We start from the raw sequence: 72,089 nt of genomic DNA on the forward strand, positions 1-72,089 counted from the left end.
AGAATATCTTGTTCTTTCAATCTTCTTCAGTGATTATAATTATTCTACAGACAAATGTAATTGCAAGACATATACACATTTCTTGCAAACAGTATTATTCTTCTGTGAAATTAGTGACATTTTAGGCTGGCTTTAGCCGACTGTTCTGCAAACATGAAAGCTCTACGGAAAAAATGATTCCCTACCTAGCTTTAGGATAATACTTTACAGCCAAAGATGGGAGCGGGAGCCTCATTCTGTGTGAGTATTCACTTGCTGGATGAAATTGCTTAAGATAATGAGACTAGAGACTTCCATGATTTAGGGGGAAGGGATGTAAGGTTTACCTAAATAAACACAGGCAGCAAGCAAATGAGCATGTTGTTGGCTATGTTAGCAAAGCTAATTCCCCTCGTCGAAACCATTTTTTTGACGAAGTGTTGAATCTTGTGTTCTTCTTGGAGTACAATGGCATATATTATTTCCCAGTAGTCGATCCTGCAATGTTTACATTTATCTACGCTTTCGTACAAAGTGTCGTTTGTGAGAGCTAGAAGAGTTGATGAGCAGCAAGCAATGCATGTAACAGAATCCTCCTAAGCACAAGCACACACAATGTCCTGACAAGTCACTTTAATTGTAATGAATGGAACATTTAAAAAATGATAATAACAACCACTGAAAAAAAAAATGGTTCGCCTCGATTTCGTCACCACTTTGTTTCAAAGGATGAATAATACTGTAGTCTGTAGTAGCTATTTGAACTACAGTAACACTGCTAACAAAGTGTTTGTACAAGCTGTTAAGTTTTCACACGCTTAGGGGACATTTGTTGTCGCCTAATTTGTGCAAGCACACGCAATAAGGACAATAAAAAATAATTTATTCCATTATGTACTGAAAGTTTCTAACTGTTATTATGTAATAGGCACTTTTCAGACCACTCTACATGTTTTCCACATTTCATTTGAGGAGAGAGAGAAAGAGAGAGAGAGGGGTGGGGGGCAAGTGACTGCCTCACAATGTCACAAAAAGTACTCATGAATAACTCATGAATGACTATTGGCCTCCAAATTTAGCTGTCAGGATGCAAAAAAAAAATCACCTGGTTGTTTTAATTGCCAAACTGTGTGATTAGTAAAGCATTTCTGGTCAGCCCACAGAAGAGTTTACAGTGTACAGTTCTCTCATTTCAGAAACTTTTCTTGAAAAATTTGCTCAGACTTGCTAAGTATTTTAAAGCTATTGACTCACCTTGCAGTCAGTGATAGAAAAAGCTAGAAGCCTTTATTTTCATAGCATGGTGGAATTACTCTGACGTATCCTGCAATGCAGCATCGTCTTCAATTGGTCTCTATATAGCTACATCTCATGTGTTTCTTCATTCACAGAGCTCTCCATCCAGTGTGCAGATTCGGAAGCACAATGCTAAAGTGGTACCAGAGGCCATATGTTCAAAGCAGGGCCCCAAAGGAGTGTTTGGGGTGTCACTGGAAAGGCTGCGGGAATCAGGACAGCTGGAGTCTGGGGTTCCCCTGGTGCTTAAGCACATGGTGGAGTTTCTTGACAGACAGGGTACATCCTCTTAGCGACCACCAGTGGCCACCGGTGCTTGAGTTCTGGTTTTATATATTTGTGTTTAAGTTTAAAGATGATAACTGTTTTTTCAGGTTTTCAAGGTGTGTGTTAAGGATGTCTCTGAATATGTGTTTGTGTGAGAGAGAGAGAGAGAGAGAGAGAGAGAGAGAGAGAATAGGAGAGAATGAGTGAGTGAGTGAGTGAGTGAGTGAGTGAGTGTCTGAGTGAGCAGATAAAAATTTGGGGGCTGTAAGTCTGTTTAAGTGTTCAGGTTGATTGTGTGCATGTTTGAATATATCCCTCTGTTTTAGAGGTCTGACAAGAGTCTTTTGGGCTCATTGTATGTACTCTGTGTGTATTCAAGTTGACCGTGCGTGTATGTGTGTTTTCTAGGTCTTGAGCTGAGAGGTTTGTTTAGGGTGAGTGGTTCGGCTGTGAGGTGCCAGTTGTTGCGAAAGCACTGGGACAGTGGAGATAGCGTGGATTTGAATACTGAAGAAGAGGATGTACATACAGTGGCATCTGCACTCAAACTCTTCCTCAGAGAACTGCCCCAAGGCCTGATCCCCGATGGCCACAGATCTGATATGCAGCAGGTCCTCGCAAGTATGTGCATTCACCATAAACACACACACCCTCAGACGGTACACATGCAGGAGTACTGAACGGTCACTATGATTCACATAATGATATAAAAATGCCATGTCATCACATCAACCCTGGGAAAAGTTTTGAAACAAAGGTTCAGCCTGTAAGTGGCTCAGTCATGACTTATCTGTGGCCTTGTTTATTTTAGCTCTTTGTTGAATCACTGTGTAAAGTAAAGATTTAATCTTTAATTTAATCTTTTAATCTTCTCTTCATTTGTGGTGAGATCTGTGGCTTTGAACATCAAATTTTAAAAAAAAGATCTGTCTTTTAACAGACTCTTTAAAAGGTTTCGCTGTACCCTTTTTTTCCCCTGAAAGGGGTTTTAAATGGAATGTTACAGACTGAAATGTCTAAGTTGTTCTCTTACTTTGTACTCACAGAAGTCTGTTGTTTCTGTAAATCAATTTCTCATACACAGCCACACCTGTTACATAAGACCGAAAGCTTGTCTTAAGCCAATTATGAGCGATGGACATTCAGTCTAGAGACATATCTCAGACATATGCTGTCTGTCTATCTGGTGCCTATCTCTGTCATATCTCTTTTCTTTACCATTGGCCTGGGGTGACCATATATGCTGTCTTGGGTATATGTTTAAGCAATGTTTACTGTCTATTATGATGTAATGTAACCTTTTAAAAATCCAGACAGTCATTGTCATGTAATCTTTGGTACACATGGAAGTGTATACTGTCACAGTTGATGACGTCAGCTACAACTGTGCTGCTTCCACAGAAGAACAAACAGCTGTATATATGGTGAAAGGCGATATATAAAGCCAGCATTTACATTATTGTTCTTTGCAATTCGCAGGAATTTTCAGAAAACATTTCTATGCAAAAAAGAATTAAAAGGGAAAGATGCTTTAAGTTCCCTTTCTTTCTTTTATTAAAAATGAATATACAACGTTTCACAAACTGACCCTTTATTCCAAGTTCATCAAAGTCATTTTAGTTTGCTTGTTTTAATGTTTTAATTTTGTTGTTTTGATCTGTCTTTCAGATTGTAAAGTAGAGAAGGAACTGAATCAGGCCCTGAAGGAGACCCTTGGATGTCTTCCTGATGACAATTACAACATCCTGTCTTACCTCTTGCACTTCCTGTCTAGGGTAGCTGCCCACAGCAAAACAAATCACATGTCTGTACAGAACCTGGCAACAGTCTTTGGACCCTGTATTTTCCAGTGAGTCTGTTTTCATTTGGTAGATTAGATTACAGGCATATGCATAAAGTCAACTCAGCATAATCCTTTGATAACTAAATTTAAAGGTCAAGACGAGTGACATGAGGTTATTGAGATTTTGAGGTATTGACCTGCAACTGACGTAGTCTTGATACATTACTAAATGATCAGGGTGTCGGCCTCATAGCTTCTTAGTTTTAGGTCGCTGACAGTATCATGTCACTCCGACACAAAGCTCATCTTCAGTCATCTTCAGTTTGACCCCAGTGGTTTTGAAAGGGAGTGATGGAGGCTGTTTAGGAGGTGGGTTGAAAAGACTTCTCTTTGTGTATGTGTTTGTTTGTGTGTGTCAAACACAACTGCTGTAAACTTAATTAATGTCCACATGAAGGCAACTATGTCTACACAGCACATTCTCCACTTATGCAATGTGCTCTGCCAATTCAGTCAGTAGACTATATTTACACCTCATCAAATTACAGATACTGTGATACTGTGTACAATAACACAGTACAATGTTACTGCTTCTATCACCTAAAACTCTACAAAGAAACATTGAAAGAAACTTATGATACATATTATACTGATTCAAAGCAATAAGTTCATGTGAGGGGGGCACTTGGTTTGTGTTTGGGTTTTATGTTGGGTATTCCCATGTCCCTTATGCAAAGATAGGTCAGAACAGATATTTGTAGCTGTCACTTCCACATAAACAGGGCTATTTATACACTGGTGCACCTTATTCTGTCCTTTGATGTGTCATATGCCCTACTGTACTGTTTGACCCTTCTCAGAAGCCAAGGAAAGAACACACAAACAAAAACAGATTGAGCTGGCACAAATAAAAATGTTCCAGTCCAAACTAACATTCCATTGTGCAACCAAAATACAGGAAGATCGCCACAGATTATGTTCCAAGAGCAGTTTCCTGTGTCTTAAGGAAGTTTTGGCAAGTCTTTCTTTGCTCAGGTTCAGGCACCGTTGTTGCTGTTCTGTAATAATTTATAATAATCTACATTAATTGATTTGTTTTCTCCAAAATCAGGGATATAACTTCAAGCTGCCTGGATAAACAGCTGGACAACATTAAGCCAAATGTCAAAATGATCTCATAAAGAATGTTCTTACCTCTTCTCCTGTCGGACGCATTTGACTTTTGGTCAAGTTATCCGGCTAACTGAGAAATCTTGCTTTGTATTGAACAAGGGAATTAAAAAAAAAAAAATTCTCTGTTTGATATTTCTTGTAATCATGCAGGGAATATTATACTCAGGGCTGACTTTTTTTGTTTTTGCTTAGTTTGTTTTACAAGTCTGTGAATGACCTTGGATATGAATTAGTTCTGTAAAGTATTTTTGACCGTTAAGTGAAACCTGATGGCCTGTTCCCCCCTAGCCTTCTTTAGAGCGAGAGTACATTTTACTACACTCTACACTGGATTGTTGTGTCTGGACCTTTTTAGTGTGTTATTAACCTGTAATATGCTCTCACTACCAGTGTTCCTGAAGGTCCCAGAATGCTACAGGAGCAGACTGCATGTAATACCCTCACTCTGCACCTTCTGGAGAAGCACCACCTCCTTATTCCTCCAAAACATACACACACTGATGACACATCTCTCAAAGACTCAGAGAGCTGTCGCAGAGCACTCACCTCGCATACCTTGGACACCCCTCCTCCCCCTCCACTCCTCTCTGTGCTGTCCTTCCCACAGGTAAAACTCTGCTCACTCGTATCAAACAAACAACAGCTGTCAATCAAATGTCAGTTTTCAGTCTTTCGTCAATATAAACGTTTCTGGATGAACAGGTTGTATGGTATTATTCCTCACATTTTAGTACAAAATTACATAATTATATTTTTTCATTCTGTAATAATAACGCTGCTGTATGACAGAGGCTGTTGCTTAAATGAGGGTTAGATGAGTGTGTGCTTTCTCTCTCTCTCTCTCTCTCTCTCTCTCTGTGTCAGGTGGGTTCCCACAGACTGGGCTCTGTGTGTGATATGAGCATGGCTGAGGCTGAGTTGTCAGGATCTCTTAGTACCTCACAGGGCTCTGAGACCAGCACCCTCTCCTCAGCATGGACACGACCATCAACCTGCAGGTATCAACTCTTTAGGGTGTCAGGTACACACCTGCCAGCTTTCTATTATATTTAACTTATTCAAAATGTATATTTCAAACCACCACTTCAGTCTGTTTCAAATTATAAACACCTTCACTTCTTTATGTATTAATTGCTTTGTGTATTCATAATGTTATATGTGAAAATGGATCATTTGTTATGTCAGTATTGTCATGCAGTGATCTCATGTTCTGTCACATGACATGAAACACTCATCTGGTGGATGGAGATTAAAGTTGAGGATAGCCATCAAGTTCTGCTTTGTCTTTGTCTCATATTAAGCAGGTATAAAGATGTGGTGTATTATTTTGATGTACATAATTTACAGAGCAGCTTCATAGCTCAATTACAACTGAACAAATTGCCCTCTTAGGCACGTTGTCAAGCCTGACATTTGTGATGTCGATTAGATAAGAATCAAGGTTGGAGGCCACTAGTATGATACTCCAGGCCTGTTACCGGATATCACCTGACATCTCATGGAATTTGTGACTTGGATTAATGACAGTTATTATACAGCGTGATATCGCCTGCCTTTGACTTCTCCTTCTTTCATCCTGTCCTTTATCAGTACAGACATATCTCAGCAAAATAGCACTCACAAAATAGCAATGTTTTACTACAGGACATAGATATGTAACAGGCCAAACCCGGTCTGATCCGGTTGTGTGACTAACACTAATGTCTCTGATTACCCTGAATTAAGCACAGCTGTGTGCCCGTTGTCCTATTAAACATTTATCCAACACTGCGTTGAACCAGCACGCCTCCTGCTCTCAGTCAGGGAAGATGTGACAGATTAGTGGCTAATGCTAGCTCTGCTCGGACTGAGATTAAATTAGATTAGTGGCAGGCTCAGCTTCTTGATTCTGATGAATCTGCAAATCCTGTCAGGATTCCCGTGACCAATCTAAATTTTTCATATTACCTGGAACTTTGATATCCACTAGGGAGGTTTTCTTGTTTGTTTGTTTGCATTATTGACCAATAAAAACATAGGAAAGGAATGAGAACTCAGCCTTTCTAAATTCAGTAAACAGTCTACACAGTCTGGTATTGTTGCTATGAAAAAATCATGGGATTCCCTGTCCTATGTCTGACTGGTTATGTAACGCTGTTCTGTGAGTGCTTGACACTCTAACAGACAAACACACTCTACTGAAGTTTGACCTCCCCTCAATGTGCCTGCTGCCACTTTTTATCATCAAACTCTTAAAACAGTTACATGTCCTGACTTAGGTCTCATTATGTAATTTTTTACGAACAAACTTCTGTGCTCTTTTTACTTTTTTTTTATGATATTTACCATTACATTATCAATATCTGAGACTGTATTACTGGTGTGTGGAAGTGGCACATGGGTGTGGTCCTTGAGTCCTTGGGTCCTGCTTGGTTTTCTCACAGCACAATCAGTGGCTGATTTATACCTGCAAAACGTCTGTGTGCGTTACTCACCGAATATTTTGTGGTTGCTGCAAATTTCGTTTAAGGTCTGGACTTGTGCATACCTGGTGTATACTAATGCATTTACCCCTGATGGACAGAATCCTGTGTAACTCACATGCACTTTTTATAACTCTGGCTTTATGATGAGGTGGTTTTTATCTGCCAGAGTTCCCTTAGGAACTCGGATATCTTATCAGTGTGTGTTAGATCTCTTATTGATTCGTATACAATTTTCCAAATGCAAGACTTATACACATTTGATTTCTCAAGCTACATTGAAACTAATTTAGAAACTGAAAATTTCCCAGTGTAACTTCCCTGCATATCAGCATTTTTAAGCTGTACAGCAGGTAAATTATATGTACAGTACAGTTGTGGTCGAAGGTTTACATACACTCATCATGGACAATTAAAGTCATTGCAATATTGGGTTTTCAATGACTTCTTTGAACTCTTCTTTTTCTGGAGCAGAATGATTGTACAACATACTTCTTTAATAGAAGAAAAACCCAAGAATTTGGTGCACACGTTTTAATTTATTTTGGGTTTTCTGAAATCAACCCAAGGTCAACATACAGTGTCAAAAACAGACGTACAGCACACCTAATTTGGTTAACTGTCCCTTAGCAAGTTGCACCTTGACCAGACGCTTATAGTAGCCATCAAAAGCTGCTGGCATAATTCTGGTTGGATGTTTGACCAATGTTTGATAGAGTTCAGTTAAATTTGTTGGTTTCCTGGCATGGACCTGACTTTTAAGCACAGTCCACATATTTTTGATCGGGTTGAGGTCAGGAAGGCCATTCCACAAGCTTGATGTTAACCTGCTTTATCCATTCCACAACCATTTTTGATGTGTGTTTGGGGTCATTGTGCTGTTGGAAAAACCCAGTGGTGTCCAAGTTCCAACCATCTAGCTGATGGTTTGAGGTTATGCTGAAGAATTCTGAGGTAGTCCTCCTTCATCATTATTCAATCCACTGTGTGTAATGTGCCAGTACCACTGGCAGCAAAACAGTCCCAGAGCATGATGCTACCACCACCACGCTTAACAGTTGGTACAGTGTTCTTGGGGTTGAATGCCTCACCTTTATTCCTCCAAATATACCTCTGGTCATTGTGGCCAAACAACTCAATCTTTGTCTCATCTGACCATAAAACTTTCCTCCAGAAGGCTTTTTCTTTGTCCATGTGGTCAGCTGTAAACTGTAGTTGAGCTTAAAGGTGTCCATATTGGAGCAGGGGCCTCTTTCTTGGACAGCAGCCTCTCAGTCCATGGTGATGTAAAACGCTCTTGACTGTAGACAGTGACACTGGTGTTGGCACAGTGACACTGGTGTTGGCACAGTGACACTGGTGTTGGCACAGTGGCAATGGCAGGCCTGTGCCTTGGTGGTTCCTGGGTTGTTCCTGATCATCCAAACCAATTTCCTCAAAGCTGAGGGTGACCGTTTGTGTCTTATCACAGACCCTGGCAGTAACTTGTACTTACGTACAATTGTCTGAGCTGATGATCTTGGAGTCTGCAGCAGTTTAGAAATGGACCCAAGAGACATTCCTGACTTGTGTAAATCTATGACCTGCACTGAGCTTCTTGGACTTTCCCATTGTACTGTGTGTTGGTCACTCCAATGAGTACTGTCAAACAAAAACTTTTATGTTGGCACAGTGAAGCTACCAGCTGTAGTCAATTATGATCACTAACAGGAAGTTAAGATGCCTTGGCAAGTTAAAAGACATTGTGGAACTTTCAGCACCCCTGAATTGATCATCTTAGTGGGTGTATGTATATTTTTGGCCTTGTATGTAGAATTTTGACCTGTGTTGATTTCAGAAAACCCAAAATAAATTAAAACTTGTGCACCAAATTCTTCTTTTTGTTGTTGTTGTTTGTTTGTTTTTGTTTTTTTTAATTAAAGACGTATGTTATACAATCATTCTGCACCGGAAAAGAACAGTTTAAAGAACTCATTGAAAGCCCAGTATTGTTATGACATTCATGTCCATGATAAGTGTATGTAAACCTCCGACCACAAATGTATATGTATGTGGTACCTGTCGACTCTCTACCATCTGGGCCTGTAACAACCTTCAGCAGACTCCTGTTCAGACATGTGACTCTGATATCAGACACTAAGAGAAACACTAAGGCTGGTTTTCCTCACAGCACATAGATCTTCATTAAAGTGGCTGGTGGGAGCTTGTACTGGATCAGTCATGCGTGAAAAGAGATGACAGTGTGGGAATGAGGCCAGAGCCGCTGGTCCTCTGAACAGACGTGCTGCTCTGTGACAAAAACCCAGAATCAGCCCTGCACTGTGTGTGTCTGCGTCTGCGTGTGAGTTTATGTCTGACCGGACCTACTATTCACTGACCTAAATCTCACTGAGTGGAACCTCAGAAGGAGGGATGAAAAAAAGTTAAAAAAGTGTAAAAGAGGCTATAGTTTTGTTCAGACTGCTCTCTCTCTTAAATTAGGCAGTGTCCTGAGTCACCTTTGTGTGTGTGTGTGTGTGTGTGTGTGTGTGTGTTTAAACTGGTCTGGGACTGGTCTCTGTCAGATATTATTTCCTCTGTGCTCTTTATGAACTCAGCAGACACAGAACGGAGTTAGACAGCACGTACAGTCTTTTCGATTCCTTAGTACAATAAATTGAGAGTGAATTGCTTTAAGATCATATAAAGTAATAAACCTGAGCAATAATATCGCCCTTTCACTCTTTCTGGGGTTTTTTTTTTTTTTTTTTTTTTTGAGTTCAGACCTGACACACATACATATTCAGCAGCTCATGCTTGCAGGAGGCTAAAGTTGAGTGGTTTCCTGCCGCTCTAGCATGCCTAACCTTTTTAAAGGATGTTATCCATGTGGGGCTGGGCTGTCATATTCTCTCTTTACTCGTCTCTACTGATGGACAAAGCTGATTTTAAGTCACAAACGATTTAAACAATTAAGCAATAATTAGCAAAAAGCCTTACGTTATTTTTTCACCAGACTGGGGCATAATTTGTGTGTGTGTGTTTGTCTGTCTGTCTGTATGTTTGTGTGTGTGTGCGTGTGCGCATGTGTTAGGGGGTATGGAAGAAGATCTTACAGACCTGCCAAATTCTTAGGATGCAGAAGTTCATTGCTAAATATATCATGCCGGGGTTCATTACTAATTATATCATCCTCTCTCCTCTTTCAGGCTGCACGTGATATCACATTCACGTGAACACATTCTGTCAGCTTGTGTGTGTGTGTGTGTGTGTGTGCACATGCACACATGCGTATCTGTTAGTGCATATATATCTGTGTTTAAAGGGGAAAAAAGAGAGGAAAAGAGTGTACTCTGAAAGCTTTTTCCAGCCAGCCCAAGGCATCTTCTGTGTGTGTGTGTGTGTGTGTGTGTGTCCTGCACAATGCAGTCACACACTTTTTCCATTCACACAGACAGGCCAGGTCACTATGATGAATCCCCTGTGGCTGCTAGTGTGTACCTGAGTGTGTGTGTGTGTGTGTGTCTTCTGATCTGCTTTACCTCCGTTTCAGTACATCCAGTGTGCCAGTCATTCTGTCTCAATCTTTGTGTTTGTCTGTTTCTCTCTTTCTCTCTCCCATTCTCTCTCAGTCTCTGCAGCAGTATGGAGATGTCTGCCTGCAGTTGTGAGGAGCTTCTGGAAAAGACCTCACTGGAAGACAAAGGAAGAATGGAGACAGACAATAGGGACGTACAGAAAGCAGAAGGAAATGATGAAGACAACGGATCTTCTAGGACAGAGTAAGTCTTGCTGTACTTGCTGTCCATCTTTTGTCCCCTGTCTCCACACACATTATTTCCACTGTGAAAGTACTGTGCTCATCTGTCCTTTCTGTCCTGTCTCAAAAAAAAAAAATTCTCAGTCCATTCGGACAACGGCTCTTTCCTGTTCTTACACGGTCCATCTCAGTTCAGTCATCCAGAGATCTGCTGCCACATTCCACCATCTCTCAAATCTGCCTCTTTTAACAAACTCACAGCTTAAAACTTCCAAAAATTAATGTTCAGTTATTCATATTGTCTATGTTTTAACCCACACTACCATGCACAAAGTTGTGGCTTAAAGTTGTGGAGGAGTCCAGAGATGTAGCATGTTTGAGCATAGGTTATTTTAAAAGAATACAGTTCTGCTAGTAACCTCCACAGTCCAACCCAGAAATACACAGACACAGTCAGCTCTGGAGATTAGTTCATAGCCATGTCCCCAGGACAGACTGTCTGTTAGGGCTCCAGCGGTAATTTATATGGAGAGGAGTAGGAGGTTTAAATAGTTACTGTCTCCGACAGCCCCCATATAGTACAACTGCTGGTTGCCATTGTTGTTCATGATATAAAGCATTGTTTGGACAGCTGCCATTAATATGACGTTATCAAAGCTTAGATTATTATAGGAGAAGCCTTGAACCATCTGCTGCTGGATTTCCTAACCTAATTATTCCTCATGTGATCCAACCAAACTGTGTTTGTCTACTCCTGTGTTTCTCTGTTGCCTGTGTGTTTACACCGTCTTGTTTGAAAGTATGTACCACTTCCTGAAAGCCCATGTTCCTCCTTTCTCCAGAATGTTCAGTACGCTGTACGCAGACGACTCCAGTCTCCTCCAATTGGACAAGGTAACTACAGGCTCAAGAATAGTACATGAGTGCTGAGTATATGTTTATATGAGACACAAGGCCTCCCTCCTAACAAATATAGACTCATTATTCACTTGAATCAAGTGTGTCTCTATTTGTCTATGTTTTCATACTATAAAATGGTCCGGGAGCTGTCCAGTTGGTTTAGATGTCAGCTCTGTGTCAGATGTAAAAAAGAAACAAAAATAATATGTCTGATTATGTCTGATTACAAGAGATGGGAATAGAGCTGTACGTTCAACGGATGAAATATGACTGTTTGATTCTGATTACTTAAGAGGGAATGTATAAGCACAATGATTTATATTTAGACTTGGCACGCTTACTGAAAATAACCTGTCTGAAACTGTTGGCCTCTACTTTGAGTGACGCAATGACACATGACAGATTTATATCAATGGCTGGTGATGAGAGAGGTTGTGTGTGTGTGTGTTTGTGTGACCTAATCTGAGCAGTACAGTTTCTGGTGTATGCCTTGAAGTTGTGGAAGCTTCTCCCCTGTGGGACAAATATGTTCTGTGTTTGTGTGTGTGTGTGTGTGTGTGTGTGGTGTGTGTATGTGTGTGTGTTTGCATGTGCTTGGTTTGGTTTTGTCTTTCCTTGTGTTGGTGTATGTGCATGTAATTATATTTATGTGTTTAACAGTAGAGTCAGAGACAGGGATTGCTTACATCATATCAGCATGTTGTGTATTTGCTCTGTAGACTACGTATATAAGATAGACATACATTAAGAGACACTAACACACTCATAAACAACCTCAATCAGACGTCTCACTGTTAGTCATCGCTCTCAAACCCCCTCGTCCTCCCTCTCTTTTCCACACACGCACTTGACTAGCGGGCCAATAAGAAGGCTGGAACTGTGTTGCCTTGGTTACTTCCCACCCCTCCACACTCAGCATGCATGGTGAAGTCCCACTGCTTTTCAAGCACTAAATAATCCATGCCCACATACACACATATATCACACGCACGATTTGGGGTATACCCTCACGATGCAGTACAGAAACTGCATGGAGCATAAACACATAGGTTTTCCATTGAAGACGCATGAGCCATTCAGAGTCTGAACTGGAATTTTGGGATACAGCTTAAAATCACACTGACTGACCTAATCTCAGCAGTACGGTTTCTGGTATATGCCCTGAGGTTCTGGAAGTTTCTTTCTTGTGGGACAAGTATGTTCTGCCTCTGTTTCCAGAGTCCCAATCTGAAGCAGCAGGCTCTTGAGGCAGAGACGCACCCGTCATCCGAGTCCTGGTGCTCCTCGCCTCCGTCCTCACCTCGACTGGACTCTGACTCAGACTCACAGAGTCTCACCCAGAGACAAGACTCACCTCCACACCACACCACTGAGCCCAGCAGCCCTGCCACAGCAGGTAAGAATATCTCCTTGGTCATTTTCACATCTGATGTTTCTGTGTTTGTATATGGTTTGCGCACATGTAGCTATGCAGGGTCATGTTTCTGAGTGTGTGTGGGTATGTCCAGTGAGGCCTCTTGAATGTTCGCGTTGCTTTTCACATTGGATGATTAATGACTCATTGAATGAGTTGGATGACTGACGGTGTGTAATTAGCCTTGTTGTTTAGTCGCACAGAGTTGTTTTTGGTTAAGTGAAAAATAGCCACAGTGTGGTCAACACAATGCTGAGGAACACTGGAGAATGAAGCTTTACTTGTAGGATGAAGGATTAGTGTGTAGTCTGTAAAAAAAGAGACACAATACAGATGTTTGTGCACATGTGTGTATGTGTGTTTGTCTGTGTATGTATTGTTTTCCCAGAGATGTTTACATGTGAATCCTAAGGCCTTGCACTGCATTTCAGCTCAACAGCTCTCTCTCTCTCTCTCTCTCTCTCTCTCCCTTCTTCTCTCAATGTGTATCGAAGACCCAGTTCCTGCTTCACTGACCACTGATGTCAGCCCTTTTCTGAAGCATATCACTGATGGTGACAGTCCCCTCCCCTCCCCCTGCTGTCCAACCATGAGCCGCAGTCAGCGCTTCTCCACTGACCCTGACTCTGCTCCCTCGCCACCCTGCAGTCAGGACTACGTCACGTATGTAGCTCTGAGTGTGTGTGTGTATGTGTGTGTGTGTGTGTATGCAAGGGAGTGTGTATGTGTTCATAAGTAAATATTCACAGAATGAGATGTGGAGTATGTGTGTTACTTAAATGTGTGTGTGTATGTGCAGGTCTCGCTGCACCTTACAGGATGACTCCACACATGGACTTAAGGAGCTCTCCATTCCTGTTCTCCGAAGACACATCCAGACTCTTAAAAAGAGAATAAAAATCTTTGAGGACTCATTCCAGCAAGCTAAGAATTATAAGGTATGTTAAATTGTGTGTCTCTCAGGTGTGTGTGTGTGTGTGTGTGTGTGTGTTGTGTGTGTGTGTGTGTGTTGTGTGTTGGGTGTTGTGTGTGTGTGTTATGTGTGTGTGTGTGGTTTTTGTGTCATATCACTGTGTATAAGTACGTTCCAGAATGATACAAGTTAGGCAACTACATTCACCTCTTTAGGTGCCTGTATATGAACACAAAAGCTCATCCTCATATTTGTTTGTCATTCAGGAGAAGTGGTGTGTCCAGACTTTTAGCTTTGCACATTTGCTGTGAAAGTATTTGATTCAGTCTGAAGTGTATTTTGGTGCTGTGAATGGTAGTATTGTAAACTGTGTGGGAGAACACTGTAATGAGAAACTCTGTATCCTTTCCCCTGATATGTGTTTGAAGGTCACTCACTAATCTTCACACGTTCTCTCTGAACCGGTATGGACCAGCTTAAACCGCCCGCAGCTAGAGACTGTCTGAAACTCCAATGAAATTTTGCTTTCTGTTAGTAACAAGGTGGCCTGGAATTTATGATGGACAGGAAATTGTGGGCCAATAAGTCGAGTCTTTAGCACCATCTAGCAGCTGAGGTTCTCATCACATTCTGAGTCGGGTGTGTGTGTGTGTGTGTGTGTGTGGGTGTGTAAGAGCGAACGATAGAAATGTTTCATGTGTGAAAAGTCATAGCTTTGGTACTTAGTGCTCTCTGCTGCGGTCACATCCTCATGTATTTTCCTCAGTCATAGTTTATCCTTCAGTGGCAGTCAAATTTTCTGCTGCTTCAGATTGTCTTTTATAACCCAGAGCTGACCTTTTTGTGATTTCACCCCTTAACATGTAAACGTGTAAACAACAACAACAACAACAAAAACAACAAAAAAACCCTCTACTGCTCTTTAACCTGCTCATAATGTAATGATGTTAGTGATTAACACTTTTCATTTCCCCACAGCCGGCTCACAATGACAAGACTGCTGATCCTAACATAGCCAAGCTAATGAGTGAACTGAGCAAAGCTCGTAAACAGCTCAAAGGTACCTGTCACATACTGTCATATCATAGTTCACATTATCAGTCATTGAATTATTAATTATCATGGTTGTACATTATATCAGTTTTAAGTAGTGCTATTGCATCACATGTAAACTGTTTTTCATAGCCTTTCTGATTTGTCCCACCCACTTTCTGCAGAGTTACGGTTAAAGCATTGTGTAGCTGACATGAGAGCACCAAGAGGCTCTGAGTCATGGAATTCCAGTGGTGACCAGCAGAGGGAGACAAAGCAGGACTTTGCTCAGCCCAAACCGCCAGTGGAGGAGACATTTAACACACTAACCCAAAGACTTACTGAGAAACGCAAGGAGCTTAATCTACCAGATCATATCCTGGTATACACTGTCAAAATAACATTCTGTACACACACACACACACACACAAACACACACACACACACACCAACAACAACAACAATGCATGTGCACATGTAGTCATACTCCTAATTTTTTTTTGTCATATTTGTGGATTTATTTTTTGTTTGTAGGACATGTCACAGACCCAGCTGGCTCTAGAGAAGATAACCCTCCAAAAGTGTCTGCTGTATTTTGAGAGCCTTCATGGACGCCCAGTAAGACAATATCCTTAGCCAGTTCTATGAGTGTGTATCCAAGTATTAACCAAGGTTTGTACGTGTGGGTATGTGAATAAGTCTAGCTCTCTCTCTGCCTATAGAGTTCTACAGAGGAGCGGACTTTAATGAGGCCATTGTATGATCGCTATCGTCTTATCAAGCACATGCTCTGCAGTACCAACTCTGCCATCACGACCATTGTGAGTCACTGTCTCCAAAGCAACACTCTCTGTGCTCTTTTCACCACATGGATCAACACTCAGACCAAAAAGGCCGACATATGCTAGCATCAGATTCAATTCACCAATTTAGGTGTCGGTCATAGTGCTAAACATGATTGCACATACAGTTGGACAGCTCAAAGATGTTTTAAAAATTTTTCCAAGATCCAATAGTTTGGATTAGTCTTGCTGCTTCTGATTAGTGGTTGAGAGGACAGAACTTCAGTAACCAGTGGTGTGTGGTTCTTTTATTTTTGGCATACAGGAGGAAGAGGAGGGTTCTGAGGAAGAACAGCAGAGCTCCAGGCTGGCTGACTGCACAGTCTCCATGACAAATCGAGAAGAGCACAGTGACCCTGTCTCGCCCCTTGAGGTGGTTAAGAAGTCCGTAGCAGACAGCAGCACAAACGTAGATTCAGCAAACAGGTACATTCATCCACGCTCCCTTCACATACCAATACTGTTTTTATAACGTTTTAAAAAAACATAAGTGCAGTGCTTACCAATTAGACCTAAATTCAGGTTGGCTGTGTTTGTGAATTCACTGTAGGTTGGAGCTGTTTGAACAGTTGAAAGAAACACGGGCAGAGAAGAGAAGGCTAAGGAAGGTTCTTAGAGAGTATGAGAAGACCATTTTCTCACAGACTGGCAGGTAAAAACACACACACACACACACACACACACTCTTATTTCAACAGCTATACAATACCAAATACACAGAAACATCTGAGTAAAAACACACAGAATGGTCGTTTGAACTTGTCTTTAATGAACAGTCACACTTGGTCGTCATAAACACTGCAACGAGGAACTGAAAAATAAAACATTCACAAAACACTAATGCAAAAGGATATAACAGCATGAAGCACACCCACTAAGACAGGAAGAAAAGAAAAGAGAGAGAGAGAGAGAGAAAGAGAGAGACTAATGGGTGGCTGGCCTGTATCCATATGTGCATGAGAAGGTGAAGTGTGTAATGATCACTGTACAAAGCTATCACAGTAAGGCAATACAGGGATACATCAGTCTGAGAGATGCTGCTTTTGTGAAATGTTTCTCTTTGTCTCATTTCTTTATCCTGTCTTCATTACAGGAACACACAAAAAGAAGACCGTGCTCCCCTGGCAGAGGAATACTGCAAATACAAAACGGTCAAGGCCAAACTGAGGTTACTGGAGGTCCTGCTCAGTAAAGACGACTCTCCAAAGACTGTGTGAGAGTTTCATTCTCCAGCACAAACTCCTCCAGAACTTCTACTCTACTCTACTCTACAAAACAATCAGAAACTCCTCCCACCCATAAATCATAACGGACTTTCACAAGGACTTCATCACAGCTCTGACTGGGCAGGGTCATCTCTTCTGTTGGATTTAGTTTTGTGCCATGCAAATGTCTGAAGCCTTTTTTTGAAGAAAAGAAGATTATATCTTACGGTCCATAATGACTGGCAGCTTTTTTTTTCTTTTTTTTTTAGTGAAACCTCTCCATGGTGATATAAGGAGGTTGCATGTGATAGACATATCTGTCATGTCATGTTGAAAAAAATATGGCACTTTATATGTTTTAAGCAATGATTACATTTCCTCACTAATTCAGGTATATGCCATGTAACATGTTCAGTAAGAGTCCCTCAGGTGTTGCAATGTGCACGTTTTTTGTTTTATATATCATTGGTGCTCCTCTATTTCAATTGCATGTCAAAGATTTTATATGGATATCTGGTTTTATATGGTTATAAATGCATATTTCATATAAATAGGTCTATATGGTGGTTCAAATGAATTCTTAGAAGACCATGTCAAAGTCCATGTCAGCAATACAGTCATGTTAATGCCCATGTCGGTCAACTCTGTGAACCAGCCTCTGACTTTATGGTAAATTATGGTACTTATCCTCACCTCCCTCCAGGACACGAGCAGCAGCAGTTAAGTGTCTTGCTGTTCAATGGGCCCTGTATATGTGTCAACATATTTACAGCATATTTACCCTACATGCTGCTTTTTCTGTCAGTTCATATCTTTGTGCACTTGTGGTTAATAGATATTTTTGTATGTGTCCTTGAAAAATAAATGTTTATGAGATGTTAACAGTTTGTTTATCAGAGTAGATGGTCTACAGTGCAGTAGGGGTGTAGCAGAATGCAAATGGTGTTGACACAACATTACTAGTGCATGCTCAGGTGAACGGTGCAGGAGTCAACAGTTTGCCAGAGTATAGCAGCTATAAAGAGACTGTCAGTTACACTGCTGCATGCTTTTCCACAGAGCCTACTCTCTCCACTCTAGACCTTTGGCATGTCTATCACTACAGCTCAGAGGTTCTGCAGGGTTTGAGGATACATTGTGACAAAAACACATTACTGCCACTAGAGGAGGTTAAAGAGCACTGCTGAAAGGACATACTAGGTTAATTTTAGAGTGTGTGTGTTTACGCACATACACACACACACACACACATACACAGTGCATTATCCAGGAGAGACAGATGGAACATAAAAATCAGCACATCTGTCCATTCCGGAGTAGAGGAGGAGGGAAAAAAGGTTAAAGGAGGACTGCGGATGGATTTTTAAAAAATAAAAAAGAGATTAAAACCACTGAATCCAGTCAATGAAATTTCGAGGGGTTTTGAGGAACTCCATCACAGGTGCAGATGGAGGCAGAAAAGAAAAGTCATTCAGGGGAGAAAAAACAAATGAGTTCTACTCGGGTAAAGGGCTGCAGTCAATGTCCTTGTGGTTTGGAACAGAACTTAAGGAAATCCGGGAACAAAGAGAAGTTCATTTCCTTTTATAAACGAGACGGGAGGAGATCATGCAGAGAGTGTCTGAGAGAGCTCTAATGCTCCTCTCATCTTCCTTTGGGGGTGGACACATAGCTTCTGGATCAGAACAGACAGCCTATCTTAATATTAATCACAGACAATGCATTTCTTCTTTTTAAACAATATCATCCTGTCTTTCATCCAGTTTTTGGAGAAGTGATGATAAGGAACACTAACGTCTTTTTAGAGGGTGGTACTTCACTTGTTTGTAAAAAAAAAAAATGTACTTCTGCATTCACTTAAACTTCACTATTATTTATGTATATTCCATAAATCTTAAGATTTTGAGTTTATTCTTCCAGATTGAAGTGGAATGATGTATAATTTTGGTTGGGTTGGGCAAATCTGAGCAGCTCGCTATGATGATGATAAATGTGAGTGTTTTGGATGTCTGATTCTGTTACAGTGCGGTCAGGGTCAGGTAGTTCATAGCATTAAAGGTCAGGTAATCCTTAGCGTCCGACACTGATGTTGCAGGTCTTGCAGCTGGGGTCTTTCTTGGCGTTGACGGTGGAGAGGCTCATGAGCTGGTGGCCGCTGATCTCTGCCACGCTGCCGAGCGACAGCGGCACGGGATCGGTGAAAATCACCTCCAGGATGACGTCCTGCGCGTGCCGAAACTCCACCCGGCCTTCCTCGTCCTCTACGCGCGTCAGGAAATGGTTGTCGGAGATGTCCAGCTCGGGCAAACGCTCGCGACAGTACACGTCTCCAGGGGAGTCTCGGGGGGCCAGAACCAGTATGACGTAGTGGTACGCCGTGTACATGCAGTAGAAGTCGCCGAAGTAGAGGCGCGTGGTGGGTGTGAAGAGGGCCTCGGCAGGCAGGGTGAAGCGATAGCGGCCGTACGGTGAGTCCTGAGGCGGCTGGCCCGTGTTAAACTCAGTGTTACAGCTGAAGAAAATGCCTTCCAGCTTACCGCTGATGGGCGAGCCGTGACTGCCACTGTTGTCTTTCACTGAGGGAAGCATGCGCCCATCTTGTGCCTCTCTGTGTGACAGAGAGAGAGCAGTGATCAGTGCTGATACAGACAAACATACACAGAGATAAAAGCAGTCTGTGCCACAGGTAAGAAATGTTTGTCTGTAAACAGTTTAATTCATACGTACAGCATCAGTAATGTATCAGTAATGTATAGAACCAAAAGTAAAACATGAGACAGGTATGCATTATTCCAACACAGTTCATGCGTGCTTTGAAAAGGAGACACATTTTGTCTGCAGAGTGGAATAAACTGCAAAAATAAGCGTTTGGCTCATGTTTTCCTGTCCCTTCAGACAAAGCTTGTTTTCTCTCATCAGCTCCTACATGCAGATTTTCCTTTTCTGCTATGTGCTGAACCCTGAATGTTCCACCTGGTGGCACTATTATTTCTATTTCCCACTATTTAAAACAAAAACCAGAAAAAAAACACTATCATTGCTTTTTCTCATCTTCCCTCCCTCTCTATCTTCTGTTTTTATTCTGCCCTTAACTCTCCTGCCATACTTTCCCTTTCTCCTTCCTCCTCTTACCTCCCTCTCTCCTACTGTTGTGTGAAACTGACTGCACCTCACTGGCTTTGCCATTCCAACTGTATTCTATTGCTCTTTGTTTAGTCTCATGGCTGCGTGCAGGGACAGTGTCATTTCATATCCTCGTATTTCTTCTTTGTTATCACTGAAAGTCATCTGGACCCACCTGCAGTGGTCAAAGTACTCTTTGTGCTGGTTCCGATAGAAGACAGAAAACTTGAGCATTCTACCAGCAATAGCCTCAGCTTTCTGCAGCAGTTGAGTTAAATGCACAGTGGAATAATCTAGAACCAAAATCAGCACAACACTCCATTAGAAAGCAGCCTTTTCAAAAGAAGCACTTTCAAAAGATGATAAAAATTAAAGGAGACATCACACAACATAATTACATTTTAATCTGAACAGAACTAAAAGTCTTTCTTTTTTACAGAAGAAAAGCTTTAGGGACCTTTTCAATGTGTGTGTGTGTGTGTGTGTGTGTGTGTGTCTGGTGAGTATGTGTGTACCTGCAGTGCAGAACTCGATGATGTCACTCCACTCTGATACGGCGTAGTCCCCGTCACTCTGTTTGGAGGCTGTCTGCACAGCAACCGTGTACTCTGTCCGTGGGCTCAGGAACCAATGGCCTCGCACTGTCATCGGCAATGGCACCGCCTTGGCAACCAGCTTTGTAGGCACGTCCTGGACAAGAGACAGAGATGCATGACACACAGACAGCTCCTTAACAACGCAACCTTAACATTAGACACAAAACAACAGAATTCAACCCAATTCAGATAAAATACCACAAGTCAATGGTTTCCAGATAAGACAGCACATCTTAACACACAATTCCACACAACACAAGAGGGCTCATTACAGCAATCAACAGAAAACAGCACATTTCTATAAACTCAAAAAAACAACAACAACAAAAAAAAGCAACACATACAGCAATCCCAAAAAATCAGCACATCTCAACTCAGAGCTCCTGTGTAAACATCATAACTCAACAAAGTACCCAAAATAAAGATTTGTCTGGAAGAGCACTGTACACAAAGAGACCAGAATGAAAGCAGCATTCCAGATAGAACCAACAGAACTCATCACAGCTTTTCAGATAAACACAAACACATCACAACACCAAAGTAGTGTTCTAAACCAAGAAACTCTTGACAGAAGAAACATAAACAACGTTCCATATAAACACTATAGCTCAGAAAAGTTCCCCACAAAAAACAACACAACCAAGTACAATATGTAAGAACTGCTATAACCACAGCATTTCTCAGGAAAATGTACTGATGTATAAAGCACAGAAGAGCACATTAAATACCACACTGAACAACAGGGTAACACAGCACAGCGACTAAAAATAAAACATCAATAACAAGAGGACACTGCTTATCTAACGCAAACGGCTCAACGGTTTCATTTCTCAGATGCTCCAAAACAACACCATTACACAGCAGGAGACTGGGGCTGCTGTCTGACTCTCTATACCTTGTGTTTGAACTTGTTGGAGTTCTTGTTCTCTTTTTTGTTGAGGTCAATGAAGTAGTGTGTGATCTTCTCTCTGGCCCTGGGATCCATGTCCCAGCAGATCTTGAAGGAGTCACACGTGATGTTGCTGATTTTGATGTTTTGTGGGACAGGAAGTTCTTCCATTTCTACAATGCCGCTGTCCTGAGACTTCCCTGTCAAAAGGGCAGGAGAGAACATATGAAGTCTGTATCCATGAGCACATATTAGAAAGCTTTGCTCAAAATAAAGTACCACATTAGTAGAAACAGCAGAAAAAAAGTGTAAAAATTCTACGAAGATGCGTAAACCAAAGATTTCTGAGGAATTTTAAGAAGCACATACACCTTGAAGTTTTCCATATCTTGAAAATTTCTATTTTAGCTGGCCGACATGATCCCTAAAAGTCTCTGTCACAACTGACTAGTGCACGCACACCCACAAACAGAATGTGAGGAGGGACCTGCTGAGACTACTACAATGGTGGTACTGTGCTAGCCAGCACACCATGAATTTGGACAAAGAATGTGGGATTCCAAAGTCAGGCCCTAAAAAAACAATCAGTGAGCCATAGAACATCTCTGTGGGACCATCATCAATGGAGCTGAGCACTAATTGAAATCCTTTGGAAATTAGTGCTCCACTACACAATGCCTAACCAACACTGTATGAAGGCCACCATTGGAAGGGTCAAGCTGTCCACACACTAAGACTTTACAAGTCACAACCACACAAAATACTATCTCAAAGGTCTATGGACTGTCCATTCTGAGCCCAGATCACAGCACAACCATAACAATGTCCCATGTATAAAAGACTGAAATGAGTTTCCTTAAAAGTTTCAATTTAAGCTCTGGGTTAATCCTCAAGTACATTTAGTAAAAGTGTCATATTTACATTTCTTTATGTACTTTTTCAGTGACAGAACTTAAAGCTTTGTGATGTTTTTTTTTCACCTTCAGAAGCATAACTATGGATAAACATAACCAATGTGCTCAATAATGACAAGCCCTAAGTGCAGGCATTTCCATCATGTCTAAACCTCTTTCCCAGCTCCCTACTCCCACTAATCACTGTTTAGCCCCATTAGCTATAATGGTAAGTGGTAAGGTTTAAAAACGTTCGATTACGGGTAGTTGTAAGGTGTTAAATGTTCAAGGTCCAAGAAGCCTGTTTAATGGTTCCTAAGAATTAGAGAACCCAGGAAAAAATGATGCAAAGATTACCTTGCACTGAGCACAAACTTGCTCTCTTTTCCTAATGCAATTCTTGCTCCTCAAATTCATTTCAATTGCAGCCCATTACTCAACTTCTGCCTCTCTAATAGTATAACCAATTGCCACCCTCACTTGCTGGCAACACCCACCAAAGATTACATGAGTTCTGAGAAAAATAACTGACAAATTTCGTTATCAGTGCCTCTCCTACAAAACATATGTGTCAACCTACTGTGGGCTAGAACTGTGAAGATGACAGTGCAACAGGAGAAACCTATGAAAATGTTTAAATTTATATTAATCCAAAAACACACTATCAAACACAATGAGTTAAATATGTTCTCTGACACAATGCAGGGTTCAGAGGCCAAAGAGGAGAATAGAATCAGGGAACTCTGATTCTATGATCGAAACACATCAAAACCTTCATCTGCCTCAGTGTGGGATTATAAATTATTCTTCAGATTTTTCTCTGCTTTTCCAAAGGGATTACAGTTTGCCTGTGATCCCTTTGGAATGACAAAGAGAAGTCTATGTGGAATATACACTTTTCAGGGAGCAGTTTCCTTGGTAACGCAACAAGGTTACTTAACAATATCTCATATGGAAGACAACATGTCAGCCTTCAGAAGCGCAGAGGCTGCGTTACATCAAGATTAAAATTAGAATTTGCTAGGCAACAAACTTTTGTTTGTGAGTTACAGACCTGTATCTAAAAGTTAGATGTATGTGAAAAATCATCAATCCAACAGTGCTGGGATTCATATTAAGGACAAATGATATGTTACAAAAATTAGAGGTGAAGTTCACTAACTGAATTACCAGCTTTGCCCATTCACCCAATTAAGCACTACATGATGTTCAAAAGATTGACAGCTATGTAACTCTGGAGTTCTCAGTGAAGTTTCCTCTGGCTGGTCTGTTGCCAATGTCAGAGAAAAGTTTAAAAGCAATCCAAGATCAGCACTGAAAGACAGCTCCTTTGACCCAGAGAGACCTGCTGAGAATAAGTTTATAGGATAAAGACACCGCAGGCAGAATGTGCTAGGTCTATTATTATTACAGTCACAAACTCAGAATGATAATGCACCTGCTTTGCTGGGAATCTCTGGACTTGTGCTTGACAAAGTCCCTTGTGCACTGTGGTTAGAAAGCATTTTACAATACACTTCCATTACTGTGAGAAAGCACTTCAGAAAGCAGTTGTTGATCTGCCCTCAAGTGTAGACACAACTTACAGCTTTCCTGTCAGCCTGGATTTCACTTCACTTTATCAAGACACAAGGTGGAATTATTGGGAGAAAAAATGAACAGGATAAAATTTTGTATCTTTTTACAAGTATGCTGTTCAACCAACAATTAAGGCTTTTCATTGATGGGAAAAAAAACAGGCCGTTTCACATTGACTCTCACTTATTAACTTGCTAATGGACTAATTAACTTTGTACCACCAGTATAATCCATGTGCATACAGCAAATCTCTGGCCAACATAAACCAACACAAATCTCACAGTCCCGGCCGAGACAGGCCATCTACCACTCAACTGTTAAACTGAAACAAGTTATTATTTTTGTAGTGGACTTTCACAACTTTAATTGTTTCAGTTTTTCCACACATTATTTGCTCTATCTTGCGGAAAAAAAAAAAAAAAAAAAAAAAAATATATATATATATATATATATATATATATATATATATATATATATCAGAATAAAATAACAAAATAAATAAATAAATTCTTATGGGCAACAGTACATGTGTTATCAGAAACACTTTTCACTAGTATGATGTGTCACATTTTTAAACTGAGATGATTAGTCTATTTGGTTACTATAACAATAATAACTGAATTTTATTACTTGGTTGATACATCTTATTAAAAGCTATAACACCACCTTAATGTGTAAGTCTTGGTGAGGAGAAGACGGCGAAAATCACCCATTCAGGCCTAATGTCTCGAGTGTAGACCTAAACCATACTGTTGACGTTTAAATATTCTACTCTCTACTACTGCAACATAGTACAGATTTCACAACAGCACCGACTGTCCTCTGCTTTACTTGTTTGCGACCATATTTACGGAAAAGTAGATCAGCAAAGGTGTTTTCTCTTTCCCAAGTGACAAATGCACCACCATCCCTCACAGTCAGGAGAGAACTTAATAGCTTTTGCAGACTGTCATGCACTAGCTGTGGGCCAGTAATCACTCTTCCAACCAGCTTATGGCCAATGAGAGCACAAGCTATTACAACACTCTTCTTCTGAGTTCCTTCTCAGAGAGAGAGAGAGAGAGAGAGAGAGAGAGAGAGAGAGAGAGAGAGAGAGAGAGAGAGAGTGCATTCTTTAATGGAGTCTCTATGCAACTGTTTGACTTTGAATCACCTGTTAAAAGCCTTCTGTGGAGCAGTCAGCAGTCTAATCTGGGCACAAACACACACACACACACACACACACACACACACACACACACACACACATTTTCTTTGGCCCTTGGTTCACAGTTCACAAATAAGCTACATTACTTAACCCAAACGGGCATTAGTAAAAGGAGTACAAAGGCAGGGGGAGAAAACAAGCCTATAGAGACTACAAATATCACTTTATGGAACTCATCACCACAAACTCAGCCCAATTAAATGGGTTAAGGATTAATATCTGCTTTGAGTGTTAAACCAGTCTCACAGTTACACAAGAGGATTATTAAAAGAGGCCCTATATAACATGATGTCTCTAAGAAAAGCCTGGGTAAAGATACACAACTGCATTAGTCCTTGATGCCCCAATGCTCAAGTGGCAGAAAGTAGCTTCTCAAAATCGCTGATGCTTCCGTTAACTCAATCATGCTAAGTGCTAGAAGCAGTGCTCAGTGTTACGCTCTGCAGCAAACTCACTGGGACACTGTGTAGCCACTGCAGGCTGCAAGCTTAACAGGGTTTGTTTAACAAGCATAGACACACTCACACATACTGAACCCAGAGCTTGGATTATGTCATGAGCTCAACGTAGTTGGCCAGAGGCGGTGGCAGAAAACCAGGCTCGAGAATGAGTTGTGCTTATCCATTGAGTACAGACAGTATAATCATGGAAATACCATGGAAATTTGTGACCTCTCTCAACATTCCTACACTCAGAGCACATATGATAAATAAGGAAAACAAACAAACAACAATCTGCCGCGATCTGTCAAGAAAACACATAAAATGATATGCAACACTTTAATGGCATGCTGCTTAACAATAACGTTCCTGAGGTAAACGCTTGACTTATCTGAGCTTTGTAACACCTGAGCGCTGACATTAACTGCAGAGACCTCCTCATCCGAAACGCATGGAAACTGAGAGAAACTATTGCCTGTTCATACTCTAAAAAATATGAAATATGAAAAATGATTTGAATGCCTTAGTTAAATCTTGGCTAAATCTTGTGTACAACAATTGGCCCATCGCCATCTGAGGGCTCCATATAAAGCTATTCTCACATCACGATCAATACACATTTGCTATATCAATGCTAAAATCAACCTTACTTGGCTAAGAATAAAAAAGTGGAAAACGAGCAACTTCTAGCGTTTAACTAAAGACATCGGCACACATAACAAAATGATCTGTTTACTTTAAACAGATTAATTTCGAGTAAATGCGATGTTCTTGAAGAAAGCAGATTTAGCTCTTAACGTAAACGTCGGTTAACGTTAGCGAGTTCCTTTACAATGAACTGACACCACTTTGAGCAAAAAGGGGTGTTTAAATAAGATTCAAAACTACTATTACGGGGCAAAAATACGTTAACGTTTTCAGAACTTGTCTCCTTAAAAGCCGTTTTTCTAGATCTTGTCTCCTGTGCAGTTAAACGAGCTTTCTACTCACTTCCACAGAGGGTTCTTTCGGCTCTGCTATTGTACTTCTAGTAGTGTACTGTAGTTATCAAGTATTTTCAGGCTTTCAAATGCCCGCTCTAAACATTAGATCGTTGCCTTTTTGGTTTGTGTGAGCCGAAATGTACAAATATATCGCTCAGTACAAATACATGGGATTTGCAATTTTGCAAGCTAAAAGAAATTACAATGTCAGTTTATTTTAGCTCCTTGCCTTTAATACTCCAGATTCATATCCATGTCGGGGATATGAAAAACTGCCACCGATGAAAGTATATTCTGATATACATTATTTACAAAATCAGTAATGTTTAACCAGAGACAAACGCATTAAACAGAGGTATCTCAGTGGGAATATATCAGTAACTGAATCATGCCGTGTAAACTACGTCACACAGTTTACACGGCACACGAATAATGTACAACCTACAATAATCTTGGTAGATGTACCGTTTTAGGACTCTTTCAATGATAGTCTTCCATTTAGCTGTCACGTGCCATGTGCTTTCTCCTGGTACAACAAAAAGATAAATAATAAACTGTATTTTCAAATAATTACTCTTCTGCTCTGTCACCTGACATACATGTTAATTTTTAAACTCTGTTTTATTGCGAAGAACCGTTAGTAATCTCTAACAGTTCGAAACACCAGAAGCTCTGTAGAACGTGTCTTCATTGTGAGTGAGGCCCCTGCTGCACCTCGGCCTTCTTTCCATGCAATAGCCTGAAAACATACATCTTATTATCTCCTAGTCTGTCAGTCATACGGGGGAAAATCGGGAATAGCTCTGTAAACATGAGTGACAAATTGATTAGACTTTTAAATGTGATATTACTTCCATCTAAAAGACACTATGTGAATTGCTTTCAGCTGTCTCATTTGTAATAAAACGGTTTCATTACACAAATAATTTGAAACCAAATGGCATAATTCACAGACCTTAAGATAGATGACCTACAGTCAGCCTGCGTTACAGCGAGTTTAGAGGTCAATGAAGTCACCCTGCTTGTTCTGCTATTCCCAAATCATTAGACCATTATAGCCATTAGAACTGACTGACTTGTCTGACAACGTAATGAGAATCAGCAGACCCAGAAGCACAGAATGTAAAGATGTTCGATCTTCTTGAAAGAAGGAAACATTTGTCAAGTGTGAGGCGATTCATTTCAAAGGTGACTGACCAGCCAGGAGGGAGAACACAAGATGATAATGCGTTTATAACAGCAGAAAAAAATAATGGTATAGTGGCTATGCTCTGAGTGGATTGCATTTATTATGTGGAATACAAGTGACTGAGATAGCAGGAACTGTATTAGGTCTTATGGAGCAGTAGATCAGGACTATACGTGTCGTTACACTGAAAAGCATAAGTCAGTGATAGTTCATGGAAAGGCTTAAACTAAAATCAAGTTCTCCTCTGTAGAATGAATAAGCTGGTATTGTGCCAGCACCAGATTGCATGCTTACTCACACACACGCACACACACACACACAAGCAGGTGTTGGGTGTTTACTGTAAAGTCATGGTCTCAAACGAGTTATCATCACCATGAGAGACACTGTCATTGCTTGCTTGTAAAGAGAGGACACATAAATACATGAATTTAAACAAACACAGGTTCTGTCTTCACTCGCCAAATCTACTGTGGGTGGTTTGTTCACAACAGGTGCAGATTCCTGGAAAATCTAATCAAACCAATTATTCAGTGTCTTTCAGTGATGTGGAACAGTCAGTGCTTACCAATTCAATATTAAATGATTTAAGTTAAATTTGTCATGAGCAATTTGTCATAGTTTATTGCTGCCCATTTCCTCACAGTGCAATCCAGCATAGTTTAAAACAGTCTCTGGCCAGTCTGAAAGAGGCAATGGCAAAGACATGGTGATGTCCAAACAACTCAGATTCAGCAGGCAACAAAGTATAAACTTAAAATACAGCATATAGTGGAAATGTCTTGATAAAATTGTTTTTGGCTTGAGCAGAGCTTTAAAACTTTGACTTCCACACTACATCAACAGCTCACCTAATCTTATAGAGGCAGTCCACTACAGATAAAAGCACTATGCATAGGAGGCATAAAAAGATAATAGGAAGGATAAGACCAGACCAGGCACTTGATATATATATATACATACAGTCACTCACACACTCACAGTCACACAAAGAGAATAGCAGGATATGAGATTGTGCCTTTGAAACTCATTTGTTTTGTTCCTCCTAGTGACATAATGATGGTATACTACGCACTTTTTAAACACGCGCGCGCGCGCGCACACACACACACACACACCCCTTCCTTTTAAGAACATAATGCAACTGGCTTGTCTCACTGATCAGTGTGAAGCCACAGGATAATAACAAACTTAGCAAAAACATAAAAGGGCTAAAAGTAAAAACAAAAACAAACCCTGTTGGTATTTTATGCACACCATTATAAACAAGGTCATCCACTTCTACAGTTTAATTCAGATTCAGAGACCCTCTTAGACAATAATGGGAAAAAAGACACTGTGCCCCTGTGTTAAAAAAGAAAAAAGAAAACAAAGAAACTGATGACTCATAGTGCTAGCATTAGCATTAAATTAGCATGTTTCAGCCATGGCACCACAAACTCAGAGCAAATAACAATCCTGAATGGAAAAAGGCTCTCCCATCAAATTGGAACAGTATATGACAAGATTTTTCTGTTCTCCAGATGGAAAATTATTCAAAATATGTTAGAGCTCTTTGACCTCTTTCATAATGGCAAAAATCTTTTTTATATGTCGTTTGTTAAATTGTTAAATTACATCCTTTTATCGACCACTTATCTTGAAAAAAGTACAGACAAAAAACATTGAAAGTGATTTCTCATCAGACTGTCTCACCATTCTATCTTTTCTAGAGACAGCAAATCCAAAGGAATCATACTGAGAACAGTGCCAGGAAGAGTAAGGAAAGTGTATACATTTTTGGTCCATCCTCTGTTCATTTTTGTTCATGCAATCATGGAACTGCAAAAAGGCATGTTCAGGCTTGTTGTTTGAGCTCTTGAAGTGGAGAGGACAGTTTTGGGCATCTGACTCTTTCTGCTCTAATCCATACTGACCGACGAAGGATCAGAATGACCATAATAATCAACAGAGTGCCGTGATTGTTGACAATTACGATCACATACAGTCACACAAACACCGCCATTGACAACATTAAGGTCACTCAAACCCGTTCAACTACCATGCTCAGACTTTTAGATGCACCTGGAGGGCACAATGACAGGCTTCCAGTACAGGAATACAAAGACTTTTTTCCCCTTTAGAATTCCAACCAGGAATCCTCCAGCTACCCACTATCAGGTTCCACTAGTCTCTGAACTGGCTGCTATCTCAAGGTGGTAAAAATATGTTGATCATTCATGTGGATGGATGGTAATAAAATAAAGCTTTATGTGATACTAATTCAAGACACGTCAAAAAAAAAATCAAATGAGATTCACAGCTAGCGTCTTGAGATGCCACAAACCATCAGCTCTGAAGTATTGTTCTAAAGAAAAAGAATATATTCATCTAAACTGAAACCTCTGGGAAACTTAAAGTGACAATGAGCCTATTGAAGCATAAGAGAATGATTTCAAGAAATAGTTGCAGTCCATCAAAAACCAACAGATACTCAGTTAACCTGCCAGGCCGATTTCTGGCTATATTGTGGCTCTTGCTGGCTCAATTTGCAATCGCGGTGAGTATGCGTAGATGGACACTTACATTATCTAATGATAAATATGATCAAGATTGTCAGCGCTGTAAAAGGGGAAGTATAAAGAGGATTACCTGGATACCTTAGCATCTCAATCAAACTAAGCCTTTTACAATTGGGGCTTTATTCTCACAGTTTGTCATATTAGAATTATAGCCACTCTTGAAAATTCTTTTTAATTTAACTATCCTTACCATGTTTTTTCTATCTGTCTCTAGTGCAGTGTAAGCAGAGGACAGACACACATTTAGGTTAGGCCACTGCTTAATATTCCTTAACAATGCAATCAACAGCATCTTTTATTGCTTACACTAATGGTCAAATTGGTTGAGCTGGAGCATAATGGAGGTTGTATATCATTCTAATGGACAGTGAAACTCTATACGGTATACCACGGCTAAACGTGGAGAGAGAATGTTGTTGAAACTGTGAACACTCAAGGACACAGAGCAAGTATTTACCGTCACACAGAAATTCTATTCTGGCAGACAGGCCTGCATCAACATCAGCCTTTGCTGACACACAAACACAGTAAGGAGGGGAAAGGAAAAAAAAATCAAAGTGTACCTTGGAGTACAATGTAAAAAAGGTACATAGTCACAGAGTAGGAGAATGAACGAATTGTTTAAGTGTCTATACCTTAGTAATGACAGTTAATAAAGATGTCCACTGATGGTGTGGGTTTGATAAGACTGTTCAGCACCTGCTGATGAATTAATCAAGTGAGCTTTTCTTCACTGTTATATGGCCACTGTATGACTTCAGATTAGGCAGTAATTGCTATCATGAATAACTCGGCTGCACATTGCCCAAAGATACTCAGCGTTTACATTTAAATTCAGTGCAAGTAGTGAGGAGTGTGTCTGTTTTAGAGTCTGCAATGTGTGCAGCCCTACTAGGATATTAGCTTTTTCGTCAGCATTCTTTAGCCTCTCACTCTAATGAGAGAACTTACTCCTTTATGACGCAGTGGGGCGTGGACAGTGACCTGCTCTCTGTCTCTGTCTATATCTCCAATAGTGCACTCTTTAAGCATCCATGCATCTCTCTCAGCTAGGAGGAGAGTCAAGTCCTCAGCTCTCCTACACCTACAGTCTCTCTCTCTTTCTCTCTCTCTCTCTCTCCCCCTCCATTTGCTTTTGGATGCAGCTTTCAGTTATGAACAAGCAGCAGTGTAACCTATCGGTGATCGATACTTAGCTCCTCCATACAGACTGATAATGAATGAATAGAGAACTGCTTTTTGTGCAGTTATGTCTCCTTTTCACCATTTAGATTTAAATACAACTCTGTGTACTTAGCTCTCTGTGGATTTTGACAGTATGTGAAATAATTTGCTCTTCTTCAGTATACTTTTATGTTGAGGTTCAGGATCACTAAAAAGATTTTTCCTGCCTAAGAGTGTGTCAGTCTGTCTGGAGTGGCATCTATCCTTGTCTATGTCTATGCAGGCAGGTGTGATTCTGTCTTTGATTTTGTCCATTTCAGCCCCTCCCAATGTCTGTACTCTCTGTCTATGTTTGAATCCTTTGGCCTGTCTGTGCCCAAGTATCAACAACACACTATATTGTAGTATCTCAGACTGCAGGTTACAGCACAACAGGTAATACAGGTATATGTGTGGACAACCATATATTATTCCTCTATACAGGCAAGGTGTTAGACTGTAAGAGATGTTAAATAAACCACAAAAAAAGGTTGTGAAAAGGTTAAAAAATGTGCATGACTTTTACAAAACTCACTTCAAAAGCTTATTTAAACAGATAATTTAATTTGAAAATAGTTTTAACTCGTTTTAATCCAACTAATTTTATTCTAATAAAGAGGGCTTTTTTATTTTCACAGCTATAGCAGTTACTCTTCAAACCAGCTGAAACTGAACAGCACCTTGGTTAATATCTGGTTCATCAAGACTAGTAGTTAATCTTAGTCTGATGTAAATGAATAGTTAATGAATCGTCTTTCTCCCGTTTCAACCTTTTCTGGAATTAAATGCGCGTTATAGCGCCCGTCTCTCGCTACGTCAGCGTTCTGTAAGTAACACAGCCTTGAAACAGCGAACAGTTGTCAAAACCTATATAAACATGAAATACGAAAACGGTTATATCACGCTAAAAAACAAACAAAAAATCGAACAAGACTGAGGAACCGGCTCTACCATCGTGTCTGCGTTACGGTTCACTGAAACCCACTGAACAAAAGCACAGCACCGGCAACTCTGAGTGCGGGCTGTGTCCATGGTGCTGAAATGATGAAACCCTGCACCTTAAAAAGGCGCTGAGAATTCAACGATTTCGTCGCAAGCCACTGGGATTTTATACAGCAATCATGATCGCCGAGATGCTGAACAAAAAGAGCAAATTCGGATAATCGATAGGCCTTTTATGAATATTCAAATATTTGTATGCAAGCTTACATACAACAATCACCAGAAATTCCGTGTTGGCTCCTACACTGTGCAGACACTAAGCTCGCAGACTATGCACTTTCAACGTTGAAGCTTCTCTACAGCAGGCAATACATCGATAACATGTTAAATATGAACATCTGAATATTTGTTCGAATATTTACTCTAACAGTACGCGCAACGCCTAAAAGACTAGGCATAAAATTACGCATAATCTAAGGGAGAAAGGATAAAACTGTAACCGGTTATCAGCGCTGGTCAGTGGTCAAAAGCGGTCTACCAGCGCCCCTGATCTTACCGTCTCTCTCGCACAGCTGAAGCGACTCTAGGCTCACATTCTTGATCATACCCTCGCATGGACTCATCGGACTCGTGATATTGTGTCCCAAACTCGGAACCTCCATTTCTTCTGTAGATAATAAGTCTGATCGAGTGAGAGAAAGGGTGTGCGTGGGGTTCGGATTTTGGTGTCGGATAAGCCTTCGCCTTGGGCACAACGGAAGAGAAGGAGAGTCTGGTCCTCAGCCTTCCTGCTCCTATAGACTCTCTCTCTCTCTCTCTCTCTCTCTCTCGATGTAGAGGGATACGAGGAACAGCGTCAGCGAATCGTCACCAGTGTACCGTCAAGATCACGGTTGATTTGATGATTTGAAGAAGAGACGAGAATTCAAATTATGTAGGTGCAAGTTTCATCCGTTAATCGATTTAAGATACAACAATTCCGCTCTCGCTCTCTCTCTCTCTCTCTCTCATGCCACAAGTGTTTTCGGTGTGCTTGCTGCGGGGAGAGTAGAGCGGGAATAAAGGATTAGTTTACAGCGCATTCAGTTACTGGTTATGTAACAAGATTACAACTGCGCGCTAGTTTAAACCTCAGTTACACACATATACATGGCCAAGAGAGTGATGGGGACTCCGAAAAGCGGCTTATTTCACATTTCATTTTCTGAAATGACGTCATTCAAAACGCTACGCTCTTATACATATCCTTATTTGGTGCCTAAATTGCCGCGCTCCTCCATAGCTGGGGTGTTATAACGACTCGTGGTATCGAGGTGGCTGCAACCCTTCTCTCAAGTCAGACACGGAACATTGCATCCATTGTGTAACGAATATTCTTGCAAAGACTCCCTTTACATCAGTACTGACATATCACAAAGAAAACTGACGCATCCGTGGAAAAACGTGCCGGGTAACAAAGCGTTGTGGTATGACAACAGATTTCGTTTGTTTCTGCACTTCCAGGGAAGAAAGCTGATGGTCACATTTGCATATAAATGGTGTTTTATATGTGTGCCTTAGATTTTTATGCACTGTCATGCAGGCAGAAAAGCATGCTATCTCATTTTTATATAGTAATGGTCGCATGAATGCACCCGGTATCAACGGAGAGGCGGGAGGGTTTGGCGAGGTACCGCAGCGATCAGCGCTCAAGCCTGCGACTTGACATTGAGGTGACACGATGTCGTCTCAGTTTTACTGCCAGACACTGTGACATAGCTAGTGAGATTGGGGGGAGGAAGGGAAGAGAGGCAGAGAGACAGGACTGACTATTTTTTCCTTATGCATTGGGAGAACAGCAGCAGTAGCTTTCGGATAAATAGCATAGACCTGTTGGTGATGATGGTGATCATGTTGAGTTATGGTAATGGTGTAGATAGATAGACAGACAGACAGACAGATAGATAGATAGATAGATAGACTTTATTCCAAAATATATTGCAAATGGACAACTTGCAATGAAGGACAGACAACTTCCCTGATGTTTGAAGCAAGTTGTGCATTTGTGGTATCATTTGGTATAAACGCAATATTGTGTAATATCCTCCCATTACAGTTAAAAATGGGTGGAGTGCACAAGCAGTGCATGGCCCTTTATGTGAAATGCACTTTCCTCTGAGGGCTGTGCCAACCCACATTAGTGTCATGCCCCTGCACTGATACAGCAACACTGCACATACACACATATATTAACTGATGCTCGTAGGTATAGCCTTGTGTTTTTGAAATATGAAAACTATGTGTGTACATTGTACATAGGCCAGATTGCAGTTGCATAATAAATGTATTGCACATCACCAAAATGGGTCCTCTACCACCCACCCCTCTACGCCCATCATTTACACACACACACACACACACACACCTTAATACACATACACTTGGCTTACTGGATTATTCACTTTTAAGATATATAATGGAAACCCCTAGGAAACTACATCTGACAAATCTCAGCTGAATTACAAATTCTGCATGCTTTGCATGTTCATATATCAGAAGAAAAGAAGAGACGTCTGTGCTCTGTGTCATGCAGCATTACACCAGATTGTCTGGTTGTTCAGGAATTCTTTCTTTTCCGTCTCTCACTCTTTGACATGTCACCCCTCCCCTTTTCTCAGCCTTATGTTTTCCTTCCCCACTATTTCAGTCTCCCCTCCTCCATAATGCCCCTGGTATTCCATGCCTTACAGCACTGGGTTTGCTGGTCTTTAAATAGAAAGTCCTAAGAGGCTAAACGCATGGCTGATTCTTAATTAACAACCCTCTACTCTCTCCTTTCTTCTCTTTCTCCTCAGATTTCTTTATTACAATATGCTTCACCTCTCCTCGCCTGTTCTCTTCTCACCGCAAAAGTTCTCTTTGTTGATCATCATACCTCATGCTGACTGCTGAATTCACACATATTTGTCTGTGACCATCATGTAGCTCCTTACATAAAAGGTGTGCGTTTGTGTCTAAGATCTGACAAAGAACCATTGACTTCACTATGTACTCTAATTGTTCTCTGATTGGATAAGTATGGGCTAATTATATATTTAATTTTGCTCATCAACATGTGCCCCTCTGTATACCAGATGCAGCCTCCCACAGAATTCAACTGAGATGCTGACTTCCTTTGTACTATTGGTTTACTCTTCTCTAAACCAGTGTTTCTTTCTTCTCATTTCAGCCATGCAGTATTGTTTCATTTGGGCAAGGTCTTTCTCACTTATTAAAATGGAGGTAAAGTGATGATATATGATATTAGTAGTCAGAATTTGGAATTTGGAGAGGTTCTGTTTAGTGTTTAAATAGGTGACATGATGAAAAGACTAGTAATAATGAAAAATGCAAACATGTCATTTGTTTTGTTTTGAAGCACCTGCTTCATGCTTTATGTTCCTCCATCTGTTCTCAAACACAGAAGTGGTTTATTCCTTAATCTTTCAATCTCAGTCTAGGCCTGATTGCTTTAAAAAATTCTCATAATTTTATAGAAAGGAGAACGAAGAAAGGCTGACTCTTATTTTTCCTACTTTTGATTAATTAAACAATTCATGGACCAGCTGCTTGAAGATCAATGTGATAGGAGCAAAATGACTAACATTGTGAAATGAGGTCATCAAGACATTCCTGGTCTGTCAAAGACAGAGGACTGTTGTTTTACAATATACCATATCCCGAGTTTGGTCTTGAAATGTCTTTGGCTTTGAAATCTCATTGTGTATGTGTGAGATTTAATCCATATGGATTAAAGGAATTCAGCAGAGTGGAATTAATAAAACAATGTTTGGAATGAATTCTAGTGTCACATACAAGGGGGAGGGTTAGAATATGGATAATGAATGAATGAATGAATGAATAAATAAATAAATAAATAAATGGCTGGGTTTTTAGAATGACACATGGTCACATGGTCATGGTTTCACTGTTATAATGATACATTACTACTAGGGAAAATACCTTAAAATAAAGTGATTACCCTAGTTAATCAAAAAAGGGCTTGTCTACATGTTTGTTTATATTTTTATTTACTTTTGTAGAAAAACCACAAACATGGTAAACATTGCAAATATCTCCACAGACTTTTTTTGTTCAATTTTTGAAGTTCAGAGAAGAACATTTTAATGTAATCTGTATGAAAACACCATAATGGTCATTTTGAGTCAAACGTTCTTTTGTTATGAAGACACTAATCTGCTTAGATTTGTAGAACACTACTTAAAGGCAAAAACATGAACACTGTTCCCTTTGTCAAGGACAAGAAAGTGGGGTCGACTCCAGTGTTTTCTTTTGTGCAGCCAGGTTTCCGAGCCCCCTACAACAGGGGATCTTTCACTTTGGTTCCTACCAAATAAAAAATCCCTCAAAACTGCTCGGCCATGTCTAAAGGCCACGTCCAAAAGAAAAAACATTTTCCCTCAGGAATCCATCACTTTGGGAGAAACACATGGCAAACAAATAACAGAACAACACAGTTGTTCATTGAGAAAATTTTTGAAAAATGTTGTAGATACTGGTTACAACACTGTTGTTTTTAGGTAAAGTTTGGAGAAAGACAGACACAAGAACTGAATACTTAATGGAAATACAGAAATGGTTTGACAGATTAGCAAAACTGGAAATCTTTAAAACTAAACAATGAAAATCACCTTTCCAGGCAGACATAGCATCACATAGTTGGTTTCCTTTCCGGTGAAAAAAAGTGAAATTATTTAGTCAGACTATTGTGCTAGAGATACAGGAAAAGAACTTTGTTTGGGAAGAACGGCTTATCAGCTACCTAGTAAACAATATCAAAGTCAACACAACTGACCTTCACAATATGACCAGGAACTGTTTTTGAATGTGTGTCATTTTTTTTTTGTAAAACTGGCTTCTCCCAAACAAATACAACACTGAAATTGTAAGCATGAATACATACAATCAAAATGATTATAATAACTAACTACTGCATATTTTCTTTAGTGGTTTACATTCATTTGTAAATGTTGTACCATTGTTTTAGTGAGTACCCTGCTAAAGGTTTTCTGACAATAACATGAAAATTAATGCTTTATGTTCAAACCCTAAACCTGATAGTGATCCCCTCCAGGTCAGAGGACCTGACAAAAATGAATCATATCATGGTTCAAAGCAAAATCTATAAGAAACTAGTGGAATGAAGCAACAAAACCAACTTTGTTTCACAGACATATAAACAAAAGGACGGCTTCTTTTAAGTTCTTTTAAGTAATATGTCATATGGCTGTCTTTTAAGGCTTCAGGTGGACAGAGATTCAGACACTCACTCTCTGTCACACACACACACACACACACACACAGTTTCTAGAGGATTTTAAGGCGATACATATTACCAAAAAAAAAAAGTTGGAAAATGACCATTTGGACATCACAATATACTACATTTAGAGCTATACAGATATGTCTTAAAATACCTCAGACTCTTTCATACTTGACACGGGTGCAACAACAACACCTGTGCCTGACACAAAGTAGATTGGCCAGAGCACTACAAATCTATCCAGCTCAATGTGACCGAACGATACATGGAAACTGAGTGACAGAAACTGTGGGCAGGCTAAGCTCCCTGACAGATATTAGAGATCATGACTGAGCCCAACCTGATGACACGGAGTACGTACAGGACTAGTCATGTTCAACTTACAGCCACACTGACACTACACAAACTATACCCAAGCCAAGCTATCTTGACAAGTAGTACTTACTTCAACATTAAAACAACACTGAGTTATAGGGAATCTGACACAACATCTCAGAATCCACTTGAACAATTATTATTATTACTGCTTGAAACACTTGAGTGAAACAGTCAGTGTAGTCACTGAAGGTCTGTGTTTTCCCATGAATGCAACTGTGACTGTAATTGGTGTAACTTGCATCTAGTGGGTTTAGGTCTACAGGTCTAAGCTTCAAACAACCAGACATTTCAAGAGATGCTGAAATGCACAAAGCTTGTTCTCTCTGCTGCCCTCTGCAGGGCTCCTCAGGTGACCACTCTATATGAAACGAGAGCAATGAAACTGGAGGAGAACAAAAAAAAAAAAAGGAAAACTCATATTTAGTGTTTAAAATGCCATACAAAAATGAATGTAAACTGACAGTCGTTCTTTAAAATAAAAAAAACAAACTAAACATAAAAATACAAAAACATAACAAAAATATAAAATAATTACACAGAAAATACACATAACTGCAAACCTACTGCAGTGATCACTGATTGTTTTAACGCTGACAGACATGTACATTGGCTATTATCCTGTGCAGCTTGCTGATATTAATGAGTAATTGTGATCTTTAAACTTCCAACTGAGATAGTAAGTGCGTCTATTACAATTTGGCACTTGGCAAGTTCAAGTGCTGAAAGATGTTCAGCACAAATAATCAGGCAAATAAGTAAGAAACAATTTTAAAGTGCATGAAACTGATACATCCACAAAACCAGGGAGGCTAACAATATCAAGGTTCTTTACAATGCACTACTATTTGTACCTTCACGGTGAACACATGTAAAGTGTACCTTTTCTTCATAATGATATCTAACAACATCGTCCTCAGAGATCTACAAGAACTCTGATTTTCTTTAGCCCTCTGAGAACACTTCATCTCTCCGTTTGGCAGTTGTAGCTCTTTTTGGCACGTATGGGGTTTCCAGAGTAACATTAATGAGTCTATGTTTATAATGTTTCAGGTGTCCAATTCTATGAGAGCTAGAGGTCTGGAACATGTAGACTGAGGAAGGCACTAGGGGAAACTGGGCTGACTGCTGCTCAGAGGCTCTAGCACTGGGGGACTGGTACAGGGGGACTGGGTGTGAGACTGGAGCTCACCACCGGCCACTGACGCTGGCCATGTCAACGTGGAACTGACGGGCCAGGCGGCCACTCGCCCCACCCTCCAGAAATGAGGAGCGGATGTTGGGTGGATCAAAGAGTTTCCGTCGGCTCTTGTTCAGTTCTGAAGAGCAAGGAGAAAGAGTTAATATTAGATGAATTTTAAAAAAATAACAACATATAGGCCTATTTCAGAAATATATAGCAATCATACTGAGTAAAAAGTCCCATTCTAACTGGTTGTGATATAAAATTTGTTTCAGTAAAACAGTAAAAGTACAATAAAACACCTGATTTTGCCCAAACCATTTCACCTCCTGAATTTGACAGAGTAATTTCTGCCTCTCAAACTCTCCCCAGTTTATCTAACAGTGGCTGAATAAAATTTGCTAGCAAATATATGGGATAGGAAGGGAGAAAAAAATGTATCATTCTGACCGCTCTGTTCAGGAATCCCATGTTAATAACACATGATTCATTTTTTCCAAAACATTCAGCAGCTCAGACATGCTGATGTTAGGCTACACCCACTCCTTCCCTGAGAGAGTATCCGCAATATGGGAAAAAGTTACTCTACAAAAGCTCACAGCAAGTTTAATTACTTGAACAATATGCTTAAAAAACAAATGATATTTTTCAGCATCTTTGAATTATTCATATTGCGACTGTTCTATTTCTGTGTCCAATACAAATAAAAAGTGTGATTAAAACTGCCTGCTTCCAACTTCTCTTTTCACTGGGCCAGTACAGGGGAAACACATCTATATTCAGAACACTTTGTCTAAACTGGTGCCGTTTTCATTCTTCCTTTTGCAATGGGAGGGGAAGATTGAGGAAGAGAGTTTTCTTTTCGTAATAGTCCATCTGTGCTGATGTATGTTTGGCAAGGAACACAGAGAAAATAACGATTACTTAGAGCTTTGTCCAGTTTCGCCCTCATGAAAAATGAAGTGCTCACCTCCCTCACACAACCTCCATCCATCTCTTCCTCTTTTTTCCTTCACCGTTCCTTCATTTGTTCTTTTCCTTCTTTTTTGTCCTCCTCAAATTTCTCTATCTTGCTGCTTTCTAACTCCCTATATTAATTACCATGAAAAAACAAGCTGTTTATGATCTTCTGAAAAGTCTGAGATGATTTCATTTCCTAGGGCTCTTGGTAAGAACAGGTTGACAATGATCCATAAGGTTCTTGTGTATATCCTCTAAAATATCCTCAGATGAACTTAGCCCTTCTGGATCCTGACACAAAACACATGTTTTGTCAAAACATATTGTTATGGTTTGTTTCGCTGCTTTCTTCTCAGCCTTGAACTAGTATTGCTACTGTGGCTTGAACACTTTATACCATGTTCCTGTTCAGAAGAATGTCTTTTTGGACAGTTTGATTACTGTGTGAGCTGGTTATCTGTCATGAAGTCAGAAATATCTTTTTTCAACACTTGATCCATACTATTCAAGATCTCTTTCTCTCTCTCTCTCTCTCTCTCACACACACACACACACACACACACCCCCACCTGAGATGGCAAGCAGCATTTTCCGGCGTGCTCCAAACGTGGTGATGCCAAGCTCTTTCAGGTCTGGATCAGTCAGTGTGAGAAAGGTCTGCAGATCAATCTGACAGAGCACAAACATCTGTCAATGACTTCCCCTATGTGAGTCACACTTCTGCCTGAAGAGCTAATCACACCCATCAATCTTTATCTTCCTCTGAACAAAAACTGCAGAATTACCTATTATTAAGTCTGGTGGCTCTTTATACTAAATCACAAATTGTCTAGACTGATCAATAATCACTCATCATCACTGCTTAAACCTAATACCAAAGGAGACCATTCTGTCCTCTTCACAAATCTCACCTTGAATGTTAATTAAATACATTGGCGAATGTTAACGCTTCTGTTTGCAGCTCAGACAAAGCCTTGCTTAGGTGCTAATCCTCATAAAAAATTGACTATTCCTCCTTGTTGTCAATGCTTCCCAACACCCCCCCCCCCCCCCCCCCCCCGCTTTGGACACCAGTAGAACTGTAATTTGGATGCATAAGGATAGATGATTACATTTATGCCAACAGAATCTTTGCCTTAAGTTATCTTCCAATTCTTTGATTTCCTTGATGCCATAATGCTTAAAGGACCCTTTGAGAGGCTTTACTCTACTCTCTTGACTAAAGATTAGTCCTGTGTGGAGTCTCTGGCTGGCAGAGTGTGGCCTACCTCCTGCTGCTGGAAGATGTCCGTGTATTTGCCCAGGCCTAGTTTACTGAATAGCTCAGGCAGATCTGAGCCCTTAAAGGAAGAGTTCAGAGAGCAGCCATTAGTGCCCACCATAGAGGAGATGCAGTCCATGTAGTTACTACTGCTCAAATAGTGCTCTGCTGCTGAGACACATGAGAGAGATAGAGAGAGAGAGAGAGAGAGATGCCGGAGTTGATAACTCATTGCTTTTCATTGATGTTTCATGTACTACATGACTCGCTTCTCCATGAAAGTATTTGGACCTACAACACTGACAATGTCAACATACAGAGGCCTCAGATGTATCAGATGAAGATTGGGAAGATTGTATTGATTGATGGTTTCCACTCACCAGACTTGTTTGGCTTCCTTTTGGGGCTGCCTACTGCTGTTGGGAATTCTGTGTGTCCTGAGAGACCACTTATATTCCCATTGCTATTCCCATTGCCATTCCCATTTCGATCCCTCCAGTTATCTGAGTCACTTCCATTGCCTATACCCTCCCGACTGTCAGACCGTGACAGAGAGAGTGGAGAGCCCTTACAGAGAACACATAACCATGGCAACCAAAAATCAGAACAGACTGTGCTGTTTCGTCTCAGAAAAAATACGTTATAGCTTTAACTGTGAGTGTGGTACCTGATGTATGAAAAAAGTATAAGCAAACACAAACAATGACAAAATCTCATCTTTCCAAGTCATCAGGAAGCAGCCGACTATACATTGAAACAGCAGAAATGGCTGGAGTATTTAGAACTGATCTGATCAGAAAACACACGTTTTTGACCAGGTCTCTCGCTCAGAGAGTTTACATGTTTTAAGCTACCGTACCTCGTATGTGGTACTGATGGTGGGTTTGTAGGAGACATGGTTTGCTCTGCGCAGCTCCTTAATGGTCTCTGCAGGCATGGACTTGGAGAAACCCAACCCACTCCATGTGTTAGTGGGTGTCCTCACCTCTGTCACTACTGGCTTCTTTAGCATGGCTGTACAACACACACACATGCATGCACAAACACATGCGTGCACACATACATGTGTGCAGAGATACACATACACACAAAGACAAAAAAAGGACAACAATGTATGACAGTGTGTACACTACCCCTCAGACCTCCTAACAAAAGTCTTTGGATTTTGGCATGAGTGAAAATATTCTCTTACCTTTGGTTGCCAGGAGCTTCTTTTGCTCATAGTCAAATGCCTGTAGGAAAAAGTGCCATTTTATTTAAGTCCTGTAGACCCATACACAGGATGTTAAATTCTTAAAAAAAAAAAGAAAAGTCATCAGACATAGCTCCACTGAATCACATTCTTTATACACACATGTAACATGACTAGACCTTGTGGGATGAACAGGCAGAAACAAAAGTAATGAATGACCGGTAATTCAGCACATGCAGTTAGAGCATAATGTATGCAACATATGGTCCTGCAGAGAATATGAGACCTCAGGTCATATGTATGAAATTTCTCAGGGTAAGAGTCCTGATGTAATATTATGATTATGGCTCTATAATCTTAAAGAATACTGCTGTAAGGACTAAGCAGAGCTGACCCTACTTTGAGCGGCTTGATTCAAATAGGCCCAGGTAAAGGAAAGGGATAATATAGATTATAGAAATATATATATATATATATATATATATATATATTGCAATTGGGAAGATGAGATGTGGCCACCCTGATAAACCGTACTAATATCCAACAGAGGGAGGAGGAGTTGTAGTCAGTGGACCGTGTGTGTCTAGATTACAGATCTAATTACAGACCTACAAACTATCAACTGAGTCTGTCATGGGTATTGGTAGTGGAGTGAGTTAGTGAGTCAGTGAGTTCCAAAGTGTATCTGCATGTTTGTGCGATGTGTGTATGAGCGTGATGTATGTGTGCGTGTGTGTGTGTATGTACCTGCATGTTGGCATAGGAGCTCTGCGGTTGCAGCCTGGCTCTCTCACAGTTCTGCTGGGCTGCCCTCTCTGCTGCTCGCTCACTGCCTGGTGCCCGCTTATCTGCCATGTGAGCCTCTGACACACTCGCCTCAGCATCTGATAGCAGGCAGTCAGAACTGTGGAAGAAAAAAATACACACACATATTAAAGAACACACTAACAAACTAAGAAACATACACACACATTGAGACACACACACACACACACACACGCTTGATTTAGAGTGCTTTTAGATGACAATTTTGCTCTTCAATGAGATGCAGTAAAGTAATTACATTTTGAGATGACCTTTCTCTCTGCCATTTAAAATTTAAGATTTAAGATAACGAGGCTATGACTAACAGAGAGAGAGAGAGAGAGAGAGAAAGAAAGAAAGAAAGAAAGAAAGAGAGCCAGATAGAGAGACACTGGACTCCTGGACTCTGTAAGCATGTTTTGTTTCTCAAGCCACAGAGAAAAAGTAGCAGCATTTTACTGAAACAAAACACGGGGGCTGGGGGGAGGGGGGGGGGCAAGAGGGAGACTAACAGACTATATTTTGGTGGTGACAATGCAAAGTGCATGAACAATACTCTGAATGCGAATAACTTGCTTTATTGCCTTTATACCGTTACTATTGCCTTTATAATAACTATGCTCACAAAACGTTTTGAGAGAACATAGAAAGTGCTCTTTAATTCAGACTTGTGAAAAAAAAATCATGATATTACATCTCTGAGTTTTTTTCCCCCTTGTTTTTTTCTGTTTGGTTGTGGTAAGATTCTGGGTAACATACTGCAGGTAGGAGTTCTTGGAGCCCTGCAGGAGCTCCACAGCTTGCCGTTTCCCTGACGACGCTTTACAGGAGGCCAGCATCTGCTTCAGTTCACTTCCATTGGCTGAGTGTGAGGGACTTCTGGGCATGCCCACTTCTACAAATGTGTCTGAGCCTGATACGAGAAAAACTTCATTAGAGATTTATTCTCTTTCTTTCTTCTTCTCCCACACACTCCCTCCCTCCCTCCCTCCCTCACTTCCTCCTTCCGTGTCCCATTCTCTTTCACTAAAACAGTGTTTAAATATAGCAATCCCTGCCTCCCCTATACACTATAAAAACAGGGAAGACATTATTGTTGAGGTTTGTGCAGGGCTTTAGGCAGCCTGTATATATGTTGGACTGATAAAGTCAATGATTTGACCAGTATTCTTCAGTACTCTTACACAGCCCAGCTGTTTCTCTTTGCTGCTGGAACAAAGGGACAGAGAAAGGGTATGTGTGAGTGTGAAAACATGTGGATGTGTGCATTGTACCTTGGTCTGAGCCAGACTTGCTGGACAGAGGCTCTGATTGGCTGTGACTGTTGGTCTCCTGGACTGCATCACAATGGGAAGGGCTAAGTACAGACTCAGCGAGTGATGAGGAGGAGATACGACTATACATTGAACCAGGGTGCTGCAAGGCCCACGCGCACACACACACACACACACACACACACACAAATTAAACAAATACAGGAATATGTTTATGAATGTGGGTATGTGAGCACTGTAGCTGTTCTCTTACATGTCCGTTGAGATGGCAGGGTGTGTTAGTGCAGTCTGTGCCTGAGGTGGGCTGTTTGTGGATGGGGGTGAGTCCCGGGGGAGGTGAGGGGGTGCTCTGGGTGTAACTTGGAACTCCAGACAACAACATACTGCTCAGAGAGGCCTGAGACACAGGGTGCAGCATCAGAGATGAAAAACCTAAGAGGGAGAGAGAGAGAGAGAGAGAGAGAGAGAGAAAGAGAGAGGATAAAAGGAAGATAAGAAGGTAAAAACAGTTTTTTACAAAGTTTTCACCTTGTTCCATGCTTCACACCAATTCAACAGAGGTTGCAGCCGGAGTGTGAGTGTTCAGTTTGTTGATGATGTGTCTTTGGGTGCATATAAATGTGGTAACCCAAGTGTGAAAGAGAGAGGAGTCACATGGTATAATGAGTGCAGTGGCCTATAGTGAGTAATCGTGTGTGAGAGTTGTAAACTCACGGAATTGGTGTAGACACTGTATTGAATGCACTGGTCCATAGTAACAAAGTGAGCGTGTGTGTTTGTGTGCATGTACATGTTCTCACCAGCTGGAGTAGATGGTGTACTGAGTGTAGTGGTCCACAATGAAGGAGAGTGTGAGTGTCCTCCTGAACTGGACGTCTGTAAAGAGCTGACCGGTCCATTTGGCCCATTCAAAACTGAGCTAGGATTAGATGAACCGTTTAAAGATGGACCTCCTGTCGAATTCAAAAGACCTGAATGGAAAAATAAAGTCCATGAACACCCAGTGTGTCTCCTGACATGTTTAACTTGCTCTTCTTAAAAGATTTAGTCAAAACCATTTCATCAGTGTACCACTCCACAAAATCCAGACAAATGTGATATGTAACTGAGGAGAGACTGACTGATTGTACCACTGTATACAGATCTACAAAGGACTGTTTTTTTTATGCCAGGCATATCAAACTCAGTCTGAACGTGGCTGGTGGCTAGGAGATTCTAAATTTGGATCTTAAAGCAAGGCTGGGGTGTCTGGCAAAGGGAGCTGCAATCTAAAGAGGGACAGCAGTAATTACAGAGCAGTGAGTTTCAGTGGCTTAAGTCTCAGTGCACTGTATGGGGCTTTACCGACCTCTGCAGTAAGACTGCTAATGATACTGTTTAAAACTGGGTTTGGATGAGCTGCATTTCAGAGAGAGCTGCTGACACACTGAATGGCTATTCTCCCACCAAACTGGTCTTTCCTCAGCAATAATTCAAGTAAGGTGGCCAATGGGACAATGAAATAAAATGATGTGAGAACATCAACAGAATTTTTAGAACAAGCCACAATACATGCACAAAAACAAGACTACCTTATGTCTTTCTCCTCTTAAAATACTACAGTCAACAAATAAGAGAATTACATGAGATGGCTCAGGCTTGTAGAGAGCTGGTGTAAAGACTCAATTACCCAGAGTGCTGAGCCCCAGACCAGCTGAGGCCAGGATGTCCAGGCCGACAGGACAGATGAGGGGGGACGTGGGAGGGGCTTGACCGTTAGTGGAAGGAGAGACACCGCTGTTCTCTAAACCGAGTAGAAATTTCCGGGCCTCATACATACTTCCAGCATTCCGTTCAACACTCTTCACTATCACAGACTGATAGAGAGATGGAGAGGTAGATAGATACATACATAGAGAGAGAGAAAGAAAAAGAGAGGGAGAGAGAGAGAGAGAGAGAGAGAGAGAGAAAGAGATGATGAAGAGATGGAAGGGACACATGAGGTAAAAAAAAAAGTAAAGGAAGGGCATAGATAAGATGGATGTTTAGTCATTACAGGTCATTTAGTCATTCAATCTGACTACATAGGAGCAGAAACTCTGAAGGGGCAAAATCTCCTCTGCTTTGACCAGAGGCAGAGATCAAAATATTAACTGCATGGCACTACCACGAACACAGCATTGAATCAACCACTCCCATTTTCTTTGCTTCTCTATCACTCTATACCTTTGTCTTTTTTTCCACCTCTTCATAATGCCCTCTCTACTGTATGCCCTCTTTCACTTGTCATCACTCTGTCTCTCCCCTCCATCCTCACCTCTCAGTTTCACAACACTCTTTTGTCAAGTTTAGATCATCACTCACAGCTAGCTTTGAATAGGTGTTGATTCTACAGTCTGTAAGCATGTAAAAAGCAGAGGATGAAGTTTGTATTTAAGCTGGCAATGCTGCGGTGGACTAGAGCCCAGAATGACGTCTCTGACTACTGGATTTTGGGCTCCAGGTTCACCTGTATGATTGCGGGACTGACTGGCTCTGGTTTAAGGCAGTAGGAAATGAATTCTGGAGCCTTTGTCAGAACTGAGGAGAGCTGGTCTGCTAGACTGCTGGGTCTGCTGTTTTGTCTGTCTTTGCGGTCTCAGGTTCTGTTAGTCTATGTGGGTGTGTGCAAGCGTTTCAGTCTTCAGTCCTACTGAAGTGTTTAGGTTTCTCGGGTATTTATATTAGTCTGTAAGAGTGTGCTGGCATCCTGGACTCTGCTGGGTTGTTTGGATTTGGCTAGCGTTTGTGTGTATGAGTGTGTATGCAAGTGTATGGGTGAGTGTGTGTGTGTGTGTGTGTTTTCTGCCTTGCTGGATTGTTTAGGTTTTGTTAGCGTGCGTGTGTCTTGAACCTCACTGGGTGGTTTGGGTTTGGGTGTTTGTATTTTGTGTATGTGTATGTGTGTATGTCTGTGTTTGAATTTGTGTGTGTGTGTCTTTGTGTATATGTGTGTGTGTGTGTGTGTGTGTGCGTCCTGTACCTTGCTAGGTTGTTTAGGTTTGGGTTTGACGCTGATGAACACATCTAACTGCTCCATCAGAGTTGTAATACACTGAGGCTCAACTTCCACATCCTCTTTAATGTCAAACATCAACACCAGCGGCAGACAACCCTAAAAAAGAAACACACAGCATGCACGCACACACAAACACAAATTAAAACCTAACAATCACATCCAGCCAAAGAAGCAGTCTAAAAGCCCTGTCTAACCATCAGTGGCACTGGAAACAAAGCATGGTTTAACCCTGTGGAGGATTCCAGCGATACCTGATTGGGCTGCAATTTCAGGTTTCGAGGATTTGGAAGGCTAGAAGCATACAGTAGACTCCTCCACTGACAGGATAATGAGCTTGTTTTTGCTTCTAGCAGAACTGGGTCAAACTAAACTAATCTGTCTTAGTCAAACTAACGTTATATGCTCCCAAAACTATCATTTAACATTTCCTCATTGGCAGTTAACTGGGGAGCCATAATTGCTCATAAATCAGATTAAAAACGGTTTGTCTGTGACTTGGATGGTGAGAGCGGTAGCCTTAAAGTGTTACGTGTTTTTTATAGCACTGGCTGTCTCTTTTCCCTGCATGGTTTCCATTGTGACCAAATAAAAAAAAAAAAAAAAGACAACATGCCATTGTGAACCAGCCCAAGTATGGAGGACAAAACAAGAAGAATCCGATGCCATTTATTCCAGCTGTCTGCCAGGGTTTACTTTAACACCAATCATCCTTCAGTGAACTACATAGCTGTCATTGTCTCTCAAATATCACTCTTAATGACCTGGGTCAACTGGACACTGCACATTTATACTGTCTAATACAATTATACAATACAGTTAATACAACGAACCTGCTTACTGCCCTTTATGCACTTATTACAGGTTCCATATTAAAGGGCATATAATAGGTCATAATGAGGTAATTCAAAATGGAGGTGATTTAAACATCTTAGTGACATCCACTTCTGGGCCCAAACATGCATCATGAATCAGGTAGTAACTCTGACAGACAGAAATCAGTCTTAATTTAAGACACTTAATTTTTATGACTTTTAATTTTCACTCACTGGAAGGCAGCCTTAAAACAAAAATCTCAAACGTGAACATAAAATGTCAGTTAAGCACAATTCATGAGACAGTGAGTCAGCGTTCCATACCATGAGTTGCTGCCGGGCCAGACACACGGCCTCTATAGAGCCCTGGATGTAGACAGTGGACTTGCGGTGTGGGGACGGTGCGCTGGGGTCAGGGAAGTGGATCTGGGCTCCTGTTCTCTGGCTGATCTGTTTGATGTTGGACCCGTTTCGTCCCATCATGAAGAGATGGTGCTGGGGAGCGATGTCCAGCTGAGTGCTGACAGTCACTGTACTGGCCATGGAGCCCAAGAAATGATCCAACAGCACCGCAGTGCCTCTCTATAGCGACCAAACAGTCACACAAACACAAAAACACACACAAACAAAAGATCTGAACAGTGTAAATGATTCACTTCAACCCTAACACTTAAGGCTGATTTTTACTTCTGCAAAGGCTCTACGCGGAGCCTATACCATAGCCTGCACCAGTGGCCTACGCCGTTGTGAGCATTTATACCTCTGCATAGTGTGTCTGCGTCGCTCTGTAATCACATCACCAAATTGCCAGTTTGTGGTGAGATTTCTATGCCACTGTGTTGATTTACTCCGTGCATTACAAACAATTGCGAGAATAACGTTAAATAAAAAGTCGGAATTCAGTCCTTGCACAGCAATATCTGTAAAACAAGTTTTGCGATCAAAAGAAGGACTAGTTCGCAAGCACTCAGTTCGCAATTTTGCCGAAAAAGTTCAACGGCGACTGAAACTGAGCGGATCATTTTGGAGTTGGAGCTAATACATATTGAACAACAGTTACTTTTACTGAAATTACTGTAACACAGAAAAGAGAGGAGACATCGGAGGAGATGGTGTGTACGTCCATTGAACCGACTGAGCAGAAGGAGGGTGATGCTACCAAGCGGACCAATCACAGTTGTTGTGGTCTGCTTCAACGCACGTTGCAGCGACGTGTAGTTACATTTCTAGGGAGGTGTGCGTCAGACTACGGCGTAGGGTACGCGGCTACGCAGAAGTATAAATTGGGCTTTACACGCATACATGCATACACACACAAACACACACATAATTAATCATGCAGAGTGACTTTCTCACACTAGAGAAAATTCCAAACTCTGAGGACAGATGAATCTGTCTGACATTAACTGCTCATTCTTGGAGACTTCAGAGCTAAGTTGAATACCTCTACTCTCACAGACCAACCACAGAATGGCCTAGTTTCTTCCACTCTCCCTTTCACCCTTTTACCATCTATTTCTCTCCAACACTTCATCAGCCCTATAGAATAAACCTCACCAACTGAAAGACTGTCATTGAGATTAACGCCGCTATGGAGGAAGAGAGACTGGACAGTAAAATTTGGTTCTTCTGTGTATATATATATGTGGGTGCCTAAGCAATGAGAGAGTCTTCTAGCCTTGCCAAAACCTCTCCTTTCATTCTCTCTATTCATATTTCGTTCTCGAACCCAAACCACTCAAACATCTCCCATCATTCTCACAGTGTATCCTCTAAACCAATCCTCAAGTTACCATCACTCATTCCAAAATAATATACCAAATGGCCCAACAAACACTACAAGACTGTTGTGTGCCTGTTGAATATTGTAATTTGAAGCCTATGCTGCAGTTTTGAAAGAGTTTGAAATGATATCTAGAATGAAGGTTTAAATATGTGCAGTGTTACGGACACAGTCATGAGATTTATTGTTCTAGGTGCTTTCGAACGTGGTCCATCGTTACCTTGACGGCAGCTGCATTGTTCTGGGAACCCCGAACCAGCCCTGTGGTGCCATACAGACGGGATGGAGGTTTGAATGAGACAGAGATATTATAGGTCTGGGAGATGTGTTGTATGGTAGGGGAGTTGGGATCTGCCTGGACAAGAGCAGGCAGCTCAAACATTAACACCAGTGGAAGCAACTCCTAAAGAGAGAGAGGGAGAGGGAGAGAGAGAGAGAGAGTGACAGAATAATAAGAGTAGAAGGAACAGAAAGAGTGTGAGAAATGAAGGAGAGCAAGAGGGGGAAAAAACAACGATAATGCACATTACTAAACACAAATTACAGGGAATGCAGAGGACAAAAAGGAAACACCTGAACTATCCATGAGTCACAGGAGCAGTGGACTGAAAGAAAGACAGAGAAAGAGCGACATTCAGGCATCTAAGAAGAGAAATAAACGTGTGGCAGTTTGAATGTGAACGAAGTTGGGCAAAATTAGACTCAGCTGTGGCAACACTTAAACAGTGAGGTGAATGTGATCATAAAATGCAGGTGCAACTTCAAAGACCAATCATATTTAATTAGACTTTCATTCCAGAAGAAAACGGTTCAATTTGTGATGCATACAAAACCATAAACATGAGTCTTGCCTGGAGTTCAGTTCAATATTCATACAGAGTCTGAGACAATCAGTCATATCAGCACAGAATCACTAAAACACAGAAATCTGTCACTCCAATCACACACACCAACTTGAAGACAGTCAGACACATATACATGCAGACATACTCACAGATACACAGACACAGAGAGAGAGAGTGAGAGAGAGAGAGAGAGAGAGAGAGAGAGAGAGAGAGAGAGAGAGAGAGAGAGAGAGAGAGAGCGCATCTGAGAATGCTAAACTGCATAAATGAGCCAATTCCCACAAAAATGTACTATTCTGATCAGTCCCACATGTTTACCCAGGCGAAGCTGGGATCACGTTTCAGGGCTTAGAGAGTACACACATTTTCAAGCAGTGAGGAACGCACTGACACAACACACATTACTCTCTGTGCAACTGGAGAACAGTCTTTGCAAAAGTGTAGCAATGGACATTCCTTCATTAAAATGACATTTAAAAAAGCACACTTACAGAAATTACAGGTATAGGCCATGTAGAAATGAAGAAATGTGAGACCCATTATACGTAACAAAATGTCTTGGCTGTGGTCTTGGGGGAAATTGTATTTTTTATGATCAAGGAGATGTTTGTTGAAGTTTGATGATAAAAGGCAATAGGCAGTTTGTAATTACTCAAAGCCTCTGTGTCTTGCAATCATCTTAGGGGAATTACAAACATTCACTTGGATTAAAATGAATTTGGGTTTTTAGATAATGGTCAGGGGTATAACACAGCAAAAAACTAGTGATTCAGTACATACCTTGCTTTGGGTGGGTACATTTATGGTACAGCATGAGAATATAAACATAACAAATGACAAAGATAAGTTACTTTTCAAACAACGACTACCGAAAATATTCGAAAATATCTTTGAAGGCAAGTCATCCATTGGGATTTTAAAACAACATTAAGGCATGCATACTGCCTGAGCTTATTAGAAATGTCAGAATTTATACCTGTTCATAAGGCACTTGGGGATTAAAATGATAACACAAGCTGCACTTTATTTTACATGACTGCACTTATGAAAATTATATCACAACAAATGCGTAGTTTCATACATGACTTTAACCTCCACCTAGAGGAGAGCCATTAAGTTTGAAATCACCGATACTTACTTTAAAATTTTTAAACTGTAGATAAAAAAGTGGACATACTGAGTAAGCCAGCATATGAAAGACAGCACATACTTCAATGGGTATATAATTTCATATAATCATACACAGATACAGTTTTTGTTTGGTTTGGGAAGGAGAGCTGTAGCTGAAACAGCACATGAACATAAGCCCACACACTCACAGATGGATGTGACCACACACTACTGTGGGCATTTGTGGTCCATTCTCTATGAGTCTCCAGACATTCAGGCTAAACACAGCACAGTGAGAGAGCAGACACAGAACTCTTAAGAATGCCAATGACATGCTTGGACCATGGTTTTGCACTGAAGGAGATTTTACAAAAAGTGAGCTGTCAGTGAAAAAAATGAGAGAATTTTAAACTGAATTTCAGGGCCCTATCTTACACCCTGTGCAAGTGTCACTGCTAGTTTCAGCCCGGCGCAGTTGTCATTTTTCCGCCCAACGCCCAGTTGCGCTTAGACCAACAAAGACCTGGTCTAAAGTATGCCGCAATTGTTTCATTGTTATTTTGAGGGAGCAGTATAAATATAGTAATGCGCGCCTACATGGGTGGGTTCGCAACGCAAGTAAACCCTGTTTACTTGCACATACAAACATGCATAAAAAAATTACTGTGAAATATAGTAGTGAAATGTGATTGTGGACATCAAGACATCTAAAGATGCCAACTTAGATCAAAAGGTACAGGCTATTTGTTGGTACCTCGAGTTATGATGGCTACAGCAAGGGGCAGAGCCTTCTCTTACAGAGCCCCACAGTTATGGAATAGCCTCCCAATTAATGTTCGAGACTCAGACACAGTCTCTATGTTTAAGTCAAGGCTGAAAACTTATCTGTTTAGCCAAGCCTTTTGCTAATAGCTCCTTATTAGGCAAAGGAGCAGATCTGGAGGGTTCTCGGGCATAGAATGTTTGGTGAACTGGGATGTTTGGATGCTGTCGCCCCCCCACTCTAACATGTTCACTCAGGTTTGTTGACTGTGGAGTGGGTGGCCGCCTTGTGTCCCAGAGTGCCATCATGTCCGTATTACCTTCTAGCTCTCCCTTTTAACTATGCTGTACTAGCTAGTCTTGCTGGAGTCTCTGCCTGCACTCGGCACACGATGTATATTTACCTTAACCATTATGTCGAAATGAACATATAACAATGTGTGTCTCTCTCTCTCTCTCTCTCTCTCTCTCTCTCTCTTTCTTTCTCTCTCTCTCTCTCTCTCTCTCTCTCTTTCTTTCTCTCTCTCTCTCTCTCTCTGTCGAGCCACACATGCTACTCCTGAGACACCAGTGATCCTGACTCCTCCTGCCCTGTGGACCAATCCATCCTGGTGTTATCATCTTTCATCCCCCTGTCAGCCTCCTGTCTGCATCGCCATCCCCTTTGTTCATGCCCCAATTTACTTTCAATTGTAACTGCCCACGTGGTCGGCACCTATTGCACACCTGTCTGGCCAAGGAGGGGTCTCCTCTCTCTGTGGTCCTCCTCAAGATTTCTCCCATTTTCCCATTCCCCTTTTGGGTTTTTGGGGAGTTTTTTCTTGCCCGCCATGAGGATTAAGTCAGGGGGTGCCGTCATATTTTGATTTGACTGTTGTGGCCTGTAAAGCCCTTTGAGACTGTAAACAGTGATATTGGGCTCTAAATAAACTTGAACTTGAACTTATAGATACATGTGATCACAGAGCTAATTATCTGATCAGTTTATGGCAATACACAACAGCAAAACCAGATTCGTTTGGGGGACATTCACCTGGCACATGAGAATGTCTGTCTCCTCCGCCTTGATTGTCTCGTTACTTGCTCTTGTCAATTCCGCCGTTATATTAGCAATTCGCCAAAGTGCAAGCAGAGGTGGCTTTTAAAGGGAATGAGAGATGACACTCTTATTGGTTTATTGCACGTTACGCCCAATCCACACCTATGAGTCAATTAAGTGCTCAAGTACAACCCCTTTAGACCATGCGCCATTAAAATAGCAAAAGTGGCGTAACCACGCCCTAAAAGCACTTGCGCCATATGCATTAGACCAGGCAGGCACTTTAGATTGTTAAAATAGAGCCCTAAATATTTTAGATATAATACACACATAGCACATCCTGTATACTTACAGTTTCCCAATGGCCCACACAAACAGTATTCAGAACCCCCTCCGAATTGTTAATACCATTGTAAAAACAGATAAAAAGAACTTTTTACAATGGTATTGTAAAGACCAGGGTTAAATGGAAATGTTTGGGGCTTTTTCTTGACATCTCTCACCACAAGAATAACAGAAAGATGTGCTCACAACTGAGTGTTAATGTTTGTCTAACATCCTCGGTACTGAGAGGAACCGAGAAAGTGAACATACACAAACACACACATACACACACACACACACACTTAGTCAAGTACTCAGGATGAGGCCAGAGCAGGAGACGGCAGGAGGAGGGTAAGTAGGAGCTGTGGGAGAGTTAAACACAGTGGGGAATAGTTAAGTTGGCAGTTGGTTGTTTGACTGAAATTGAAAAAGTCAGTTTACCCTTATTTTGGCTCTGGCTGCTTCCACACCTGCTGGCTGACCTGCTATGGACACCTGAAAGAGAGAGAGACAGAAACAGAGAAAGTGTGTGTGTGTGTGAGAGAGAGAGAGTGACAGAGAGAGAGACAGAGAGAAGGAGAGAGGGAGAGGAGAGGGGGAGAGAGAGAGAGACAGAGAGAGAGAAGCTCATGAACACTGTAGCACAGCACACCCCACAGCCACAGTGTAGATGGACTGGGCATTTAGATGGACTGCTTAAGCCTTCAGTCTTACTAAGAACCTTCTACTGAAATGCTTACAAATCACCTATCTGTTTCTGTCTTTTTTCCCCTCTTTCCTTTGAACCCTTTGAACAGATAAAAACATTCCAGTTATGCCGAATGGCCCAAACATGAGTCTGCAGGGCTAGTTGTCTGTCAAAAACACGTGTGTAAATATGAGTGTTTGTGTGGATTTTTGTTGCCAATACATTCACTAAAGTTGTAAGAAAGAGTAGAGCACCTTCATTTAACTCTCCACAAGACAATCACCAGTCCCTATCACCATTTTATTACAGCTGCTTAAATGACAGTTGGCTACTGACATTCCTTCTTGTCATCACTCTCTGTCAGAGCTTTCAACAACTCATCTATCGCTGAGATCTGTCAAGCAGCCAATCAGAAACTGCCTGACACCATATTCACTTCAACCAGCCAATAATAACCCATTTTCTCTAATGCAGCCAATGTAAATAGCCAACAGGAAGAACTTGTTACTACTCGGAGGCAACCTTGAGTGTTAATCTATTTTCAAGGGCCCAGAACAGTGAACCACTAAGATGGTGTTAACATCACATGCAGAGTGATACTGATATGTTATAAAATACTGAGGTTGCTTTGAGAATGAAATGTAATTTTGCCAATCAGACGGCTCATAGACATATTCAGCCAGACTTCCTCACATATACTTACCGCAAATTCTCACATACATCTGCACTGCATTCCTAGCTAATACTACAAATATGAGACAAACCATAATACCCCCTGCCCCATCTCACAGATAACCAAAATCAAGGGCTAACACATTGACATTCAGAAATAGAGATGCTTCTGACAGAGTGCAGCAGTGAGTGATCTGAGACTAACCTGGTTACTCTTCTCTGCCTGGTTGTTGCGATTAGAGTCAGGGAAATGGATATGACAACCTGTCTCCTCCATTACTCTCTTGATATTGTTGCCACCCTTCCCAATGACATGTGAGTGCTCTGTGTGTGACACGTCCATCTTTAGGGTCACCCGGTTGCTCTTGGGGGGAAAAAAGGTTAAAGGTTAGGGATCAAGCTTCACATATAAGACATCTCCCAAGCTCAGTGTACATACTTGGGGAGTTTCAGTCACATACATAAAAAGTTTTCTGTATTGTATATGTTTGCTGTATAATTCTTCTGACTGATGTTAAATGGTACAGGCAAACGTGAGAGGCTCCTCAAACATCACAAAGGGTCATTCCGGAGACAAAGCACAGCTGATGAAGTAATTAAGGTGTCTAAATAGTGGCATTAAACATATAAACTGTGTCTTATTTTTATTTTTTTATTATAACATTTTGTCATGACAGCTTGGAACACATGCTACCATAGATTTATAGAACGCCAATGTCAGTGCTCTGACTGAGTGTCCAAATGAAAGTGATCCTTCTTTTTCTCTCCATTTATTCCAAAACTGTTGCACAGCAACTCTTCTGTCTTTCTCTGAGTCCATCTCACTGCCCATGTTGGACACACAATGGACAGATGAAGGCCTTCAGAATTCTCTCTATGCAGGTTAAGACTAGCATTGGAAGAATGAGACAGACTCTACCATTCTTACATGAAATTAAGTTTTTTTTAATTAATTTGAGTGAGCAAGTCAAAAATACAAAAGTTTGCTGTCCTGTTTCACTGCGGCTGCTAGTAACATTCTACAGCAACACTCTCAGCGTAATTATACCTCCCTAGTTATAATTACATTGTTGGGAGCTGTCACCATAAGCAGTATAAATGAGAGGTTGAACTGATGTAATTAATAACAATAACTTTCATACTGTTAAAGTAAAAAGCTCAGTGCCCCTCCTTTTCTTTGTGACAAGGCTAAGTAAGAACTTAAAAAGTAGCAATAAATGAAAAAAAGACAGGAAGACATAAAGAGACAAACACCTTACAAGAAAATGAATTGTGTCAAACAGCATGGTGACCCTCATTTTAGCTATCTCTAGAGTGTTTCCTCTCAATTCAGTCCACTTCTAATCAACTGCAGCCTATAAACAGAGCAGAGTAATCTTTTCCATGGAGAGAATGCAGAACTGGAGAGCTTTGTAACATTCCAAACCAATCACTTCAGGATCACATTAGACCAGAGCTTTGCTGTGACAACGAAAAAAAAAAAAAAATTGTATGTACCTTTGTGTCCAGTACTGACATGATTCTTTCTTTAGCCTCTTTCACGTTCTCGTGTTTACCACAAACTTTGATATGTGGATCTGCAGGGGAAAAAACAGAAAAGAAAGAGATAACAAAAGAAAGAAAGAAAACTGTAATTAAATGCTTGACTGTTCCTTAGAGGTGTTTCTTCAGACAGCATTTGTGTCAATTTGCCAATGGAGACAGGCAAACTTTTGGAAAAAATTAAAAATTAAGTCAAGATATTCTATGAATATGCTATTTCTATTTAGATTCCTAAATGCATCACATTCACAGCCAAAACACTGTTCTACATATGTATGCCCCCCCCCAACCGCACAAACACACACACCAAAACATACACATACGCATACATAGACACAAACTTTAACTTGAATGAGTCTGATGAGCAGGAAAAATTGAGTCTAAGGGAAATGCAGCTCCTGGAAAGGGCATTTATCTAAGTTGTTCCATGAGTCTGTATGAGTACACATTTACACAGAAAGTCCACCAAGCCATCAGGAATTCACATTTACATTATTGCTCTAAAAATAGCCCTTTCCTGTTCATTACAAAGTAAACCTCCACGGCTTCTCTCTCCTGCTTACAACCCCCTCCCCCCACACACCTACCAGGCCGAGGTGAAAATGCAGTTAAAGAATGTAAAGTGAGCTGAAACACAGAAGCCTTGGCCCTGCAGAAGCACAACTCAGCACAGGCTGCAGTCTGAAATGCCATCAGTTTGAAAGCGTTGCTAGATCTCGGCATTCCGAGTTTTACGGCCGCTGGATTACGGGAGAAGCAGGGAGGTAGAGCGAGATCAATTCAACTCTCAGCAAGGAGTACCCAGATCACTGATTCTACAACCACACAGAACACAGAAGAAACATGAGCATGGGAAGACTTTTCACTCATTTTCTATCACTCTCTCATATACAGACAGTCACACAAAGAGGGGGCTTCCTTGGCTTTCCCGCTTGTGTTAGGGTAACACCAGCAGGGGGCTCTGTGTTTAACCCATTGTTATGCCCTTTTTTCTGCCATGTGGCAATCATTACCCGTGTGTGTGTGTGTGTGTGAGTGTGAGAGAGAGAGAGAGAGAGAGAGAGAGAGAGAGAGAGAGAGAGAGAGAGAGATGTGCACACGCAGTGAGCACACACATCTGTATATGTGTGTAAGGACTGTATTTTAGAATATGGTATGTCTGAGCATAATGTACATGTGTCACTGCACATATTCTTCTGTGTTCAGGTTTACATGTGCAGAGCTCTGTTCAGGGACGATTTGAAAGGGGGCTTTTTAAAGTGTGTTCATTTCAACTGAAGAAAGAAAACAAAGAGCAAAGAGGGAAGAGCCAAGAGATGTCTTTTGAAACATGTTTGTCTTGACAGAGACAAACTGTCTGACCTTCTTGCACCAAAACTTGGCAACAAAACACTTTCAAGCCTGATTTTATGTTAAACACAGTCCAAAAGCATCCATATGTGGTACAGAGGAAAAGACAGAGCGAGCAAAAGAGAAGGAAGATAGAGAGCACAGTTGGTGACTGTAAGAAACATAACATACATTGCAGCATTTCAGTACTAATATCACTAAAATTCAGAATATCTACAGCACAGTGAATGCACATGACAGAGAGGCAAAACAGAGTGGGAGAGAAAACACAAAAAGGCAGAAAAGTGTGTTGTCATTCAAAACATAGAGAAAGAACATGAAGACACTCTCTCACACACACACACACACGTGCATATATAGGAGGTATTTCTGAGAAACGAGTGTTTAAGGCAAGTTAAATGTAACCTAATTATGTCCTTGACCTTCAGCAATGTGCTACCCACCCACGCTCCACTCAGCGCCTACTCTCTCTAACTCGTTATTTATTCAAACAATGAGGAACTTAGTAATTTTTTCAATCAGTGTGATTTAAGGCATAGATGATGGATTAAGAAAAACTGGACAGACTTCAAAAATCACCAAAACAGCCAAAGCTTTGGCTTCGCATCAGTCACCAACAGGCCTTTGCAAGAGTAGCTTTCAATCGGTTCCAGCAGACTACTATCGAAAATACCCTTAGGGCTCTCTCATGGGAATCGGCCTTGAATGAGATATAATGCGCATTGTAAGCAGTACTACGTTAAGACAACTTAAAAGATTTGACACTACTGACTGTTCCCAGAAATTTGAAGACAAAAATCGAAAAACGACAGCCAACAACCAAGTCATTACAGGTGAACGCGTACTTCAAAGTTTTGAGTATTATTACTTAATCGGCTGACTTCTTTATCAACTTGTTGCTTCAGTATTTCACCCGAACAAGTTTTTTTTATGTGGGTTTAGTTCGTGGAAATTAATGGCTGAATCTGTCGTTGAATTTAATTTCATTGTTTTACTTTTGTAATGTGCGTGTGTGAATGCGCGACTTGACGAAGTTCATTCTAAATCGTAAAAATGTCGGCAACTCTTAAAGAACACTGAAACAAAACTACAATGTGTTTGCATTTCTTCTGTGGTTCCAAACAGCTTTCATAGCAAACGTGATACATAGCCTACACTGATTTGACCTACCTTCCACACAATATGCATCAGCAAGCAAACAAAAGCTGCATCGTGACGCGTGCCACAGGTTCTGACGACCAGCTGGAGGCGCACTCAGTGTGTCTTGTTTAATTTTCTTTGACAGTGTTAGTTGTCATAATATCAAATTAAACAGAGACGCTTCTGTTCACCTGCATAATCCAATTTTGGAAACAAAAAACAGCGAGAGACTAATGACCAATTGTTTTGAATTACTGAAGTACTCCCTCTACCCAGGAAATTAAAATGCCTGTTCTGTGTCTTTCATGAATAGCCCGAAGTGGGCGGTATTCATTACATAAACTACTTAAAACAAAACTAAACCAAAAAAAAAAAAAAAATCTTGGAGCTGACATTGTCAAATTGAAGAGACAAATCTGACAGATGTAGTTGGACCATCTAAGTGCTATTGAGTATACTATACACACACACACACACAAATATAAATATATCATGAATTATTCAAGCAGCTGTCTGCTTCTGTGTCTCCACAGAAAGAGAATTGAGATCCTGGCTGGGTGGCTAAGTGAGGGGAAAAGGGAGGCAGCAGGGATGCTCTCTTTTGCATCATGGGAGCTGGAGTCATACAACCTCCACAATAGTCCAGCCTCCTGCCTTTCTTAGATTTAGTGTATTCAACATCATTCCTTAGTCTAGTTTGGACATACAAAGACTGCTGACATATTAAATACCTTCACCCTGGTGTGATGGACAATATTCAGGCATACTGTAATTGGACCCGCAAGTTGCCAGTCAGAGATCCATACACAAGCGTACACTTAGTACAGAGAAAGAAAGAAGGAGAGAGGGGTGGACTAGCAGAAGAAAGAATGAATGCTTAGTTAAGTTGAGTAGCCAGGAGTCAGGAGTGCATTAGTAAAAGGCCACTGCTATGTGCTACAATGAATGAAAAGACTTCCATGAAAGATGCAGTCAATCTGTTTCACCCGAACAGAATCTGGTAAAATGTACTGTACTATGGAGGTCTTTGCATACGCAATGCATTTCACACTCTCAATCTGTGAAATGTTTCATCTTTACCTTATATACACAATGTATATGCGAATTAATAAAGCCATAAGTGAGGGTAAGTGATAGTTTGGCATCACATGAAAGTGGTGTCACTATAAACTGAAGTTAATCTAATCACATGACTGACTAAAGGATTACACTTGACATTCTGAGGAGAATGCATTTCTCTCATTGTGAACAGACACTATTTTCATTCTCTATAAGAGAATGTATTTCTCTTATAGTAAATGAACACTGTTTACCCAGACTTATGTTTCTCTATCCATCTACATGGACCTGCAAAAAATTACATCACACAGAGGGAGGCCATGTAAGATATAGGAACAGACACAGATATACCATATATTCATGATCATATTCAAATTTAAAATTAGAATGTAAAATTTAAATGTACAGTTAGATTTCCTCCATGTTTGGAGACCTTGTAATAAAAAAATCACGAATGTTTTGCATGCAAACAGACTGACAACATGTGTGTTTTTCTTCAGAAAGTGCAGATATGCAGTCCATAAGATAACATCAAGTGATTAGTGGACATTCTTGCACCCACTTTCCCATCTCAGTTTTCACTAATGCAGTGAAAGTGATTACCGGGTTGACTTATCTCATGTTGGGATTTAAATTCTTTACTCTCACAGGACCGTCAGCACATTCTCTTAATGGTCAACAGCTGAGACAATTAAATGCTCTCTGAACAGTGGAACTGGGTTCAAATATATTACATAACAATATTTTTGGATTCCACATCTGGCAAGATGGCATGCTGGGAATGACAGAAGAAAGGGCCATGCACACACACCCATGCACACGCACACACATCACAGTAGTGTATATCGAAATCAAAAACAAAACAAAACAAAACAAACAGCTAATACTGGATTCATAACATTACAGTCCCTTACTGGGACTCACACTTTGGCGACACCAACTTATATAATATGAATAAAATGTTTTGTCCTTGACATTTTCGACTTCCCAATATCTGATGACAAAAAAAAAACCTCATGTAAAAGTGGTTTAGAGATTGAAAGAGAAAACATTTTCTTGTTTTCAAAGTCAGTGATGCAATATTGGAATCATCACATCTGAGACTACTTGTGCAACTGTACCTTTCTTGGACTTTGCTCCAATCTTCAGCTTTGATGGCCAAGCAATCTGCGTGTTAGTTTCATCCATAACCTGCAACACAAGCAAAGATTAATTTAGACAAATGAAACATCCGAAAAGAAGGAGAAGTCATTCATTTCTTCTTGAAGAAGTTTTCTGACCTCATAGAATGTGTATACAGCAGAGAGCCTTGCAGTTCCAGATACACCATTTGGAAAAATGTTATACAAAAATTCATCACAAAAAAATAGTTTTTCTACATATTCACATGCCATAACACAGGCTTGATGGCTTGAATGTTTTGAATTATGAAGCATAAAGAGAGGTTCTTTGTCTGTAGTTCTTCAAGGAAACCATGAAGAGAAGAGGAGGGAGAAGGTAGAAGAGGTAGGAACATTCTTATTGGACAGACTCTTTTGGTTGCTGTTATCAAGCTAAATCTTGTATCGCACCCTAGAGATCCTCAACAATAATTAGAATAAAAGGAATATCTGTATTACCAAGCACAGGTCTCAAGGACAAATCCAAACCACAGTTTGGAATGAAGCCCTTTTTGTGAGGGCCTACTCCTGAAGGTTTCCCAGAACTTTCTGCGAGCACTCAGAGACAAAAATTCAGGTCACTGAGCAGTGATGAAAACAAAGAACAGCCTTGCTAAAGTAAACACTACAAGTGTCTCCAACAGTCTTGGAGCACAGTTGTGAAGTTCATTGACGACACCATCTCAAATGCGCAATCTTTTTTAATAGGTTTAAGAGAATATAAGTAAACTATTGTGGTGAAAATCTCTACTTGGAGCATATAAAAAGCAAACACACACACAGACACACACAATTACAGAACACTAATCTAAATTTGGCAGATAACCACTAAGGCTCTGCTCCCCCACCACGCATGCACGCACGCACGCACGCACGCACGCAAACAAACCAGTCTAAAAAATAATTTCAAGCTGTTTAAATGAGGCCCCACAAAAATATGTCTGGAGCTGTAACAGACACGTTTCTCACAAAGGCATGTACTGCTGGCTTCTCAACACGTGAAAAATGTCAACTGTAATTTGCATAGTGGTCCCTGACAAACCATCTCTTCATAACCAGTAGCATATGAACAGAAGTGTATGCCACTGGGAGAAGGCAGGAGCAGTGAAAGAGAGTGAGGACAAAAAAGGATGAAAACAGAGACAAGGGGAGAGACCTTAATGGACAGAAGCAGTGTTCAAATATCTAATGACAAAGCGAGGGTAAGTAAAAATGATGGAGACATGGAAAACAGAGGAACTTGGAATAAGATGGGGCAAGAGGGCAAAGGTAAGGCAAAATGAGAGGAAATAAGGAGTGAATGAAAACTGTGCGGGCATCTTTCATATGAACATTTTCTCTCTCTCCTCCAGCTCTTTCTCCGCTCCACAAAGGACAAAAAGAGCAGAAAATTGTCCAAGTTTGAGAATATCACAGTAGCATAAAACTATACAGAGTAACCACTACAACTAAGAGCCATACAGAGCACATTCATAAAAGCCTCTAAGTTATGAGGTTGCCTTAAACAAACACTAACCCACCACAGCAAACCCCCATAGAAAGAGAGAGAGTGTGAAATGGCCTTGAATGCCGACCTGTGGAGCAGACTGTAGGTCCTGTTGTGCCTTTCTGTTTTAACACAGACTGAAGTTTCTCATTATGACTGTGTAAAAGAATGGAAACAAAAATGTCTCACACAGACATACGGTCTCATACTGGAGACAATTCATCACACATGACCCTGTAAAGCTTAACATGACCTTGGCCTTGTTATGTAAGCAGTCCACAGGCACATGGCTGCACATGTACTAGCATTAGTCAATCTGTAATGGTTGGTTCTCTCCAGCCCTCTTATCACGCACAGAAGCTCAGGGTAAGTTTAAAAAGGCACCCCTCATACATGTTGGGCCTCCCATAACTCACTCATAGATACTTAGAAACTTGGATAGATATTTGAATCTACTCCACAAGAGTCAGATACCAAAACCTGAGGAAGTTAATGAAAAAAGGAAAATGTTTGAGAGAGAATGATTCCAATCAGTACGTGCAAAATATTGGCGGCAACTGTAGTGGAGCTTTGAGGACAGTTTGGTAATGTTCAGTCTGAAGACAGTTGGGTTCTGTTCAGGTTAAGGAGAGTTTGGCTCTCTTCAGGTTGAGGACCGTTTGGTTCCTTTCAGTTTGAGGACAGTTGTTTTCTGGTTGGCCTCCCCATAACAGACCCTGACATACATCTCCCATGTCACCTGCACTCAGACACAGATTTGACTGTTTCAGTGCCCTCTGTGGTGAGGTTTGGTCATGATGGTATGAGAGGGTTGATGGTTGAGTGCTAAGCTTTTCAGGCCCTGGTGATTTTCTCAACCTCACTAATCAGAAGACATAGTGAGCTAAACAGACTGTGTGTATATATGTGTGTGTACAGCAAAGCAATGGTATTTTATAAACAAAACATTTTGGCACAGAATTTGGAAATGTAAATCATTCATTATTAACACCATGCTAGCAGTCTGAATATGTGTCCTTTGTTCCCATTTAAAACTGAGCATGCTTTTTCAGTATTGAGAATAGAGTTAACTCAGAAGGGAAGCATTACAGAGTTCTTCTTGGCAGTAAATTTGTAATGTACAAACTTTTGTCCTTTTGCACCTAAACAGTCAATCAAAACAATGATTCATTACTTACCCTAATACCAGAGTTTGGCAAAAGGGCAGTCTACATTCATATTTCATTTTTAATGTATAGTTTGGATAGCTTTCCGCATCAGATTTGGTTGTTTTGTCTAAGACTTTCCATTTAAATTCATTTTTTAAGAGCTGAATGTTGAGCAGATTGCCAAACAGTTTTCCCTATAGAAAACACATTTCTGTAACAATATTTTTGAGTTTCACCCCCCTCCCCTTTCAGTCAGGCTTTGGCTCATGGCAGTGGTCTTGAGTATTATCTTTCTTCTTTCTCTAATAGCCGGCACTGGCCTTGCCAAACAGCAGTTCTCCAAAAGCTTCTTGGCAGTTCTGTTTTAAAAAAAAAACAACAACCCATATTTCTCAGGAAGTTCATTGTACAAAATGAAGTTACAGTTCTATAAACAGAAAACGTATTCTACACGACAGACCACATTTGATTGGTCCATCCAGCGTATCTGCTGTGCACCTTTGTAGTGCACCAGTGTTTAATGTCAAAAACCTGAGAAATGCTCTACTAAAACCTAAACTCTATGACTACATAATTTATAAAGCCCCCCCCCTCCCCAAATACCAAGCCTCCAATATTTTAGTTTTACAAAAGTACATATACGCAGCATGTGTTAAATCCAAGGACCACATGTACCAACACACAGCTTGAGAACATTTCGTTCCGGGTGTCGTTTAAGAATTTATTTTTCCTCCATTTTCTTGTTTATCAGTCTCAGGGGCCAACCTCTGGGGGTGTCTGTTTCTTGTCACCAAAGCCTTAGATTTTCGTTGAGTAAACGAGCAAATGTTTTGCTTCGTGCGAGGAAACTGAGCACAACTTTAAGATTGTCTGCAGTGCTTTTAAATCATCCCTCCACACTCACACAGTTGTTCTAAGCATGGAGTTCCGATTTTGAGGAAAACAGCTGTTTAAAACAAATGACATGCTTCCTTTTATCAAACCAGAAAAAGAAAGGTCGACCATCCTTTGTGTTTGTTGGTTTTCCCAGGGAATTTCATAATAACAAAATGTATTCTAATTTACTCAGTATTTTGAGTCATTTGTGAGTAGCACAATGATGCTGGCTTTGATAAGAGATCTACGCATAACTACATACATGATATATACACACACACACACACACACACACACACACACACACATACACACACACACACACACTCTTAAATAGATAGATAGATAGATAGATAGATAGATAGATAGATAGATAGATAGACAGATAGATAGATAGATAGATAGATAGATAGATAGATAGATAGATAGATAGATAGATAGATAGATAGATAGATAGATAGATAAATATAAATATATATATATATATTTTTTTTTTACTTTGGGTCCTTATATATGTCCTTATATCTCTCTCTGTGTCTGCTGTTTTTGGCAGAATACTACACATGGGAGTCATTTCAGCTGGACCACACACCATTTTTTAAAGGCTTTCGTTGTTTATTTTTATGACAGGACAGCACATACCTCTCAAATTGGACAGATAGTTTGGGGGAAATTAGGTTAACTATACTTCTAAGCTCTCCCTTCCCTTTTCCTTTGCTCATGAATGCGTCCTGTCACAGAAATGTACACATTTTACAATCTGAAAGCACATCAAAGGCACACAAGCCATTCAGTTACACTTAGACCATCATTATAAGAATGTAATAACAACATCATGGAAAATGACATTTTGATGAAAAACAGTAAGTGAGTGTATGTTCTCTTTTTCACTTAATCAGGGTGTGCAAAGTGAAAAAAGAGAAAGCGCATGTGTGTGTGTGTGTGTGTGAGGGCACTACTACAGTAATCAGCACTGCTGTATAGAGATCTGTTTCCTGTATCCTGTGTTGATTCAGCTGAGGAGCTCCGAGAGTAAGAGAAGCGAGGAGAAAGGAGGATTTGAGCCAAAAAAAGAATGAAAGAGGAGGAGAGAGAAGGAGGGCAGTTACTATATTTGCCTTTTCATTCTCTCATCCTCAGTGATAAACTATCCAGTGATGAAACACAAAAGGTCAAGTCCTCAGAGAACTCATCCAAGCCCTTTCCTGTCCAACAGTGCCAACAAAACTGTAGAGTTTACTAGATTCTCTAGGTAATTGGTAGTTGTTGCATGGGTGACACTTTGAAAAGAGAGTTACAATATAACTACCCTGCACATTGGGTCAGTTTTATTGTTTTAACACTCACTTTTAAAGCTCATTTCCTACAATTTTTCTTCCGATGATACTGAACTTAATTGTAAAAAAACAGGGGCAGTAAGAATATCTAAATCACTTTCATACAAAGACCACACTCAGTCTTCACCATGTGTATCTAAATTCACTCAGCAATGTTGTTTTAACCTCAATGACAAGACACACTCAAGTGTATTCAGAACATTTTCAGCGGTACACTTCTCCAAGCACTCTCTCCGCTACTCGCTCCAAAAGCTACTACCCAAAGACACTGCAGTTCATCATATTAATGTTAGGACATTTTCTTTCCACATTATCCCTCCTTTCTCTCTTCTCTAAAAACCATGCCAATGAGCATAAATTAATTTCAAGTCTGTTTATTCTTTTTTCTTTTCCCTGTAGTATGCTTTACCCTAACACAGCTGTGCGCTCCTGGACTGATGAAGCTGAATGGGTCTGAGTTTAGATGAGAGAGTATTTGGTCTCGTTTTTCATGCTGGTACTGACCTACAGGAATCAACAATGATTCTTAGACCTCTGTGCACTCAGTGAAGTCAAATAACAGGAGTCTGGGCCTTTGTCTGATCTGACTGGCCATTTAATCAGGCCTTAAGGCAATCTGCCCACGGCCCTACCCAGCGAAGATTTTTATCACTTGACAGACAAAATAACACACTAGTGTGTTGTTTTGTCTGTCACTAGTGCGTTTCCTAAATGTTTTGTTTTATCCAAGTCTAGGTCTGGCTCAAGTGACTAACCAAACAACTGATCTTCATTTTTGATATGAGATGAATGAATTTTTTCTAGCGCTACAAGAACATTTTGAAAGTCCTGGTGGGAACAGATTGAGAAACACTATACTGAGAGACCAACTGTGTGAGACCTGCACTGAAGCATCTGCTGCACAATGCTCCTTAAGTATAATGGTCCATAATGTAAACAGTTTCATTCTAATGGACTGTTACACTCAGGGAGACAAACAATAGAAACAGAGAAGAGTGATTGAGAATAGGGAAATGAAGAAATGTGAACTGTTTCACTGGCAGAACGAAATGATCCATAAAAGAAACCAAATGAAGAGAGAGAGGGTGTATACACTCACACGGTCTCACAGCGGTAAAAACAAGGATACTGGAAATTGGAAAAACATGGAGGGAATAACGAGGCAGAAAGAGGGGAGCAGCACCATCACACCCGTCAAACGGAAGACACACAGACGATGAGTAAGAGAATGAGTAAGTGATGCACGGTTTGAGGAAACCAATGACAACCAACTTAGCCACTGTTAACTGGTCAGCAGGGATATGGAGAAAACATAACAAAAACTAGCTACTGCCCAGGGGCATGCTGTTTGAGTTGGAAAAGAACATTCACATCATCTCTTCCTGTGTGTAAAAGTCTGAAGTCACATGACAATAACTTTATATGACTTAGTGGGATAGTACATGTGTACACAGGGATGTTGAAAGGATGTATTTTAGGAAGGAAATGGTAAAAGTATGCAGTTGCGTTCAGTTTAAGAAGATTCTCCTGACCACTCCATCACTCATTTTCACTTTTATTATAGATCCCCTCCCATGGCTGTACATTAACCTCTCTCTCTCTCTCTCTCTCTCTCTCTCTCTCTCAAAAGACAGTGTGGAGGCCTCACCATCAAAGAGCTCAATTACACACTTAGACCCCATTCCAGCAAAAGGCATGACATAGAAAAACCTTCTCACTTCCTGAGAGCACTGGCCCTCTGTTCTCCAAACACAGTCATGAAACACAGAGTAGCTTTGATGTGTCCAGATTTACACAGTGATACATGGTGAGTATGATCCAGTAGCTAACACAAAGAACCAGTCTCATGGTAAAAGAGAGGCAGTTGCCAAAGCTGAGAGGACTTTTGGCATTTGAAGGACAAGGCCCCACCTACATTTGAATCAAAACAGCTTTCTAATGGAAGTTATTTGTTTAAGAATTTCCATAATCTCCCAAGAATTGGGATTACTGATCCAAGCATTTAGATTCCTCCAAGCCAAAATTGGAGAGACATTTTGTCTAGAGACACAGAGCAGAAAAGTTAGATCCCTACCAACAAAACATCTGTCCATTGTCCATGGTTGCTCGTTTCTTGAACATCAAACACCTAACATGCATTTTACGACATGCTTAAGTAATCACTTTTCAAACTCCCCCACACACACACACACACACACACACACACACACAACACTGTGTCACCACTTACACATGTATTACTTCATCTGGTGACTTTTGGAACTTTTCAAAGTTACTTATTCACCTCTGTTCCAAACAGTGGGTACACACTCATAGATGGATGTAGTTGTTTTTTGAGTTACTTCATCATAGGTTTTTAATAAATTTATTTTGATCATTTTCTTAGATTTGCTTCTGTGTCATTGTTAAAAATGACATGTATTGAGTGAGATGGTGATACAGTTTGACAGTTTATTATCAATAGTGTCAAGAAACAATAAAAACTTGCCAAATAACCGTCCACCAACTGAAAAAGGCCTGACCATGCACATCATTCAGTAATTAATTACTTCATGTTTGCAAACCAACAGCAATGTGGTAAATGCATTCATGAGTTCTAAATTATATACAAAAAAATCCAAATTATATACAAAACCAGCTTCAGGACCTTGAACTCAAAGGAGATTTCAACATATGATGTCACTCTTCTCTGAGGAAAGCAATTTCTTGTACTGAGACGAAAAACAAACGTGGTAATATGGGCCTATGCTTTCCTACCTTCTGAAAGAAATCCTCTCCTCCATTGGTCCTTCCTTCACTGGCCGCTGGGGGAAGAAAGAAAGACATGATCAGAATGGTCAAAATTAGAGAGCTCCAAATGCACACAGGCCAAACATAACAGACTGGTTTCAATATATTTACATTTCTCTCACATATAACTTCACATGGTACCGTGCACGAATTGCCTTTAAATTATGAGACATTCCTCTGTAGATGCATTTGACCTGTAAATCTAAGTGAAGCTGTTTTTAAAAAAAGAGTAGTAGAACAGTGAAATAAAACATAATAATGGCTCTATTTGCTCGACTGTGTCGTTTAAATAATAAATAAATATAAATAAAGAGTAAATAAGACATTTCCCATCAGACTCCCTTCCCTGATACACAGAGCGGTGCAACGATACATGAGATCAGCAGGAAGAGTTTTTCCTGATTCACGCAAAAATGCCTCAGGCATCAGGAGGTGATGTTTGAGTTGAAGTAAACCACATACATTTCAAATACACAAATTTGATTACACTGTATGGTGGGTATGTTTGCACTATATTGTGCTGTAAAACAGTACCTGTATGTGTGTGCATGTCCTTTCTTAATTACATGCGTTTAATATTAGGACAATTGAACTAATAATAAAGAGATGATAATGAAAAATGAAAATCAGAATAATCATAATCTGTTATATCCAACAGTTCCATCTTACATTACTCAGCATTCCAAAGCTTTTATTAGCCCTCTTTTTCTATTTTAGTAAATTACCAACTCAATAAAACACACCAGAACCCTTGGTTTTAACTTGAGAAGAGAGCAATTTGTTCTGCAACTAAAAGCCCCCTTACAAACTCTGTTCTTAATACAGAGATTAAACAAGGATCTTACAGAAGATCAGATCGACAAACCCCAACAGAGAAAAAAATGGAATAAAAATCATTAGCCTAACCTCTAAGAGACCACACGTCATGTCAGCAAAAGCACATCTGTCAAAAAAAATCTACCATCCTGCCAAAAGCAGAATTAAAAACAGACAGGGAAAAAAAAAAGCTGGAACAAGATATCACTGATTAAACAGATAATAACAAACATCCTCCCTCTACGTGAAACATTCTAGCTTAACAGAGAAACTGAAACTTGCTTCACTGAAAGGTTTCTCTGAAAAAGAAGAGAAAACAAGCTGCTTATCTCTGAGCCCCATAATATTCCATCAGATCCATCATCTGCTCTTTGCCTGCTGGCCCATTCTGTACAGCCAATCAAGCAAGGACAAGATGATGACATCATGTGAAACGACTGGGAAACAGTATGAAAACTGAGGGAACATTCACTTCTGGCATTCTAGCACAATAAAACAGAGAGGGAGGACGAAAAAGGAAGGGGGAAGTGAGAGAGGGAGAGGGACAGGGAGAGCAAACTTGAGGATGACACTGTGTATCTATGTAGAAGTCCTACCAGCAATCTCTCTTTACATGTGTGAGTGCTACAGGGAACTAGTGTAAATCATCAAGCGGCCATTTAAACTAACCATCACGCAAGAAGTCAATGCAGAGGAATATCTGAAGCCTTCAACATTACATTTAAAGTCTAGGTTACCTAAGGACAACCCTTATCTTTACTTCACAGTGGAATTGCCTTCTTTAAGAAGTTGTAGAAATCCACCCCTGCGTTTTTCATGTGAAATATCTGAATCAGTATCAGCAAATATTTTTCTAAAATACTTAAATGTCTCTATAAAAAGCAACCCCTTTCAGTACCACATATCCAAAGAGATAGGAATCCAAAAGTGTTTGGAGTGGGCCAAGAAAACAGACTAACGTGACCTTTTGTGATACTCTCTGTGTTATCTAACACAGTGCTAGTGTTACTGTCAATATGAAGATAATAAAAACAGCGTATGATAACCAGTGTTGAAAACTTTGGCTTATTTTTCTGCCAATGCTGTTTGATGACAGAGGGCTACCAGTGTTCTTTTGTGTTAATATTAGAAACCATCTGAACTTACGCGAGCTACCAGGGTGTGTTGGTTACATTAAAGCATGAAGACTGTGGAGAAAACTTAAGGTAACTCCACCTCGCAACAATAAAACACACTCTGAAGAGCACAGAAAGGGAATGATATTCTTCATTTAGTTTGAGAGGTGAGCAAAATGTAAACAGACGCTTGGCGTGTCCTTAGAGCTGTGCCTGACAGCACACATGCCAAGGAGGA

General features: G+C 40.6%; 3 protein-coding genes across 4 annotated transcripts in view; 1 reads left to right on the forward strand and 2 right to left on the reverse strand.

Moving 5' to 3' along the window:
- The first annotated feature begins 216 nt into the window (after positions 1 to 216).
- On the forward strand, positions 217 to 17,017 carry LOC115823393 (protein FAM13A-like). Its single transcript, XM_030787440.1, has 18 exons — positions 217 to 240; positions 1,371 to 1,554; positions 1,951 to 2,163; positions 3,211 to 3,391; positions 4,889 to 5,105; positions 5,363 to 5,496; positions 10,572 to 10,721; positions 11,500 to 11,593; positions 12,818 to 12,995; positions 13,514 to 13,676; positions 13,813 to 13,951; positions 14,905 to 14,986; positions 15,144 to 15,340; positions 15,493 to 15,576; positions 15,681 to 15,779; positions 16,066 to 16,226; positions 16,351 to 16,452; positions 16,894 to 17,017. The coding sequence occupies exons 1-18, from the start codon at positions 217 to 219 to the stop codon at positions 17,015 to 17,017; spliced, it is 2,526 nt and encodes an 841-aa protein (XP_030643300.1).
- Positions 17,018 to 19,075: 2,058 nt separating this feature from the next.
- On the reverse strand, positions 19,076 to 33,271 carry phyhipla (phytanoyl-CoA 2-hydroxylase interacting protein-like a). The gene is made up of 5 exons (XM_030787095.1): positions 33,166 to 33,271; positions 21,620 to 21,813; positions 20,644 to 20,818; positions 20,304 to 20,421; positions 19,076 to 19,613 (listed from the first exon to the last, which is right to left on the reverse strand). The coding sequence occupies exons 1-5, from the start codon at positions 33,269 to 33,271 to the stop codon at positions 19,076 to 19,078; spliced, it is 1,131 nt and encodes a 376-aa protein (XP_030642955.1).
- A 6,203-nt stretch (positions 33,272 to 39,474) lies between these two features.
- Positions 39,475 to 72,089, reverse strand: part of bicc1a (BicC family RNA binding protein 1a) — a 39,190-nt gene continuing 6,575 nt past the window's right edge. The window contains exons 2-21 of one of the 2 annotated variants that reach the window (XM_030786904.1): positions 69,888 to 69,934; positions 62,245 to 62,314; positions 57,530 to 57,609; positions 56,238 to 56,396; positions 55,114 to 55,167; positions 50,813 to 50,995; positions 49,134 to 49,391; positions 47,962 to 48,093; positions 46,630 to 46,816; positions 45,761 to 45,931; positions 45,214 to 45,392; positions 44,961 to 45,102; positions 44,446 to 44,599; positions 43,630 to 43,786; positions 42,883 to 42,922; positions 42,550 to 42,704; positions 42,071 to 42,257; positions 41,698 to 41,858; positions 40,999 to 41,098; positions 39,475 to 39,605 (exon numbers count right to left, since the gene is read on the reverse strand). In XM_030786904.1, the coding sequence (XP_030642764.1) occupies positions 39,475 to 39,605; positions 40,999 to 41,098; positions 41,698 to 41,858; positions 42,071 to 42,257; positions 42,550 to 42,704; positions 42,883 to 42,922; positions 43,630 to 43,786; positions 44,446 to 44,599; positions 44,961 to 45,102; positions 45,214 to 45,392; positions 45,761 to 45,931; positions 46,630 to 46,816; positions 47,962 to 48,093; positions 49,134 to 49,391; positions 50,813 to 50,995; positions 55,114 to 55,167; positions 56,238 to 56,396; positions 57,530 to 57,609; positions 62,245 to 62,314; positions 69,888 to 69,934 (2,747 nt within the window). Of the gene's footprint in view, positions 39,606 to 40,998; positions 41,099 to 41,697; positions 41,859 to 42,070; positions 42,258 to 42,549; positions 42,705 to 42,882; positions 42,923 to 43,629; positions 43,787 to 44,445; positions 44,600 to 44,939; positions 45,103 to 45,162; positions 45,393 to 45,760; positions 45,932 to 46,629; positions 46,817 to 47,961; positions 48,094 to 49,133; positions 49,392 to 50,812; positions 50,996 to 55,113; positions 55,168 to 56,237; positions 56,397 to 57,529; positions 57,610 to 62,244; positions 62,315 to 69,887; positions 69,935 to 72,089 lie in introns of both variants that reach the window. The other variant, XM_030786903.1, reaches the window with a different exon arrangement.

Source organism: Chanos chanos, chromosome 10 (assembly GCF_902362185.1).
Source record: "Chanos chanos chromosome 10, fChaCha1.1, whole genome shotgun sequence".
Classification (NCBI taxonomy): domain Eukaryota; kingdom Metazoa; phylum Chordata; class Actinopteri; order Gonorynchiformes; family Chanidae; genus Chanos; species Chanos chanos.

Excerpts from the sequence above, each read along its gene's own strand:
- phyhipla (XM_030787095.1), bottom strand. The coding sequence starts at position 33,271 with ATGGAGGTTCCGAGTTTGGGACACAATATCACGAGTCCGATGAGTCCA. Across the intron at positions 20,422-20,643 it reads CATCGAGTTCTGCACTGCAG|ATTATTCCACTGTGCATTTA; the intron begins GTACACACATAC and ends TTTTGGTTCTAG. Across the intron at positions 19,614-20,303 it reads GAGTACTTTGACCACTGCAG|AGAGGCACAAGATGGGCGCA; the intron begins GTGGGTCCAGAT and ends TCTGTCACACAG.
- LOC115823393 (XM_030787440.1), top strand. The coding sequence starts at position 217 with ATGGGAGCGGGAGCCTCATTCTGT. Across the intron at positions 10,722-11,499 it reads AACGGATCTTCTAGGACAGA|TATGTACCACTTCCTGAAAG; the intron begins GTAAGTCTTGCT and ends CTTGTTTGAAAG. Across the intron at positions 15,341-15,492 it reads ATCTACCAGATCATATCCTG|GACATGTCACAGACCCAGCT; the intron begins GTATACACTGTC and ends TTTTGTTTGTAG.